Source organism: Schistocerca cancellata, chromosome 2, assembly GCF_023864275.1.
Source record: "Schistocerca cancellata isolate TAMUIC-IGC-003103 chromosome 2, iqSchCanc2.1, whole genome shotgun sequence".
NCBI lineage: Eukaryota > Metazoa > Arthropoda > Insecta > Orthoptera > Acrididae > Schistocerca > Schistocerca cancellata.
In genome coordinates this window covers 285,644,281-285,716,369 of record NC_064627.1, presented here as the reverse complement: position 1 = coordinate 285,716,369, position 72,089 = coordinate 285,644,281, and the positions used below count along the sequence as shown (strand labels likewise).

General features: G+C 42.8%; 1 protein-coding gene and 1 non-coding gene across 2 annotated transcripts; one reads left to right on the top strand and one right to left on the bottom strand.

Annotated features, from left to right (window-relative positions):
- Window positions 1-17,839: 17,839 nt before the first annotated feature.
- On the top strand, window positions 17,840-68,843 carry LOC126161631 (dehydrogenase/reductase SDR family member 11-like). Its single transcript, XM_049917590.1, has 6 exons — window positions 17,840-18,045; window positions 30,052-30,214; window positions 37,579-37,708; window positions 41,184-41,313; window positions 45,892-46,035; window positions 68,380-68,843. The coding sequence occupies exons 1-6, from the start codon at window positions 17,908-17,910 to the stop codon at window positions 68,422-68,424; spliced, it is 750 nt and encodes a 249-aa protein (XP_049773547.1). The 5' UTR covers window positions 17,840-17,907; the 3' UTR covers window positions 68,425-68,843.
- On the bottom strand, window positions 67,013-67,086 carry Trnas-uga (transfer RNA serine (anticodon UGA)). Its single transcript has one exon. It is a non-coding gene; the product is annotated as a tRNA-Ser (tRNA).
- Window positions 68,844-72,089: the final 3,246 nt, after the last annotated feature.

The following is a 72,089-nucleotide window of genomic DNA, read 5'->3' as shown; positions in this document are numbered from 1 at the left end:
TAATCTGCCTTATACTGTCTTTTTAAACAAAAGTTTTCCACACGTTATACGAGATAGTGAGGTCAGAATTAGAAAAAAATATCATGCAAGACTAAATCCTGAAACAAAACCTGTTGAGAAATAAGTCACTCTACTTGTGTCCAGAGCTGTCTGTGCTCACAATGCGGCCTTACAAACTGGCCCTCTTCCACTTTCTTCACACATACAGCATTTGAAGCTCACTTTCCGGATCTCTATTTCCCAAAGAGGTACTAAGCAGTTATAAAAAAAAACTGCATTTCAAATTTAGAAGTTCAAATTTCTCTGAGCACTATGGGACTTAACATCTGAGGTCATCAGTCCCCTAAAACTTAGAACTACTTAAACCTAACTAACCTAAGGACATCACACACATCCATGCCCGAGGCAGGATCCGAACATGCGACGGTAGCGGTCGTGCGGTTCCAGACTGAAGCGCCTAGAACCGCTCGGCCACAACGGCCGGCAAATTTAGAAGTTTTCCGATCGCTATTTACAGAACATTTGAAGTTTACTGTAACAGTTGCCAGTAACTTTGCGAATAAAGTGAGTTTAATAAACGTAACGTCGTTGGCTCAAACCTCAGTCATAAAAACTTTGCTTAAAATGCATAGTTATTGACTAATAGAAACGTCATTTAACAAATATTAAACCATAATTGTTTAATAAAAATAACATATATACATTTCTAATTAGATATCGATCGTGAAATTGTATGGAACTTGGATCAGGGAGTGGTAAGCTGCTGAACCAAAATTAATAATTTAATAATATTTATTTGTCTCAACGGAATTTTAACATTGAAAAAAAAAACAAGTCATAAGAAGCGTAACAGCCACTATAAAATCGTTAATAAATACGACAATGAAAATGACAACATTTACCAAAACCGTGAAGAGTTTGTTGACATGACCTTCATATAAGATAAACAGTAAGAGAATCAATATTAGAATGCTCGAAGTTTCCAAATAATAACTCACAACAAACCTGAAAATAAAGGGTCGTTATCAAAAGATTACCAGCTTGAGCTTGCTCAGACGTCAAGCGCTCTGTTCAAATCTAGAAATGACAGAGAGTAACATTAAACGCATAAAACCACAAACTGCATACCAGAAGATCTTACTATACCCTCACAATTTTAACTTAACAATTCGAGTTTGTATGGCTCGCCACAATAATCTTGAACTAAATAAATTATTGCAGTACTTTGAAGTAAAACAAACGATGCAAAACGGTTGGCGGCTTCAACGCTTGGGACATAAAACGAAAGCAGGTAATTAAAAAAAATTAATTTTTTGTAAATGGATGAACACAGAAATGTGACTTCTAGAAAACGATCAGTATTCAAAAATAAAATTCTGTTTGCCCTTTATAAGTAGGCTCAAAGTAACTCGGACATGAAATACGAGATGGAATGCTGATCCACGTAAAAGTCTAGGACAAATTTAACTGTCATTGGAGAAACATAAGCGGCGTTCTAAGCGAGAAACCAAAGTGAACCTCGCTCAACGAACATGGGATTCAGCGAGTGGCAACAGTCTCTTAGATTCTTCAGCTACAAGTAACAAAGATGCTCACCGTTTTCTTGGTATGCCTGTGTGTTGCTTGTCAGTTAATCCCTACAGCATAGTAACCACAATCAAGGCAGCAGAAGTAAGAAACGCGCCGACTCTGAAAGCACAGTCACCCGACCGTGGGGCTGCGCGGGTTTAGCCGAGCGGTCTAGGGGGCTGCAGTCATGGACTGTGCGGCTGGTCCCCGCGGAGGTTCGAGTCCTCCATCGCGCATGGATGTGTGTGTTTGTCCTTAGGATAATTTAGGTTAAGTAGTGTGTAAGCTTCGGGACTGATGACCTTAGCAGTTAAGTGCCATAAGATTTCACACACATTTGAACATTGTCGACCATGGGGGCAGACGGAGGCAATGATTCTTCAATCCCGTATGCACACTGTTTCCTATGTATTCCCAGTCCTGGCTGTAAGTAAACAATGGCACCACGGCATCTATAAGCAAGGTGGCCAAAACGAGAAACGTGCCATCTCCGAAGACGCAAAGTCGCGACTACACAAGATAAAGGAAGCAGCAATTCTTCAACTGTCGTTTGCACAGCGTTTCCACAGACACCGATAGTAAGACGCTTCGGACCTCCGTCGGTGAGAGACCCACTTGCACTACCGAACAAAAAAATGGTTCAAATGTCTCTGAGCACTATGGGACTTAACATCTATGGACATCAGTCCCCTAGAACTTAGAACTACTTAAACATAACTAACCTAAGGACATCACACAACACCCAGTCATCACGAGGCAGAGAAAATCCCCGACCCCGCCGGGAATCGAACCCGGGAACCCGGGCGTGGGAAGCGAGAACGCTACCGCATCACCACGAGCTGCGGACTCTACCGAACACTACACAAACATTTCTGAGCTGGAAGGATTGCGCATGTTGTCAGGTGAGTTCGGCAAGCGACTCGGCACCCTATCGCAAAAAGCCGAACAACATGTTACTTGGAAATGGCGAGGAAATAAGTTTCATGACTGGGATGAATCGATTCTAACAAGTGCACGGCTCAAATGCACAGAAGGAAATTAACATTTGATACAACTGCCTGACATTACCAACGCTGTAGGCGGCGATTTATAACCATCAATGGTGTAGTCTTCTTGTGGGGGCACTTTATTAGCGAAGATAGCAAATATTTGTATATTGACAACTTAGTTCAGAAAATCATTTGTACATTGATACTTAGTTTCAGCAAAGTAATTTGCCATCTTCAGAGCACTCAGAACTGCCATCTTCAGACCACTTAGAACAAAGCAGTACTTGTACCACTTTGTAGTAATTGTAGGACCTATACTAAGTGATCTGAAGGCGGCTATTTAATTTACTCAAACTAACTATCAATGTACAAATATTTGAGATTTTAACTAATAAGTGTTTCCACAAGAATACTACAGCATCAGAATTTGACAGAAGTGCGAAATACCTTATTGACGAGTAATGAAAAAATTACGTATTTCGATAATATTTATCAGTCTCTAAAACTAAGAAAGTATTTTATTTCCTATTTGATCTGCTTCATTTTTATGCCATATTTAATCTGCTATAGATACTCGAAATTTGCGCTGTTGATATTAATAATGTCGTGTGGCTAGGGCCTCCCGTCGGGTAGACCGTTCTCCTGGTGCAGGTCTTTCGAGTTGACGCCACTACGGCGACCTGCGCGTCGAGCTGTTAATATTTAAAAATAGAAATATGTTATTTTTTATCAAAATGATTCAATACTTGTTTACTAAAATTCTCTTTTGTTAAAATATACATTTAAACGAAAGTAAAATTAAGTTGCTACCAACGAGATTAGAACCTACTGCTTTACGATTATTAGACTAATATGCCACACCCTCAACTACCATCAAATTAGCTAACAGTCAGGAAACATATTTTAGTTAACGGAGGTCGGAAATCTATTAATTTCCATAAGCAATTTTTTCGAGGTTTTTGATAATTGCGTCATACTGGTTTAGGAAAATGATGTTCGCGCACTGATCTTCAAATGGTTATGAAGTAAATCGAAGATGGCCAGAGTGTGAGGTCCCTTCATCACTAATGTTACTAATGTTAACTACCCATTTCATGTTGCTTGCATTTGTCTCTGTACTTAGTCCTGTGTGATTATATTTTCAGGCAGCTGCCTCCTAGATCAGCCATTCCGTGTGCATTGTTTTCAGTGTGTGCATTAGTGATTACATATGGTATGAACGATTGAAACAGTGGAATTATTCCATATGTGGAATGACAAAGATACACTGACTGATCGAAAGAATACGAAGGACACCAGTCACTGGACATTAACATGGGGTGTGCCCACCCTTTTCCTTGGCTTGAAATCTGCTGGGGACACTTTCAGTAAGGTTTCTAAATGTCAGTGGACAAATGGCAGCCCATTCTTCCTCAAAATCCGAAACCAAAGAAAGTAATGATGTTTGCAGCTGGGGTGTGGGGGAGAAGTCAATCTTCTAATTCACCTGAAAAATCTTCAGTTAGTTTCAGGGCGGGACTCCGGGCAGGTGACTGCATTTCAGGAATGTTGCTGTCCACAAACCATTGCCTCACGGATGCAGCTTTATGAAAAGGTGCATTGTCATACTGATACAATCATCGTGTCCAATCCAAACTGTTCCTGTACTGTGTACAATGCTGTGAACTGTGTTCATATATACCCGCATTTAGCGTATTAAGCGCTATGACAGGACCACTAACTAACCACCAAAGAAATCCTCATATCGTAACATCACCTCCTCCTTGCTTCACTGTTCGAACTGTTCGTATGATGCCAGGTAACGTAATGCAGGCATTCACTAAACCCGAAACCTTCGATCAGATTGCCAAAGGATGTACACTATGTGATCAAAAGTATCCTAACACCCCCAAAAACATATGTTTTTCATAGTAGGTGCATTGTGCTGCCACCTACTGCCGGGTACTTTATATCAGTGACCTCAGTAGTCATTAGGCATCGTGAGGGAGCAGAATGGGGCGCTCCGCAGAAGTCACGGACTTTGAACGTGGTCAGATGATTGGGTGTCACCTGTGTCATACGTCTGTACGCCAGATTTCCACAATCCTAACCATTCCTAGGTCCACAGTTTCCGATGTGATAGTGAAGTGGAAAGGTGAAGGGACACATACAGCACAAAAGCGTACAGGCCGATTTCGTCTGTTGACTGATAGACACCGCCGACAGTTGAAGAGGGTCGTAATATGTATCTACAGCATCACACAGGAATTCCAAACTGCGTCAGGATCCATTGGACGTACTATGACAGTTAGATGAGAAAATATGCATAATGCACGGCCTGTGGCGGTGTGTTTACACGACAATAATTGGCCTGCACAGAGTCCTGACCTGAATCCTATAGAACACCTTTGGGTTGTTTTGGAACGCCGACTTCGTGCCAGGCTTCACCGATCGACATCGATACCTCTCCTCAGAGCAGAACTCCGTGAAGAATAGACTACCATTCCCCAAGAAACCTTCCAGCACCTGACTGAACGTAAGCCTGCAAGAGTGGAAGCTATCATCAAGGCTAAGGGTAGGACAACACATATTGAATTCGATCATTACCGATGGAAGGTGCCAAAAACTTGTACGTCATTTTCAGCCAGGTGTCCGGATACTTTTGATCACATAGTGTAGCTTGATTCATCACTCCGAATTGTCTGTATCCAGTGGAATCGCTTTTTAGACCACCTGAAGTGTCACTTAAAACTCACTACAGAAATAAGTGGCCTGTGAGAATCTGCACTACCATTGTACCCCATTCTTTTTAACTCTCTACGCACAGTTATTGTGCCAGCTCAACAGCTGGTGGCACTTTAAAACACACAAATGACTCCTCCCCCTTTTGTCATGCTATTTTTACTACCACCCTCCTGAATCCTAGTCTGCACATGAGATCTTGGCTGGCTGTGGCTGTTCCTTCGAGTTACCACTTCACAGTCACAGCACCAACTGTCCAATTAGCAGCTTTAGAAAGGGTGAAATGCTGATGGTATTCTTACTCTAGGGAGATACAATCACTACTCTACTTTCGAAGTGACGGAGCCCTCCAGACCGACCAATTCTGCTATTGCCGCTTCTCTACTGACTACAAAGTACTCGCCGCCTCCTAGCATACTGGTGTCCGCCTCTCGCGACATTTAGTGGTCACTTCCGCAGTACATAGGTTTGTCCTTATTCTCTTAATCACATACACTATTTGATTAATAGTATCCGGACACATGGGTAAAAATGACTTACAAGTTCGTGGCGCCCTCTATCGGTAATGCTGGAATTCAATATGGTGTTGGCCCACCCTTAGCCTTGATGGCAGATCCCACTCTCGCAGGTATACGTTCAGTCAGGTCCTGGAAGGTTTCTAGGGGAACGGCAGCCCATTCTTCACGGACTGTTGCACTGAAGAAATGTATCGATGGCGGCCGGTGAGGACTGGCACGAAGTCGGCTTTTCAAAACATCCCACAGGTGTTCTATAGGATTCAGGTCAGGACTCTGTGCAGGCCAGTCCAGAGACTTTATTGTGGTATAACCACTCAGCCACAGGCCGTAAGTTATGAACAGGTGCTCGATGGTGTTGAATGATGCAGTCGCCATCCCCGAATTGCTTTTCAGCAGTGGGAGGTAAGAAGGTGCTTAAACCATCAATGTAGACCTGTGCTGTGATAGTGCCACGCAAAACAACAAAGGACGCAACCCCTCTCCATGAAAAACATGACCACACCGCAACACCACCGCCTCATAATTTTACTGTTGGCACTACACACGCTGGCAGATGGCGCTCAGCGGACATTCACCATAGGATCGCCACATTGTGTACGGTGATTTGTCACTCCACACAACGTTTTTCCACTGGTAAATCGTCCAATGTTCATGCTCCTTACGTCAAGAGAGGCGTCATTTGGCATTTACCGGCGTGATGTGTGGCTTATGAGCAGCCGCTCAACCATGAAATCCAAGTTTTCTCACCTCCTGCCTAACTGTCATAGCACTTGCAGTGGATCCTGATGCAGTTTGGAATTCCTGTGTGATGGTCTGGATAGATGTTTGCCTATTACACATTACGACCCTCTACAACTGTCGGCGCTCTCTGTCAGTCAACAGACGAGGTCGGCCTGTACGCTCTAGTGCTGTACGTATCAGTTCACGTTTCCACTTCACTATCACATCGGAAACAGTGGACCTAGGGATGCTTAGGATTGTGGAAATCTCGCGTACAGACGTATAACACAAGTGTCACCCAATCACCTGACCACGTTCGAAGTCCGTGAATTCCACGAAGTGCCCCATTCTTCTCTCTCTCGGTGTCTAATGACTACTGATGTCACAGATATGGATTACCTGGCAGTAGGTGGCCGCATAGTGCACATAATATGAATAACGTATGTTTTTGGTGGTGTTCGGATACTTTTGATCACCTAGTGTAGTGTAATATTTTCCTGTACGGCGTTAACCGGCTGGTGTGCCGGGTGACATCTTCAGCTCTGCATTTCATATGGAAAAATGTGCAGCGGTTTGAACCAACGACTTGCAAACACACGGTCGTTCAAGCACGTATCGTGGCAGACCTCGCACAGTTGGGCAGCTTGCGGAATGACTGTAGCGACAGGCAGAAGATGTTCTTCAAACAAGTGGACCTTGATTTAGTGCTGCTGAAGCACAAACCAAGCTCTTGATCCGTTCTGCGCGAGCAGTCACTTTACTGTATGACATACAGCGTGTTCAACTCTCAGGCTACCAGACCCACAGTTCTGCCAATCCAATGTAAGAAAAAGAGCTGGGCATAGGCAGTACAAAGATAACATTTTATTTGCGTATAAAGTGGATTTCACACAGAGTGGGACAATATATTACCACAGAATCCACTTGAAGGCACATGAAAGTCCCGTTGAGATCATGGAAACAAGGCATCAGGTTCGCTTTAGTATTAGTGTGTATGAAGTAATTGTGGGTAAGAGACTTACAGCGCCACACAATTTACCGATTAAATTAATAGGTTCTATTTACCACCAGTTTCTGTTCGACAAATTACACGTATCTTCCAGGTAAAAGGAGAAGTTATGTGGGTTATCCACGACCGGGTAACACCCCAATTTCTACGCTTCGTAGATGATACGTATTGCAGATGTGTAAAAAGCTGTAGATTCGTAGAGAAGATCCAGTAAAATGACGTCACAACACACCCGACCGTAATCAGATTTAGGACTAAGGCTTTAAAGATACTGGCGTATTCCACTCCCAACGACAACCTGTACACGTTACAGACGCTTTGCATCCCATGTGTGTGTGTGTGACAAAATTTGAGAGCAGCCAGGTTTTTTTACTCAAATTCGTGGTTCTTCGATGAAGCGGGCTGGAGCATGCCAGTACCACCCGCAGTGTCGACAGACGGTTGTTTTAGTCATCAGTTTTCTGACTGGTTTGATGCGACCCGCAACAAATTCCTCTTCTGTACCATTCTCTCCTTCTCATAGTACGACTTGCAGCCAACGTCCTCAGTTATTTGTTGAATTTATTCCTATCTCTGCCAGCTTTTAGCCTTTACAGCTTACTATAGTGCCGTCTAAAGTATTCTCTGATGTCTTAACAGATGTTTCATTACACACTGTCCCATTTTCTTTTCCGTGTTTTCCACATGCTCCTTTCTTCGCCGGTTATGATGATTGCCTCCTCATTCCATATATCACCAGATCACCTACTTTTCAACATCATTGTATAGCACCATATCTTTTGTGATGTTCCCAGAATCCATGATTCACTAATGTCGTAGTCAGAATGCGTCCTGGCCAGGGTTGTCTAGAATACGGCCACCTGAAGGAAATTCTTTCTAATAAAATCAGCCAAATTAATGTATTCTCTGATTCGGAATACGTTTGAGCGGTCTCTGGTCAGCGTGAGAGGCCGTTAGCCAGTCAAACTGCTCATAGAAAAACGTAGCGTTTTTGTCGGAACAAAGTCTGAGCAGAGGAGATGGTTCACATCATAGCCAGCTGAAAGCTAGGCGCAGAGAGAGCGTCCAGTCACTGCCTGACCTTCTGGCGATGGCTGGCAGTCAGCACGTGACTTCTCTCCCTCGCTCTCTATAGGCTGTTCATAGTGGTTCATGGTGGCTTGTTGGTCGGCACATTCAAAGGCAGCAAACAACCTCTGCTGAAGCGGTAATCCTATTTGGCAAGTAGGCGACAACGAATTGTATTCGAAGATTACATACGAAAAATAAGTGAAAAACGTCTAGAAATAACAACAAAATGTCTTTGGGTGCGGAATTGTAGGACGCCCCTAGATAGGTCAGGGGTGCACTACACAAAGGAAGCGGCTACTCGGGTAGCAGAGTACTTGTGGCGTGCACATGGGTTTTTTTTAGGCTAGGCAGTAGTGCGAGATGTCCTGATAACACTCACCAGTCAACGTGCACGCAGGGAAAGACACTCAGTATAAAGACACTTCAGCTATCAAGATATTAGCAGTAAATTTTCAAAGTGTTCGGAATAAAGTTCCTGAATTTACTGCCCTCCAGAAAGCGTGTGGCGCGCAAATTATTCTCGGGACTGAGACCTGGCTGATCCCTGAGATAGGTTCAACTGGCTCTGAGCACTATGGGACTTAACTGCTATGGTTATCAGTCCCCTAGAACTTAGAACTACTTAAACATAACCAACCTAAGGACATCACACACATCCATGCCCGAGGCAGGATTCGAACCTGCGACCGTAGCGGTCGCGCGGTTCCAGACTGTAGCGCCTAGAACCGCTCGGCCACACCGGCCGGCCCTGAGATAGGAAGTTCTGAAATATTCAGTGAGGGTTGGAACGTGTATCGGAAAGACAGATTAGACACCGTAGGAGGTGGTGTCTTCATTGCAGTTGACAAAAATATTGTGTCTACTGAGGTCGAAGTAGAGTGTGATTGTGAAGTTATCTGGACACGTTTAACAGGGCTAGGCGAAATAAAGTTAATTGCGGGGTGTTATTACCGCCCACAAGGTTCCACCGTGACAGTTCTAGAATCATTCAATGGGAGTCTACATTCTGTATCGCAGAAGTACCCTGATCATGCAATATTAGTCGGAAGCGACTTCAACCTATCTAGTATAGACTGGGATGTCCATGGATTCATTACAGGTGGTACAGACACCGTCGTTGAATTACTTTTGAACACATTATCCGAAAACTGTCTTGAGCAGCTAAATCGACAGCCAATGCATAATGGAAATATTTTAGATCTGGTAGCCACGAACAGACCAGACCTCATCGACGGTGTCATTGTTGAGACAGGGATTAGTGATCATGATGTTGTCATTACGAGTATGGTTACGAAAGTTAAAAAGTCGCTCAAGAAGGCTAGGAGGGTATTCTTACTAGAGAGAGCAGGTAAGCAGTTGTTAGCATACCACTTAGTAAATGAATCGACTTCATTTACTTCCGGTACGATGGACGTGACAGAATTATGGGCAAATTTTAAACACATTGTAAATCACGCATTGGACAAGTATGTACCGAAAAAGTGGGTTACGGACGGAAAAGACCCAACGTGGTTTAACAGCGCAATCTGAAGAATGCTCAGGAAGCAAAGGCAGTTGCACTCGCGGTACAAGAAAGATCGGCAGAATGAGGACAGGCAAAAGTTAATAGAGATTCGTGTTGCTGTAAAAAGAGCGATGCGCGAAGCATTCAACCACTACCACCGTCATACCTTAGTAAAAGATCTTGCTGAAAACTCAAGGAAATTCTGGTCTTACGTAATATCGGTAAGCGGATCGAAGGCTTCCATCCAGTCACTCACTGATCAGTCTGGCCTGGCAACGGAAGACAGCAAAATGAAAGCTGAAATTTTAAATTTAGCATTTGAGAAATTTTTCACGCAGGAGGATCGTACAAACATACCGCCGTTTGAGTCTCGTACAGATTCCCGTATGGTGGACATAGTGATAGACATCCCTGGGGCTGTGAAGCAGCCGAATGGGTTGAAAATAAATAAATCGCCAGGTCCTGATGGGATTCCAATTCGGTTTTCCAGAGAGTACTCTACTGCATTGGCTCCTTACTTAGGTTGCATCTATCGCGAATCTCTTGTCCAACGTAAAGTCCCGGGCGACTGGAAAAAAGCGCAGGTGACGCCTGTATATAAGAAGGGTAGAAGGACGGATTCTCAAAATTACAGACCAATATCCTTAACATCGGTTTGTTACGGGATTCTCGAACATATTCTCAGTTCGAATATAACGAATTTAGTTCGAATATAATGAATTTACTTGAGACAGAGAAGTTGCTACCCATGCATCAGCACGGCTTTAGAAAGCATCGCTCCTGCGAAACGCAACTCGCCCTTTTTTCACATGATATCTTGCGAACCATGGATGAAGGGTATCAGACGGATGCCATATTCCTTGACTTCCAGAAAGCGTTTGACTCGGTGCCCCACTGCGGACTCCTAACTAAGGTACGAGCATATGAGATTGTTTCCCAAGTATGTGAGTGGCTTGAAGACTTCTTCAGTAATACAACCCAGTACGTTGTCCTCGATGGTGAGTGTTCATCGGAGGTGAGGGTATCATCTGGAGTGCCCCAGGGAAGTATGGTAGGTCCGCTGTTGTTTTCTATCTATATAAATGTTCTTTTGGATAGGGTGGATAGCAATGTGCGGCTGTTTGCTGATGATGCTGTGGTGTACGGGAAGGTGTCGTCGTTGAGTGGCTGTAGGAGGATACAAGATGACTTGGACAGGATTTGTGATTGGTGTAAAAAATAGCAGCTAACTCTAAATATATATAAATGTAAATTAATGCAGATGAATAGGAGAAAGAATCCCGTAATGTTTGAATACTCCATTAGTAGTGTAGTGCTTGACACAATCACGTCGATTAAATATTTGGGCGTAACACTACAGAGCGATATGAAGTGGGACAAGCACGTAATGGCAGTTGTGGGGAAGGCGGATAGTGGTCTTCGGTTCATTGGTAGAATTTTGGGAAGATGTGGTTCATCTGTAAAGGAGACCGCTTATAAAACACTAATACGACCTATTCTTGAGTACTGCTCGAGCGTTTGGGATCCCTATCTGGTCGGATTGAGGGAGGACATAGAAGCAATTCAGAGGCGGGCTGCTAGATTTGTTACTGGTAGGTTTGATCATCACGCGAGTGTTACGTAAATGCTTCAGGAACTCGGGTGGGAGTCTCTAGATGGAAAGAGGCGTTCTTTTCGTGAATCGCTACTGAGGAAATTTAGAGAACCAGCATTTGAGGCTGACTGCAGTACAGTTTTACTGACGTCAACTTACATTTCACGGAAAGACCACAAAGATAAGATAAGAGAGATTAGGGCTCGCACAGAGGCATATAGGCAGTCATTTTTCCCTCGATCTGTTTGAGAGTGGAACAGGGAGAGAAGATGCTAGTTGTGGTACGAGGTACCCTCCGCCACGCACCGTATGGTGGATTTCGGAGTATGTATGTAGATGTAGATGTAACCCGTCCTAGATTGGTCAGGTGACCTACAAACCATCATACAATCCTGCACTCTAAACGGAAACCTACATTCTTAGAAATTTCTTGTTCGAATCAAAGCCTATCATTAAAGTAGGCCTCTTTTTGCCAGGAATGCTTTTTATGTGCTCCTTAGTTCGTAGGTCATGTGTTATTTTCCTTCCAAAATGGGAGAATTGCTTCATCCTTTTACAGTGTGGTCCAAATTTTGCTATTTGTCGCTTTTCTCATTTCTACTGCTCCTCATTACTTACGTCTTTCTTATTTTCGTGTACCACACACAGCCTAAAACCGAACTCAGCTAAGAAAGTTTTAGAGGTTGTTCAGGGAATTTATCTTGCAGAAACAGTGGCCTCTGGTGGCTCGTTACAGAGTAATTGCGTTTTGTCTGATTTCTTATCGTCGTTTATCTATACTGTACTGAGAATATCTGCATAACAGCGCACATGTCAACTCTCTGCGCTGTGTGTCTTGTTTCTAAACAACCTGATCCGTCCAGTCATGGTATTTCCTCTTCAAAGTAGTAATTTCCATTTTACTTTTCTCTCTCAAGCATTCGTTCAGTACTGTACGGTTTTGTCTCGTGTTTGTTTTTCCAGCATTGTTGGTTGCGTGTTAACAGCTATACACGAATGTATGGATAGGGTTACTGATGAGGAGTCAACCGACACGCTCTTCGTGTTGGGTTTAACGGAATGCAATGGATGAGCGGCGCAGCGGGTACATGCTGAGCTGTTAGCCACAACGGCGACCACCACATCACAGTACTTTTGCATCTGAGAGTTGTTGCAATACCCTGTTCTGTCAGGTTTGTTGACATTGTCAAGCAGGAGGTACGCGATCTATATACATATGTATATACGCCAAAAATTATGTGTTGGACGTCGTAATGGGCATCAGCTACCACTCTATTCACATGTACCACGTTACAGCAACACATGTATGATCATCTCTGTTACGCAATGATACAAATACTGTTTGTTCCAGTAACTAAGTTGTAATCTCTTGATGCCTTCTTTGTTTTATAACCGTCGTCCAATTACACTGGCCACGAGCGATGAAAAGCAGTTTTTAATTACGTCTTGTATGGATGCCGTTATTTTAAGAACGTAATGGCACCAATACTAATCAAAAATGTTTTATTCTCTGAAGATGGCTAGGTTGTTAGTCAAAACTAGTAATCAGTCCACGTAATGAAGATTTCATGTGCAATCTTGACCTCATGCATTTTCAATCCGAAACACAAATTTTAAAAGAACCTGTTTTGTGTCGTACGTTTAGTGATCGTATTTTTCAGGCTTTTTCACTGTAAAGATATTTTCACGGAAACAAATTTAATTTCGTTAACAAACCAAATAAATCATAACTAGGATATTACTTTGTAATGTGTTCCGTGACACTAAATTACTCAGAAATTTTATGGTTTGAAAATGAGGCGATGTTCATCTGTCGAAATATCGGAAGTTGTCGAATACGTCACGAAGGGGGGGGGGGGGGGAATCATTTGGGGGAAGAGACCGAACAGAGAGGTCATCGGCCTCATCGGATTATGGAAGGATGCAGAAGGAAGTCGGCTGTGCCCTGTCAAAGGAACCTTCCCGGCATTTGCCTCAAGCGATTTAGGGTGGCCGGACGCGGGATTGAAACGTCGTCCTCCAGTATGCGAGTCCAGTGTGTTAACCACTGCACCACCTAGATCGGTCGTCACATTTGGTGCATTCCCGAACGTTAACATCTTACATGCCGAAAGAAACCAAAAATTGACAGGGAGGGGGGGGGGGGGATATTGGTACATCCCGTTAGAAAAATTTATCAATGACAGTGCTGGAAAACCTCTACGTTATTTGATTTTCAAACAGCTGAGCAACACTGAACGTACTCAGGCATTTCTCTCTTTACTTATTCTGATCAGGAGAACAAACAATGTATTTACCTTAATAGTGTTCAAAAGTCATAATTTATATATATCAGTTCATGACATCCAGTCTTACAAATTTCCTTTTTCTGACGGACACACGTCCAGATCGTCCGCTCTCAAAACTCTGCCATCTCTCTACCCACATCCACCACCGCTGGCGGCTCACCTGCAACAGCGCAATGCTACGTGCTGTTCCCATCCAACTGTCCAACACTACAATAGCAAATACACCAACAATGCAAACCAGCCACAGACTGCACACAGCACAGTCAGTGATTCTCATACAGAGCGCTACATGGCGTTACCAACATAAAAACCTAAACAGCCTACTTACAGTATTACTTTTCACAACGACGGTTTTTTTTTTTCCAGGAGGCACCCATACAGCCATCCAATTATGACGATAGAAACGTAAGAAAGAAATCCCCGGGAATCGAATGCGAATCCTTTCGTTTATCAATCCGCATTGCCGACGGCACAGCTAGCGAGGCGGAGAAACCAAAGGGTTGCCTGGGTTCCTCTCAAGGTTATAGTGGGTAAAATTGACATTCCGACATCCCATGTAGCAAACCAGAGTGCTACTCTGTTGAACCCACTAGTACGTCGGTGCGTACATTTTAAGTAGGAACTCACGGATTTCTTACGTTGGATAGAGGGTTAATTGCTTACTGGAGCTCACAGGTGGAAGGATAACAGCTGGACGATTTACTGGACGGTGTAAAAGTAGGCACGCATGACTGGGCGCATCATACATGACGTCTGAATTAATTACTTCTGTGCTACTAAATATATTCGCAATATTTTTGCATAAACCATCCACATATGTCGCTAAATGACCTACAAAATTATACCATGGTACCATACATAGTTCAAGAGATATGACGTCATAAACACACATGCGCGAAAACTACCATATTGTGTACGATGTTTAAATTTATTACTGCTTTGCTACTAACTCTATTCGCAACATATTTCGTAGAGAGTATCCACATACGCCACTGAATGTACCTGCACAAATCTATCGTTGTACGACACGTAATTCAAGAGATATGATGTCATAAACACTGAGATGTGGGAAAAAATGCACAACATGCATGAAGCATTAATTCATTTATTCTGTACTACTAAGACGGTCCTAGCGTCGAGTCAAGGAAATCCGTCATACCTGGCAGCGCTTTTGACAACTTTCAACTACGAAGAGCAAACGGGTATAGGCGAAAGTAAAAACCGACTATAGAGCTATGAAGAGGAGAGTCGTTGCCATACAGACGTTCACAAAATCCTTTGTAAACAGGCGAAGCAGCTGCACCCAGCGTGCAGGAACTGTCTGGGATGATCTCACACCGAGCCTACTGCATAATTTCAAAGGTGTTTTCACGAATTCATTGAAACGAAATTTTTTCGATACTGCACTACTAGAAGAGTTTATTTTTTGTTTGTTTTTTGTTTTGTTTTCGTTTCTAATAGAAAATTGGCAAAATAAATACCCGGGTAGTGCTGGGTTTGTCAGCTAGTAAGATATATGGGTTTAGCATAAATTTAATTTACGAAGTAACTGTTGATCCCACAAAGTATGTAAGTAGGCTGTTTAGGTTTTTATATTGGTAACACCACGTAGCGCTCTGTATGAAAATCACTGGCTGTGCTGTGTGCAGTCTGTGGCTGGTTAGCATTGTTGTAATATTCGCTATTGTAGTGTTGGGTAATTGGATGTTAACAGCGCGTAGCGTTGCACATTTGGAGGTGAGCCGCCAGCAGTGGTGGATGTGGGGAGAGAAATGGTGGAGTTTTGAGAGCGAATGATCTGGACATGTGTCCATCAGAGACAGTAAATTTGTAAGACTGGGTGCCATGAACTGCTATATATATTATGACTTTTGAACACTTTTAAAGTAAATACATTGTTTGTTCTCTATCAAAATCTTTCATTTGCTAACTATGCCTACCAGTAGTTAGTGCCTTCAGTAGTTTGAATCTTTTATTTAGCTGGCAGTAGTGGCGCTCGCTGTATTGCAGTAGTTCGAGTGACGAAGATTTTTGTGAGGTAAGTGATTTGTGAAAGGTATAGGTTAATGTTAGTCAGGGCCATTCTTTTGTAGGGATTATTGAAAGTCATATTCCGTTGCGCTAAAAATATTGTGTGTCAGTTTAGTGTTGATCAGAATAAGTAAAGAGAGTAATGTCTGAGTACGTTCAGTTTTGCTCAGCTGTTTGAAAATCAAATAACATAGGATGTTTATCAGCACAGTAATTCATTAATTTTTCTAAGAGGACGTTTCTTATTTGAGAAAACGGTGAGGACGCAAAACCTGGATCTACAGTATTTGCAGGATTGTGTCCTGTCATTTCGGAATCCTGAGGCGAACTGTTGCTGACCGATCGATCGATAATGCTTCCCTGTTCACTATTTGTTTCACTGGCTACGCCATTATTTGCCGCCCGCTCCATTTCCCTATGCACAATTACCAAATTACTACTTTGAATGTCTGTTAATTCATTACACAGTGGTGCTGATAAGCTACGCTCGTCGTCACTATTATTTCTCAGTTTACTTTGGAGTCTAGTGTTACGTTATTCACACGCCATTATTGTCACAATATTTCACACGATGACACAGTAAAGAGCAAAATAAGAAAACAGATTAACATAGCACTGAAAATAATATCTCGTTAATTGCAAGCGCAGCTGCGAAGTACTTGGTGCAAATTTACATGCATGCCACAACTGCTTTACTGTACAACAATGAAAAACTACAACTACATAGGAAATTCTCTCTATAATTACGCGTTAGCAATAAACAATAGCTACACTAATTACACAAACTACAAGAAAAAATCAGAAGATTCCAGTGAGGTATCCTCGGCTAAGGGTCGACATATGAAACGTTCCCTTAGAAAAATTAATGTATTACTGTGCTGATAAACATCTTATGTTATTTGATTTTCAAACAGCTGAGCAAAACTGAACGTACTCAGACATTACTCTCTTTACTTATTCTGATCAACACTAAACTGACACACAATATTTTTAGCGCAACGTAATATGACTTCCAATAATCCCTACAAAAGAATGGCCCTGACTAACGTTAACCTATACCTTTCACAAATCACTTACCTCAAAAAAATCTTCGTCACTCGAACTACTGCAATACAGCGAGCGCCACTACTGCCAGCTAAATAAAAGATTCAAACTACTGAAGGCACTAACTACTGGTAGGCATAGTTAGCAAATGAAAGATTTTGATAGAGAACAAACAATGTATTTACCTTAATAGTGTTCAAAAATAATATATATAGCAGTTCATGGCATCCAGTCTTACAAATTTACTGTCTCTGATGGATACACGTCCAGATCATTCGCTCTCAAAACTCCGCCATTTCTCTCCCCACATCCACCACTGCTGGTGGCTCACCTGCAACTGCGCAAAGCTACGCGCTGTTAACATCCAACTGCCCAACACTACAATAGCGAATATTACAACAATGCTAACCAGCCACAGACTGCACACAGCACAGCCAGTGATTTTCATACAGAGCGCTACGTGGCGTTACCAATATAAAAACCTAAACAGCCTACTTACAAGTATCTTGCTGGCCTGTGCAAGTAACTGAACGTCGTAACTCATTTGCTTCTAGAGAGCAGTTATAGTATTGATAAAGGAAAGGGATACAACGGTGGGTAACTGATTCACGAAGATCAGCTGTTCTGTCAGGCAGCAGTAGGAATGGCCTTCGCGCCTGGTTTATCTAAACAGCTTGGTCACGTGACTTTAGAGACGGCGCCTGCTGTAGTGCAGCTTTGCGTAACTTGAGCGCTCCGCGGTCAGCTCTATAAATAGCAGCCGTTGATGCTAAAGGAGAGGCTCAGAGGCTCACTGGTAAACAGTTGTCGCAGCAGCAGCGGCAGCAGCAGTAGGCAGCAGCATCAGACATGGGCATGGAGAAGTACGCTGGTCGCGTGGCCCTGGTTACTGGCGCCAGTTCCGGCATGGGCGCCGCTATCGCTCAGGAACTGCTCAGGCACGGCATCAACGTCGTCGGTCTCGCCAGGAGGGTGGAACTGATCAAGGTCGGTCTGTGGAAAAGTTCCTAACTAGATTTAGGTTCCCACTGAAGCAGAATACGAGAGGTTTCAGCAATTCATATCGGAAAGCTCTCACATGTTTCCTACGTAGAAGGGACCATTACTAAACTGACATATTCCCGTTTATCTTCAGCAAGAGACGCAACAGTTCATCATTCTCGAGAAGTGTATTTACCTTAATAGTGTTCAAAAATAATATATATAGCAGTTCATAGCATCCAGTCTTACAAATTTACTGTCTCTGATGGACACACGAGATAAATAAGCTGTACATACAGTACCGACAGTAATAATCGCGACGAAATGTGATGACATGCTGCATATGTCAATTCTCTAGCTCTCCCAGTGAGACCCTATTAATGTTTGTACGATCACTAACTTAAGGTAGTAAGAGCAAGATGCCACTAATTAGCCAAAAGAACGCCCACTCCAACCATTTCACTGTAGGAGGGATTGGTTTTGTCGAACTCATGCATAATGACATATGTTATCAAGATAAATCAATATCTACATCTACATCCATACTCCGCAAGCCACCTGACGGTGTGTGGCGGAGGGTACCCTGAGTACCTCTATCGGTTCTCCATTCTATTCCAGTCTCGTATTGTTCGTGGAAAGAAGGATTGTCTGTATGTTTCTGTGTGGGCTCTAATCTCTCTGATTTTATCCTCATGGTCTCTTCGCGAGATATACATAGGAATGAGCAATATACTGCTGGACTCTTCGGTGAAGGTATGTTCTCGAAACTTTAACAAAAGCCCGTACCGAGCTACTGAGCGTCTCTCCTGTAGAGTCTTCCACTGGAGTTTATCTATCATCTCCGTAACGCTTTCGCGATTACTAAGTGATCCTGTAACGAAGCGCGCTGCTGTCCATTGGATCTTCCCTATCTCTTCTATCAAGCCTATCTGGTACGGATCCCACACCGCTGAGCAGTATTCAAGCAGTGGGCGAACGAGTGTACTGTAACCTACTTCCTTTGTTTTCGGACTGCATTTCCTTAGGATTCTTCCAATGAATCTCAGTCTGGCATCTGCTTTACCGACGATCAACTTTATATGATCATTCCATTTTAAATCACTCCTAATGCGTACTCCCAGATAATTTATCTATGTTCCTTCAGCTATTCGGCAATAGACACGACAACGCATCGTTCCTGAAACGTGTGTAGCACGTATACATACGACCTCGGCACTGAACGATCACCGAATCTTGCCAGTGTAGCATGTTGCATCTGTGTATTGTTCTAGTTTCTCGAGGGATTGGCATTTGCCTAAATTTTTGAATCAGCGTTACCAGACGGTGCCCACTTGTTTATTTATAGCAGTCTTTGGTTAAATAGTTAAAATGAATTAAAATTGTTGTATTCTGTGTAGTCAAAGAAAATAAACTGAATGTTTAATAAAGTCATTATAACATTAACTTAAACTAAGGCTTTCTTTTTAAATACCTTTTTTTATTTGCATGTAAAGGAAAATACATCCACCCTACAGCAAGCAACCTAAAGTTTTGCAGTGAACACATAGTGCATAGTGGGGCGATCACACTGTTATAGAAATAATTCAAAAGCCAAGCTCGCTTAAATACTGTTTACTGGATAACACTATAGGTGCCATAATCGGATCTGAATGTAGATTAAATTTTATAAAACATTTGTATCGTTATTTCCAAATGGTTTATAAATGTTAATCTACACTCAGATCGGATGATGGCACCTTTAGTGAGTTGACATCGGTTATCCAGTAAACAGTATTTAAGAGGAACTTTTTATGTGTCATCGCATTCCTTCCCAAGTCACCCCTAGATGCACTATCTTAATAACAGTATTCTTTTCTTTAGGACGTATACCTGACGTGCCCTCGATAGAACACACACACACACACACACAGACGCACATAAAAAAAATACAGCTCGCACTCGCATCCACTGGTGTAAATTTGTAAATTTGTATACTTTTCACCTTGTTTAAATAGTAGTCTTCTTTCGCTGTATGACAATTTTCAGATTGTGTCTCTTGTCACCTCCCGTGATCACCTTCGGTGATCAGGTCTAATGGACTTATTTCCCTGGATATTTTCAATGTGTTGTTTACTCATCGGAGTATATAATTTCTTCCTGGTCTGCTACTCAATTTTTGAGAAATTTCTTCGGGGCACAATTAGTTTACTGATTCCTAAATTCACTGCACCATTAAGCTCTAACTGTTTCGACAATTTCCATAAATTTCCATAATATTCGAAATTCTTTTTCCTAAGGCTCTTTTCAGCGCACGGAAAAAATTATGTAGTTAAAGAAAAAGTATGCGGTGTAATAAATCGGCAGGTACAGACTATAAAAATTACTTTCGTTTGTTAAATATTCTGCCCTTTTATTCCTAATTTCTTTTGTCTCATCAGACTTCTACAGGTTCGATGATCTTTCTCCCCCGTGACAAATTCTTCATCTCTTGATAAGTCGTTATATTCCAGTCTGTCTTCACTTACAATTTTTGCCCTCTTTGGCTGCATCTGGTACCTTGTAAGTCGGTCCTAGATGTCTTAACAAATATCCCATCATTTTGTCCCATCTTGTAATCAGTGTTTATCACATATACCTTTCTTCTCCGATTCTGCGAGGGACTTCCTCGTTTGTAATATTATCAGTGCACACTGCAAACCAACCGTAGCCATCGAGTTTTCCGAATTTTGCACACCAACCGAGAACATAAACTTGCTGGACGCAATTTCTGTGATTCTCTTAAAATAGGACTCTGGTAGCTCTGGACTGCTGTCAATGACGCAGAACCAAGCGGTCATATGACCCTCTAATTCTGTCATGGTGGTGAAGCAGCGTACAGAGAGATGCATTTATTTTGACCTTTCCAAATAACATTTTGTCCATCACGTATGAAGCAAATGTTTAGCTACCAGGGCGGCATTAAATAGCACGATTGCCCTTCTTGTATGTGTTCACGTCAAAGATACGAGCATCAGTGCGTCTATTTAATTTTTTTATTCGGTAATCCCGCCATCCTCGTCGCACACGTCGACTGTACTAGCCCTAGACATAGACATGGACACACCTCCGTAGTTAGTAAGAAACTTCTCGTGCAACCAATAATGCTCAAAAAAGTACTTTTTAAGTTAAAAAATTGTAAACGTAACATACTGTGTATAATATCTTGATTAGAATTTTGTTCCACTTAAATATTGCTTCAAAGTAAAAGAATAGGTGTGCCAAATTTCATTGCAATCCTTCCAGTAGTTTCTGGTATACGTGTTCCTGAAAGCAGAAAACCTTAAGTTGCAGAAAACTCATTTTAAAGTTTGGATGAAATGTAAAAAAAATCTATCATACCTTAGCTAAAACTGCCCATATCCATATTCCATTTCTTGCTCATCCTCCTCTACAGCTCTTTTAGCTTCTTTGCTCCTTTGCCTAGCAATTTTTTGTAAGTCCTGGACTGAAGTCTCCGCCTTCGCGATTCTTTGCTAATCGATGATCTGCAATATCTGCTCAGTGAAGACTCCAGGTGTAAAGCCCAACTTGCTGAGGATGTGAAGTCTTGCCACATTCCCATCATTAAACACTGCTGCAGCTTCGAAAGCAGAAATCTTCGCCACCAAATTGGAAACAAACACAGTATTTGGACATCTTTTCCAAATAAGAGCATTGAAACTTTCATTTGGGTTCTGTGTTTTCCCATGCAGACATTTTTCTAGCAGTTATGATGAAGCCAGTGCTCTAAAAGTTGGTTTAATGGCCATTGAAACCTCATAAGGAAGGTTATTTTTATGGGTATAAGCTTCCCCACATTCCTTACTTTTCAAAAATTTGCACCATTCATTAGAACAGATGCCATGTTGAGGTGTAGTGTCTGTCGACAAGTAATGAAACTAAATGGCCCATACTGCTTTCCTCACAGTGTCCAAGCTTGTGAGGTTACTTCTAATTGCAGCACCATAATAGACTTGTAGGCTGTCAGTTCTCTTCTTTGTTAATCTGTTTTTACATCCCAGTGGCTTCCCATCCTCTAGTAGCTTGTCTTTATTGTCTGCAATAAGTCTTATAGCTTAAGCACTCCAGTTTCTCAATACTGCAATTTTTTCCATAGAGCTGAATTTCAACTACATTCTTGAAAGCACTAGAGTCTCCATGTCCTAAATACTGTATGTATCTTACTCCATACTTTTGCAAAGATCTATGGAAAATGAATTTCATACCTGTAGCTTCCATCCCACCACCGGAGCCTGCATAATTTCTGCTACAAATAGCTTTATGGGCTTCTTGCCATTCTGTTTCTTTACCTGCATCAATATATTTCTTGTGTAAGGAACATGCAGAACAATATTTATTCATCACCTCTAAGTCTAATAGTTTTCCAGTGTCAACACTAATGATTGTTGAAATTCCAAGCAGTGAAGTATGCCCCCTCTTCATCCAGGAACTGTCACAGGAAACTGCTATATCTTTGCTATTAGTTGCTTCACAATTCTCTTGAATTGCCCCCAGGACTGCCATTTTCATGCTCTCTTCACCTGCTTCTGCAACTGCATTGAGGCGAGCAGTATTCATTGAACAAAATTTTAGGGGAGGACCAGGCATGTTCATAATACCACATAAAAGGTTTCCACCATCTCTTCTAATCCCTATACATCTTAGTCCATAAGCAAATCTCATATTGGCTTCATAGATTCTCTTACTGACCTTTGATGTCTTGAATGGTCTGTCAGCGTCACAGTTTTGACACAAAATGTGTAATGTGCAAACCAAACCTTCTCTCTTTCCATCATCAACCAAATCCATATTTCCTCCCCAAAGAGAGCACTTGCAGGCTTTTCTAAGTGCTTCTGCCACCATTTCCAGGTCCACAATTCTGAAACCTGTATTTCTGTCATGATTTGTTTCTTCTGACACAATCCCTGTCCCAAGTTTTATTTTAGATGCACTTGGAGACAAGCTAATGTTTGCATCTGCAGGCCTGACCCTAACCTCAATTCAGTTTTTCGCTTTATATTGGAAATATGGGATTTACTATATTTTTAAATACTTTACCAGGCCTAGGCATTGTAAAAAGGGATCAACAGATTCAACCTTGCACAAAGAATGGCACAATAAATCAAGCGTCACTCTAATTCCACTGAACACCACAAAACTTGTTTACAACACTCCACAGGCTTCTATATCAAACTGATTGATCCAGAAAATGGCTCCACATCCTTCTTTACAACACTGCTGTTATGTATACAAATAATCACCGCCTTCTAAAGCTATATTTTCTAGGTTCACAGGCCAAATTCTGCAATAAAATTTTTCCTCCATTTGGTACATTGAAAAGCGGGCTTGGTGCATTACACTGCTTAGGGTTTTAATTTTTTATACCATTTGTACTTCGAATTTCAAGGAAAAAATTTGGGATAATAATCTCAATTATACTTACTATCAAATAAGCAAATAAAAATAATTTGTAAATTTTTCATTATTTCTGACACCGTCTCCCCTTAACTGTCTCTCTCCGTGAGTCTCTGTGTAAGGGTGTATTTTAACCCCAATAGTCTCCCCACATATTATGTGTGTTCCCTTTTTTTATCGCCTTTTCCATATACATCGTTTCATCTTCTTTCATATCTGTAATGTCCCTCAGCTAAAGAGCAGCAGATTGTGCCGCTGCCATTACCCCCCCCCCCCCGCCCATATGGAGCAGGGGGATGAAATCACAATAAAGAAAAAAACAGCCTCAGTAAGCACCTGAATATGATGAGCAGCTGTCTCGTTGAAATATTGTGCAGTTTCCATGACGTTATCCGACAGGACCTACGTGAACCAATGAAGCAGTTATTACATTGAGAAACTCTCAACAGCACACTTTGAGATGCCCACTAAACCCGGTGGACAGAACAGGTAATTAGGGTTGTGGAAAGGGCCAAATAAGGTTGGGGTCAGTTTCACCTTCTAACTGTAATTTATTGTAATTTAATAACACATTTACAACCAAAGCATCACATAGCCGAACATTTATCAAATGCAACTCTTTCACGGCTGAAGCCCTCCAAATAAGCAGTCTTAAAAAATCAACAAGATAAAAATCCCATTAAAATAGCAATAAAATAATTTAAGAAAATCTATCACGGCTGGATGGAAAGGCTCAAGGCAAAGTAGATAGAACAAACATATGCAAGGTGCATTACAATAGATGAAGGTCACAATTAAGTTTCAAAAGTTTAAAATATATTACCATAATCTTTTAAAAGGCAGAAGGCCGCAATGTTTAAGCTTGAAAGATAATTTTAAGAATAAGGTTACAAGACTAGAAGCCCACAGTTAATTTTGCAATTTTTTTTAGAAATAAAGAAAAAACAACCATAAGCATTAAATTTTAAGTAGATGAAAACATAATTAAACACCGGTGCGAAAGACAATAAAGACAACAGCACTTAGAAGCCTCCAGGGAGGTCGGTCTGCCCTCGTTCACTTAAGCGAGACAGATGGTGAGCCCAATTACATTTGATCTGTCAGAACCTAACCAGGGTGCAGCCACGGACCAACTGACACAATGACTTGCTTCCCGTCAATCAGTACATGAGAACTCAAACAGAAAAGGTTACCAACGTGATAATCCAAAATGGAGTATATATTAGCTGCCAACATTACACACGATGTTGGACAGCGACAACAGGCGAGGAAAAGACGCTACCTGAAATTACGTTAGTGGCCAGGGCAGGTAACCAGAACACTAACGGCCACAAGGCAGAAAATTCCACTGGTGTACTCGAACTGTAGTCAACCAAAATAGTTAATTGTACCGCATGGCGACTAAATTTCCTCAGTAGAAACACAAGGTGTCGCTCACAGGAAAATCTCCCCAACAGCAAACCATCGAAACGAACCACCACAACATGAATGGACGTGGCTTGGGTAATAGAAACCACTACTCAACTTTGACGTCCTGGGTCGGTGAACCACGAAGCTCGTAGGGATCACACAGCTCCACACACGCTCCGACTCTGTGAAGGGGGCGCCAGCGGACCCAGCCGACTGCACCGCGCGGAGATAACTTCCCTCGTCCGCAGCAACCGACCGACTCACTTCAGAATGCCGACAACATCTACGATAGTCGTCAGTGGAAATAACGCGAACTACACACACAACCTGACAAACACTTGCATGAAGACCTGAACGATACACAAAAGTAACTAAGCACGCATGAAGACAAATCGGGAGTCGATGCACACACACAGCCGACTCATGAACGATCGGCGAGCCAAAACGCGTCGTCCGGTAGGACAACCGACCGACGATCCACCAAGACCGTGGCCCGGCTCAGGTGGTGCTTGGCGGCAATGGTCGGGCGAGCCATGTCGACGCAGACCTCACTGCTGCTCCAGCCCGACTGCACTAGTGCCGCATTGCAACTCCCGACTGGCACGTCCGGACTGCACTCCAGGCACATTACAACTGACTGGCCGACCCGAGCTCGAGACCCGAACTCGCTTACGACAGAGAACGACCGGGAAATAATAGCAGTCAAGCAAAGATACTACGAGAGGGGATATATCGATACGCGATGCTAACGCCGCTCACGGTCAGGCAAAGCAGCAACTCAGTGACAGTAGTAATTTAAATTAACGTAGTGAGGTGGAAGTACGTTTCTGGCCCTTAAAATAGAGGCACCTTTGCAAGAACAGGAGAACACAAGGTACATCAAGAATACTTTGCCTAAGTAGCTATACAATCTATAAGGGATAATAATGGAATAGACGAACTAGGCACCAGTTCAGATTACAATTTATAAATAAAATACAAATGAGAACTGTCAAAAAGAGCTAAAGCTAATATTAATTCCGTCAATTAACTAAACAATACAGAAGGATGCATATACTGTGCTGGTGTACAGAAAAGAACTATAGGTTCAGTAAAACCAAACACTAGGCCAACCGACTAGGTACTCCTATATGACCATCCATTTAAGCACATATCGACCGTAATACAAAAACACAGTCCAAGAACTAATTCACATAAACCTTCAACAACTGAAAAATGGTTCAAATGGTTCTGAGCACTATGGGACTTAACACGTAAGGTCGTGAGTCACCTAGAAGTTAGAACTACTTAAACCTAACTAACCTATGGACATCACACACATCCATGCCCGAGGCAGGATTCGAACCTGCGACCGTAGCGGTCGCGCGGTTCCAAACTGAACAACTGAAACACATTTCAGCGAAACACAGTCAGGCCTTGCAACGGGCCCACTGACAATAACGAGAAGGAAATCACGGAACCCTCCAACCGTTAGCCATACTTCAACTTCAGTCATAACCAGCATGCAAGCGACGGCACAACCTATGTTTCCCTCAAGAACTACCCACATGACACTCCTCTGGTGCACCCCCATTCAAGAGCGCATACCACGGGTAGCATCCACTTGTGTATCGTCAGCTCAACCTCCCCTGAACGCCAGACGCATAACCTCTACCCACTCGGAACAGGAACCGATGTCCGAGCACTCGTAAAAAGGTTCGTTGGCTGCTATCGGAGGCCTTGATTCGACCACACTGCTGCAATGCTGGCCAGGTGAATCGCAACCCTTCCCATACTACTCAAACAATATCAGTTGCTCTCTTACTGACCGTAGCTCTTCAAAGACTGCCTCCCTCTCTGGCCAAAGCTTCTCGCAGCACGAGCTTGGCAAACCCTGGGTGACAGACAAACACATCGTAATGGGAGAGAATTCAACGTGTCGTAAATCGCGACACAATTGCTTTAAACGAAAAATCTATTTTGTATATTCCACACATGTTCTATATTTTAAAAAAATAGTTTATCCTCTACTACTATGCTTGAGAGTTTTACTTACGCCGTGTCATGTACTTTGTTCAAGTGCATATTCTTGTACATTATCGTTATTTTTGTGAGTTCATTATATTGTGGTCACCGGTTTATAACTGCTTCTGACGTATTTTCTTTCTATTCTTGAAAATGACTTCAATGCATTTTTTTTTCATTTCTTCCTCTTATAAACTATTGTTTTCATACTGGTAGTCAAAACATACGTGTTGAATGTGTCGGCGTAAGAAATTACTGTCAGTTAAGTAAAGTTAAAAGTAGCTTGATAGTATAAGCTGTTGTGTTTTTGAAATGTACTACTTTCTGGTAACAAGTACTTCACTATGTAGCGGTAGGAAGCACTGTCCGCTTCATTACTTGCTTTGTCTTATGGTATTTACGTTTTCTCTTTAAGTGTAAACAAACTGCTAAAACAACGTACCTGAAATTGCATCCTTCAGTTACACGATAAGTACAAATGCATTATCTGAAATGTATCACTACGATGCTAAGTGGGAATCAACTAACAAGTAGGCAGGCTACTCTCGCGAAGAAAAAAAAAAAAAAGAAGAAGAAAAACCGCACTGGCCACGTGTACTTTTGACCTACTTGTAATAACTATCTTTTCATCAGTTATTAGATCTCCGAAAAAAGTTTGCAGTATACTGTTCGTGTACCTATCAGAAGTCACTGTTTGGCGGAAAAGAAATGGTTCAATAATTCGCTTTGCACTAATTGCTCACCACACTCAGGTTTGCACGTAATGTAAATGCTCTAGATGTAACTCAAGAGGATTTTCAAAACTGTAGCGTTCATTGTACCGTTACTGTTTACAATGTGTTAATGATCTTGTAGAAAGCTTGGGATGCTGTTTAAGACTGTTTGCAGATGATGCGTTTGTCTATAGGAAAGTAGCAACGTCAGAAGACAGTATAATTTGCAGAATGTTCTGCAGAGGATTGATCAATGGTGCAGTCTCTGGCAGTTGACCCTGAAGGTAAATAAATGTAACATATTGCTCATACATAGGAAAAGAAAGTCGCTGCTATTGATAAGAAACTGCTGGAAACAGTATCTGCCGTAAGATATCTAGGACGAATTATACGGAGCGACGTTTGGTGGAATGATCGCATACAACAAGTAGTAGGAAAAGCAGATGTCAGAAATTCATATGAAGAATCTTAAAGAAATATAACTCATCCGCAAAGGAAGTGGCTTTGAAGGGGCTTCAACGACCGATTCTTAAGTAATGTTCATCAATATAGGGTCCTCACCAGGTAGGACTGATAGAGGAGATCCAAGGAAGAATGGCGCGGTCAGTCAGGGGATCGTATAGTAGGAGCGAGGGAGTTCCCAGGATACTCAGCCAACTCCGTTGGCAGACAAGAGAGGCGTTGTGGGTCACGGAGAGGTTCACTGTTGACATTTGGAGAAAGTACGCACCCGGAAGAGTCGGAGAACATATTACTTCCGGCCATATACACTACTGGCCATTAAAATTGCTACACCACGAAGATGACGTGCTAAGGACGCGAAATTTAACCGACAGGAAGAAGATGCTGTGATATGCAAATGACTGGCTTTTCAGAGCATTCACACAAGGTTGGCACCGGTGGCGACACCTACAGCGTGCTGACATGAGGAAAGTTTCCAAGCGATTTCTCATACACAAACAGCAGTTGACCTGCGTTGCCTGGTGAAACGTTGTTGTGATGCCTCGTGTAAGGAGGAAAAATCGTATCATCACGATTCTGGCTTTGATAAAGGTCGGATTGTAGCCTATTGCGGTTGCGGTTTATCGTATCGCGACATCGCTGCTCGCGTTGGTCGAGATCCAATTAATGTTAGCAGAATATGGAATCGGAGGATTCAGGAGGGTAATACGGAAAGCCGTGCTCGATCCCAACGGCCTCGTATCACTAGCACTCGAGATGACAGGCATCTTATCCGCATGGCTGTAACGGACCGTGCAGCCACGTCTGGATCCATGAGTCAACAGATGGGGACGTTTGCAAGACAACAACCATCTGCACGAACAGTTCGCCGACGTTTGCAGCAGCATGGACTATCAGCTCGGAGACCATGGCTGCGGTTACCCTTGACGCTGCATCACAGACAGGAGTGCCTGCGATTGTGTGCTCAACGACGAACGTGGGTGCACGAATGGCAAAACGTCATTTTTTCGGATGAATCCAGGTTCTGTTTACAGCATCATGATGGTCGCATCTGTGTTTGGCGACATCGCGGTGAACGCACTTTGGAAGCGCGTATTCGTCATCGCCATATTGGCGTATCACCCGGCGTGATGGTATGGGGTGCCATTGGTTACACGTCTCGGTCACCTCTTGTTCGCATTGACGGCACTTTGAACAGTGGACGTTGCATTTCAGATGTGTTGCGACCCGTGGCTCTACCCTTCATTTGATCCCTGCGAAATCCTACATTGAACCTGCGTGGGCAACTGTACATGTACACGCCATCCAAGCTCTGTTTGACTCAATGCCCAGGCGTATCAAGGCCGTTATTACGGCCAGAGGTGGTGGTTCTCAGGATCTGTGCACCCAAATTGCTTGAAAATGTAATCACATGTCAGTTCTAGTATAATATATTTGTCCAACGAATACCCGTGTATCATCTGCATTTATTATTGGTGTAGCAATTTTAATGGCCAGTAGCGTACATGTCGCATTATGACCACGACGAGAAAATTCGAGAAATTAGAACCAATACAGAGATGTACCGACAATCATTCTTCCCACGCGCCATTCATAGGAGCAGTATGTGAATTGATCGACGGACACTATCGTTAGTTTTTCAAGTCTCTGTTTGAATTCGTGCTCAACTGTGTGTGTAGCAGAGGCCACTGTCACACAAGTACGAGTGTGAAGAGTTAAACGGCACAAAGATTTTCCCGTTCTTCTTACAAAGGCCGCTCCTCTGTCTTCTCAGTTAAAACCGATACGCCAGATGCCACAGTGCCCGCATAAAGAGTCGAAGAGTCACGCAGCTGCAGACTGCCTACATTGGTACTGATTTCCACACAACGTACCAGCTCTTGCGCCATGCATGAAACAACCTGTCTTACCATCCTGTGGTAGAGCATCATATCAGTGTCGTGTTTCACGCAGCTGTTTGACACTATATCCTTATGAAGCACTTAAAAGCCATCTTTCTGTTTTGCCTTAGGCTCTTGAAGTGAAGGGGTCCCCGGGCAAACTGTACGCTATTCAAGGAGACGTGGGAAAAGAAGAAAGCATCCTCTCAGCTTTCAAGTGGATTAGGGAGAACCTCAATGGAGTCGACATCCTGGTCAACAGCGCTGGTGTCGATCACGAAACTGATTTTGTATGTACGTATGCAAATGGAAACCAAATATTTCAAATTTGAATGTATTTACATTGAATTAATTTATAAATGTCAGCCTGCTTAGCGGAGTGGTAAAGTGCTTGCCTCCCATGCAGCGGGGCGAGGGTTAAATTCTTGGCCAGATTGGAAATTTTCTCGGCTCGTGGACTGGGTGTTGTGTTGTCCTCATCATCATTGTATCCCCACCACTAGCACGCAGGTCGTCCAGTGTGGCGTCGACTTGCACTTGGCAGCCGAACTTCCCGGACTGAACCTCCCGGCCACCAATGCCATACGCTCATTTCACTTTTTTTTCAGTTTATGAATGACGGAAATGTGAACGAATGCATTATCAACTATAGCAAAATTACAGATATTACAGCGAACGTGTGCATTGTAACGTCGACAAAGAAATACTATGAAACACCTCAGAACATGCGGGCGAATCAGACGTGTGTCGGTACTGCGACCGGAATTAACGCTTACTGGTCGGGTCGGGTACAGCCTCAAGGCCTCTCGCCCACACTCGTGTGGCAAATGGCGGGCTGGCTTCCTGAACTGTTGTTCCACAGAAACTCGATAAATGTTAAATACAATTTATATGATTCACAGAACTATTTCCTCTACTACGGTGTGTTAAAACTGTGGTTACAATGGCATTCAGCTATGTATTTAACGTAAATATGGCTGGCGAGTTACAAATTATGAATAGAAGGTTGAGCATTCTTAGTAGTTCATGTAACTTCATATTTTTAATCTGTGTTTGCCCCACAGAATATCTTCAATACAGGAAGATTGCAAAGGTATTTTTACTCTATAACAATACTTCATGGGAGCAAGCTGATTTATACACCTCAGATATTGTACGCCACGGTTATGCACAACAGACTCTACAGGTGAGGACTGGTTACTGAAGAGCATATGCGTTTTAGGAAAGAATATTCAACTCCTTATAAAATTTTCATTTTGAAAATTAGAAATTTGTGGTAAGTTCTGTGGGACCAAACTGCTAAGGTCGTCGGTCCCTAGACTTACGCACTACTTAATCTAACTTAAACTGACTTACGCTGAGAACAGCACACACACCCATGCCCAAGGGAGGACTCGAAGCTCCGACAGTGGGAGCCAAGCGAACCGTGGCAAGGCGCCCATGACCGCACGGCCATCCCGCGCGGATTTTCATTTTGACTTCTTCATAAAATCAATGATGCTGTAACCAAGATAAAAAATTTTATACACAGTACAGTCACATTCATGTGACCACCGCCTGTATTGCATCTCAACATGCAATAACCACTCACAGACGGCATGTGGCAGAACTAGCAGTACAGGGTATATAGTGTCTTTTCGGGGGGTGCAGACAATAGCTCAGCCGCTGTCGTAGTGAGGAAATGGAGCGATTTACCTGACATCCCCTACCCCCATGAACCATGGACCTTGCCGTTGGTGGGGAGGCATGCGTGCCTCAGCGATACAGATAGCCGTACCGTAGGTGCAACCACAACGGAGGGGTATCTGTTGAGAGACCGACAAACGTGTGGTTCCTGAAGAGGGGCAGCAGCCTTTTCAGTAGTTGCAGGGGCAACAGTCTGGATGATTGACTGATGTGGCCTTGCAACACTAACCGAAATGGCCTTGCTGTGCTGGTACTGCGAACGGCTGAAAGCAAGGGGAAACTATAGCCGTAATTTTTCCCGAGGGCATGAAGCTTTACTGTATGATTAAATGATGATGGCGTCCTCTTGGGTAAAATATTCCGGAGGTAAAATAGTCCCCCATACTGATCTCCGGGCGGGGACTACTCAAGAGCAAAACGAGGGACTACTCAAGAGCAAAACGAGGATAATGGAATGGAGTCGACTTAAGTCGGGTGATGCTGAGGGAATTAGATTAGGAAATGAGGCACTTAAAGTAGTAAAGGAGTTTGCTATTTGAGGAGCAAAATAACTGATGATGGTCGAAGTAGAGAGGATATAAAAGGTAGACTGGCAATGGCAAGGAAAGCGTTTCTGAAGAAGAGAAATTTGTTAACATCGAGTATAGATTTAAGTGTCAGAAGTCGTTTCTGAAATTATTTGTATGGAGTGTAGCCATGTATAGTTTGGACAAGAAGAGAATAGAAGCTTTCGAAATGTGGTGCTACAGAAGAATGCTGAAGATTAGATGGGTAGAACACATAACTAATGAGGAGGTATTGAATAGAATTGGGGAGAAGAGGAGTTTGTGGCACAACTTGGCAAGAAGAAGGGACCGGTTGGTAGTACATGTTCTGAGGCATCAAGGGATCACAAATTTAGCATTGGAGGGCAGCGTGGAGGGTAAAAATCGTAGAGGGAGACCAAGAGATGAATGCACTAAGCAGATTCAGAAGGATGTAGGTCGCAGTAAGTACTGGGAGATGAAGAAGCTTGCACAGGATAGAGTAACATGGAGAGCTGCATCAAACCAGTCTCAGGACTGAAGACAACAACAACAACAACATCTGACATCCGAAAGTATTTGACCACTGGCTTCCGGGCCAAGGGTGGAAGCATTTCTAAAACGGCTAAGATGGTAAACTGTTCGAGTGCCGTCTTGTCATGCATGGCAAACTAGTGCTACCAAAAACCGGTGACGAGGCGACTATTGTGCACCACAGGCCATAGATGACAGGGGTGGACGACTGCTGTAGATGTGTGCACGGGTGATTAGACCTGCAACAGTTGATCCACTGACCATCCAGATGAGTCAAGGCGCTACCAACAGTGTCTCCTCAACGACCGTCCAGCGAGTGATGCTGCGTTTGTGCGCCCGCAGCAGGTGCCTGGTTCATGCACCAGGCTGACTGCCGTTCATGGGCGGCAGAGGCTGGAATCTACTCGTCCGCACCGCAATCGGACGTCCACTGAGTAGCTGCAGGTGGCCTTTCCAGATCAACCACTGTTTTTGCTCTATCGGAAAAGTGGCTGTTGGCGTGAAACGTCTGAAGGCAGACAATCTGCAACAATCGTTGGAAGAGTCCAGGCCGGAGGAGGGAGCGTTATTGGTCTGGGGAACATTTTGGTGCCATTCTCTGGGTGGCATCGTCATTGTGGAAGGCTCAACAGATCAACACAAGTATGCATCTACTCTTCGGAACCATGTCCCCCCCTCCCCCCCCCCAAATGCCGTATATTGTTCCTTGGCACGATGGCAGCTACCAGCAGGACTGTACAACGAGTCACAAAGCTCGCAGTGTGTCTGCGTGGTTCGAAGGGCACCAGGATGAGTTTACCCTACTCTCCTGGGCACCAAACTCCCCGGATTTAAATCGAGAATCTGTGGGTGACATCGATCTGTACGCACCCCGGATCCTCAACCGAAAATCCTAGCGCTGGTGTCCGTGGCACTGCAGTCACCACAGCTGCACATCCCTGTCGGTATCTTCCAGATTACTGACTCTGTTCCTGCCTATCCGCGTTGCAAAAGGTGGTTATTCAAGCTTTCGACAGGTGGTCACATTTATGTTACTCTGATGTATATTTCATATAGAAAGACTTTGTAGTGGATTTCGAGAAAAAAGTAAAGAAGTAAATACAGCATAGAGGACACCTATTAAATCTGATTTCAGGACCCGAATGGATTTACCAAAACACTCGATTCTGTCGGATCTCTATGGAAAGAGGACTAAAAACAGTGAGCATAAATCTATACAGCGTGTTACAAAAAGGTACGGCCCAACTTTCAGGAGCCGGCCGCGGTGGCCAAGCGGTTCTAGGCGCTTCAGTCCGGAACCGCGCGACTGCTACGGTCGCAGGTTCGAATCCTGCCTCGGACATGGATGTGTGTGTGGTCCTTAGGCCAGTTAGGTTTAAGTAGTTTCTAAGTCTAGGGCACTGATGACCTCAGATGTTGAGTCCCATAGTGCTTAGAGCCATTTGAACCATTTTTGAAACTTTCAGGAAACATTCCTCACACACAAATAAAGAACAGGTGTTATGTGGACATGTGTCCGGAAACGCTTGATTTTCATGTTAGAGCTCATTTTAGTTTCGTCAGTATGTTCTTCCACCTACGCTCAGTGGATCACGTTATCATGATTTCATACGGGATACTCTACCTGTGCTGCTACAACATGTGCCTTTACAAGTACGACACAACATGTGGTTCATGTACGATGGAGCTCCTGCACATTTCAGTCGAAGTGTTCGTACGCTTCTCAACAATAGATTCGGTGACCGATGGATTGGTAGAGGCGGACCAATTCCATGGCCTCCACGCTCTCCTGACCTCAACCCTCTTGACTTTCATTTATGGGGGCATTTGAAAGCTCTTGTCAACGCAACCCCGGTACCAAAGTAGAGACTCTTCGTGCTCGTATTGTGGACGGCCGTGATACAATACGCAATTCTGCAGGGCTGCATCAGAGCATCAGGGATTCGATGCGACGGAGGGTGAATGCATTTATCCTCACTAACGGAGGACATTTTGAACATTTCCTGTAACAAAGTGTTTTAAGTCACGCTGGTACGTTCTGTTGCTGTGTGTTTCCATTCCATGATTAATGTGATTTGAAGAGAAGTAATAAAATGAGCTCTAACATGGAAAGTAAGCGTTTCCGCACACATGTCCACATAACATATTTTCTTTCTTTGTGTGTGAGGAATGTTTCCTGAAAGTTTGGCCGTACCTTTTTGTAACACCCTGTATACAGGTGTCTAAAGCTGGTCATGGTTTGAATAAGGGAAATCTTTTTCAGCAAAATGATAAAATACTGCTGCAATTATTAACTCTTCTGAAACCTACACGTTGTACGTTTAAAAATTTTTCCTTTTTTCTACATTTCCCCTTAATTATCTCTGTATTAATTCCGTCTGTGACAATTTCCTTCTGTTTTATGCGACATCTACCCGCCGAAATTCTGCTTCATTAATTTTATTCGGTCATTTCGATTCCCCACATAGATACATTTTTTCTTCAGCCACTCGTACATTTTAGTCATGCCATTAATAAGCACTTAACGTTTGACCAACTCGTGTCTTGCCGTGTTGCTTTGCTCGATTCATTCTCTTTTCTGGAATTTTGTTTTCTACGTTATTAGTGCAGCCAAGCATCCTAGTGGATTCTTTTAAGGGGAGACACGAAGCAGACAATAAACATAAAATCAATTCTTTTGTTTCATCAAAATCTATAAAACCACGTTACTTACTTACTTATTAGGTTTGCCACACAAAACACAGTCAGTCTGTGACCTCGCCATTCAGCTTCCTCCGTCTTTCTCGCTCCATGTATTCTTGCCCAACTGTTCCCATCATCGGTCTGCCGCCTCTGATGTCTTTTACCATCCCCTGCCCTGGCCGTCTCGAAACGCTGTGTGCCCATACCACTTCAGTCTCCTGTCTCTAATCACAGCCACAACGCCCAGAGATTTGTACAGCTACTGCAATTCGCTGTTTTTCCTTTCTCTGCAGTCGTCTCCAGTCTTCAATGTCCCATAAATCTGTCCCAGAGTAGCATTTTCAAACGCCAGGAGTTTTCTTTCTGTCTTTTGTGTTATAACCCAGGGCAGGTTTTATTGCTGTCCTGCAGATCCTAATTTTCGTGCTTCTTGGTAGAAGCCGGGACTTCAGCAGCTTTCAGAGTGCAAAGCTTGACCTGTTTCATGCTTGAATTCCTACCTTTACTTCCTGGTCTCATTTCTTTCACTGAACACTGCCCAAGATATTTTAACTCTTTTGCTCTTTCGAAGATCTTGCCATCCACATCCAAAGGTCTGTCATCATTCTCTCTACTCCGTGCTCTTATCCATATTCATCTTCAAGCCTGCTCTCATTGCCTCTTCCATTAACACTCTTTCAATCTGAACCAGATCGTGCTCATTCTGTCCTGTTAAAACTACATTATCCTCATAGGTCAGGGTGTTGATCCTTCTCCCCAGTTGCATTCCTGTCTCCAAGCTTGTTACCTTTCCCAGTGCTACACAGGAAATGGGGAGAGCCAGGCTGCTTGTCGCATTCGAGTCCTCAACTTGAACTGCTCTGACATCTTTCCATTCGCTTTCACTGTGCTTGTTAACTCCTGTAAATACGCTTGAGTTAGTTTTATTAGTTTCTTGAGAATCGTCATCCTTCCCAGTTCTTGCGATATAGCTTGCCTGTGCACACAGTCATACGCTGTTTGGATGCAATATTGAATGTAGTTGGTGAACGGTTGAGTTTCTCTTTCTAAATCCTGTTTGTTGGAATCTAAGTACCTCCTTAATGTATGGTGTTAGCCACTTCAGCAAAAACATTCTCAGGATTTTAAAAGCTTTGCGCAATAAGGTAATTCCTCCTCAGTTACTGCATCTCACTATATCTCCTTTTCTAAGTGTTGAGCAGATGAAATACTGCTTCCATTCTGCCGGGATCTCTTCTCTCTTCCAAATTAAACAGATTAAGTGATGCACTCTCTCTCATAGGATATCTCTTCCCTCTTTCAGCATCTCTGCAGGTATTCTGTCTTTGAGACCACCTTAGTATTTGTATGTACTATTTATTGGGAGTAAACATTATATTTTTGGTTTTATCGTCTTTTTGTTTGTGATCTACACTGTCACTATGCCACGAATTACGCTGACTCATTTCGCCTGACGTATTTGCTAAACTATGTGCAATGCTGTGGTTGGTTGGTTGTTTGGGGGAAGAGACCAAACAGCTAGGTCATCGGTCTCATTGGATAGGGAAGGATGAGGAAGGAAGTCGGCCGTGCCCTTTCAGAGGAACCATCCCGGCATTTGCCTGTAGCGATTTAGGGAAATCACGGAAAACCTAAATCAGGATGGCCGGACGCGGGATTGAACCGTCGTCCTTCCGAATGCGAGTGCAATGCTGTGGATTTCGTTGTTTTGTAGCGGACAGCCTCATCTAGACAGTGGTTTGGTCTCACCTGGTCACGAATTATGTTTAATCATTTGGTTGGGTGTATTTTCGATACTATTTATAAGGCTGCAGATTTCGCTGCTTTTTATCAAATAGCGTGCTTTGGGTAATGTTTTGTTCTTGATAGTCTTTGTTTAAATGGCACGGCGTCCGCCGTAAAGAATACTCTTTTTAATGTTTTTGGTAGTGCAACAAGCGGACGTGGTGTGTGTTTTCCTATAGGAAAGCCGGAGGATTATTTAAGAGGCGTGCAAATGAAGGTAACAACAGGTTTTACCGAAAAATGTGTATTTGATACTCAGAAACACGTGGTTGAATGTAACTCTGGAAACTGAAAGTCATAACTGTGGCAATATATCTGTGAAGTTTAGGATATATTTTTTCAGCCCACTTCTTTCTCTGAAATTGTTGCGTGAAAACTGCTGTTTAAGTTACGTAACCATATTTAGAAAACTACCTGCCTGATGCTCAATTGTCTTGACTTGTTCAGCCGGTGAAACAGAACACTGGAGGCAGATGATGGAGGTGAATGAGCTTGGCCTGGCCATCTGCAGCAGGGAGGCGGTCCAGGACATGATGAGGAGGGGCGTCGACGACGGCTTCATCATCCACATCAGCAGGTAGGAGCCAGCGCTTACGTGGCGACGCTCGTAACACAAACACACACACACACGCACACACAAACACACATATCAGTACATACGAGATGGCGCTTAGATAATTAGGCTCCTATAGGCGGCCACACACATACACACACACACACACACACATGTACAAACTTCTGTGAATAATTCAGTAAGTAGGTACTGCACTAGTGATTGTTGTGGGACTGACTCTAATAGTGATTCGTCTGTCACTCGATCAGTCCTTTACCTCGCTGTTGACATTTAGCTATGTGTTGTTTCTCTGTCTTTTAATGACAGCCAACGTGGACACTGACGTTCCCAAAATTCTTGGTAGCCACAAACCAAATGTTCACTGACATAAAGAGTTCGCAACCTCGATAATGATTGGAAACATTGCTACACTCTTAGCTCTCATATGACGTCTCACTCAGTACGCGGCATTGCACATTCGGACATACACTATGGTTGTCAATTATACGGTGTGATATTTCACACAAAATGACCTCGATTTTAGTCCCACGTGGTTCGAACTTCAGGCTTCTTACATGGATGCAAGAACAGATCTAAATCTGCAAAATATCTCGTCTCTTGATACAGAGCAAGAAAAAAATTATTAATGTGTCAACACAAGTCCGAAGATTCCTTGTCCACACTCATCGACTCACCCACACTGTTGTGGAATTTTATTGAAAATGGCATCCTTGTCAAATGCATGAAGTTGTACCTACTCGGCAGTGAAATCTGCAACAAGTAAGTCTAACAAATATAAATACACTTGAGTGGAAAAAAGAGAAATAAAAACAGCGGAAAATAAAAATAATGCTTCTGGTATTTTAAAACTGAGCTTTTGCAATACACATTTTTTTCTTTTTTTTCTTTAAACAAAGATGTTTTGACACCTATGTGTTACCTCGCTTTTTTCTGTAAAATATTATTAGCACTTTTGGTTAGTTTTCTACTTCATATCTAAAAACTATAGCATGTGCCTTTTTATTTTCTTGTGATTGCTCATTTGAACTGTTTTAAGTGTACAATAAGGATTGCACAGGTCACCCTGCTTTTATGAGTTTTATGGCTAGACAGCTTGCCATCTTCAAGGCAGTCATAGGAATATCTTTCCTTGTCTGAAGAATATTGATTTATTTTTGTATACTGTTTCCGAGAGTAACAGTAGTAGATATATCGTTCTAATGCTATCCGTCACACATCAAGGTGCACAATACGACGGAAAACGTAGCTGTAAAAACATTACGCGGCAAAACACATTTATATATCCTTGAATCGTTTTTAAATGGCGTTAATCGATCTGACTAAGACTAGTTTTTAAAATTTTTTATATCGCTGTTGATTAGTGTCTGAGCTATTCTCAGTGGGAGTGGGAATTTTCCATCCTATTGTGGAAACGCTAGTGACAACATGTGTTCTCAGTTACTTTGGAACCAGGGAAGACGACTGACATCAACAACTTTATTCCATAGTTCTCTTCAACATCTGCTGAATGATACCAACACAAATAAAAAGTATCAAAATATCTATCGATAGATGTACGATTCTGAACACAAGCTTTTGATCCACGGTTAGATAATGTTACAGTCGTCTAAAATTGTTAACTAATAAAATTAATTAATTATTATTACAATTAACACATGATCGCTAAAAATTTACCTGGGGAACAGTGTTATACGAGGTTTCTCGACAATAGGTTCGTATGAGAACGATCTAGTAGAGGTAGGACATATACGCGTGCTGCAGAGCAAGTCATAGGAAAGTGTACGTCACTATTGCATTAAATCGTGCAGTTTGTCCAAATGACAAGTTTAGTCGTAATGACGACTCCTCAATTCATATATGTTTCATGGATTTTTTGTGGTAAGTTCCTATGGAACCAAACTGCCGAAGTTATCGATCCCTAGGCTTACATACAACTTAATCTAACTTAAACGAACTTACACTAAGGACAACACACACACACACACACACATGCCCAGGGAGGACTCGAACCTCCGACAGGGGGAGCCGTTCATACAGTGACAAGGCCCCCTAGACCGCGCCGCTACACCACGCGGCTTCATGCACTTTTTCCTCGTTTTCAAGAAATAAAGATACACTGCTTGACAACTGCTACGGAACAACTGACACTTGCTAAGAAACAACCGTCAGTTAGTGCGGAAAAACCGACCAGTGCCAGTAAAATGAAATGTAGACGTGTTAATTGCAGCGAAGCCTGTGCACGAACACTCTGTACGCATTCGACAGTTCGCGCAGTACGGTGTTTGACGAAGTTTTTGTGGTACCGATTAGTGTGACATTCTGTGTGGTACGGCGGTACATCATTTGAAAATTTGAGGTGCAATTGGACGGCTCGAAGAGGGTGAAAGTTTCACTGCTATGGACACAGTAATGGGTGTGTCCCGAAGTGTCATCTCGCGATTAAACAGCTGGCCAAGTAAGAGAAGGACTTGCGTACTGAGGGTTCCGTGCAAACTTAATTACGTGTATATACATTTGATTTATTCCGGGAATCGAGAGTCTCTACTATTTTGATACCAGTGAGACATCGATCTCAGGAATTTTAAGATTTCCGAGAACGAATATCAACAACATAAATGTGACATAAACTCTTGTAGGAGGCAGGCGAACATTATTGTAACAACCAGGAGTTCTTCATTCAGCCTAACTGGGTCGCGAAAGTCAAACATAGGGCAGCCGGCCGATGTGGCCGAGCGGTTCTAGGCGCTTCAGTCTGGAACCGCGCGACCGCTAGGGTCACAGATTCGAATCCTGCCTCGGGCATGGATGTGTATGATGTCCTTACGTTCGTTAGGTTTAAATAGTTCTAAGTTCTAGGGTACTGATGACCTCAGATGTTATGTCCCATAGTCCTCATGGCCATTTGAACCATTTGAAACATAGGACAAGGATGCCTTTATTTGTCATATGACGCGTTTCGGAGTTTCTCCATCATCATATATCCAGGAGCAATTACTGCACATAGATACGGCGTTTCAAGTTGTACGTGAAACAAACATTCGCAGTCTCCCATTTGAATTATTGAATTCATACAAATACTCTCACGCAACAATTTGTGGTGACATGGGAAGGAATGACCACATAGTCTCAGTCATAGGCAAAGCGGATGACAGACTTCGGTTTCTTGGCAGGAAGATGAAAAAACTGAACTGTCAGGCACATGAAGACAGAGACAAACTATCCCAGTAAATCCTATCAACAAAATTTCAGGATCAGTGTTGAGGAATCTAGGAAAATTCTAGCGCCACCGACGTATCGTTCTATAAGGGAATGGGAAGACAAGATTCGATTAATTACAGCTCGCTTAGAGGCAGTTTAGTAGTCTGTCTTGCCGCCCTCCTTTGGTCTGGCACTAACTTCACAGTATTTTGCAGAATGGGAACTTGTTTCGGAGCAGTCTGCGTTCTGACGACGCTGTATGGGCGACTTTCTTTTCCAGTACAGCGGCGCACGTCCCGGTGTTCAGTGATGGCCTCGGGATGCACTCAGTCAACAAAACCGCTGTGAGGATCATGGCTGAAGGACTCAGGAAGGACCTCGTCGCCAAAAAGAGCAACATTCGTGTTGGGGTAAGAAAACATTTCTCGTCATGGCAGTGAGATGTACCAATGCAGAAATTCTTTGTTTAATCTGTTGAGACAATGGTCTTCAGTCCGAAGACTGGTTCAACGTAACTATCCACACTGAACTATCCTGAGCACGTCTCTGAATAACAACCTGTATAATACTCTTCATTTTTCCCCACATTCGACTCAGTATCTCCATATTAGTTATGCGATACACCCATCTAACGTTCAACATTTCAAAAGCATCTATTCTCTTCTTGTAATTACTGTTTAATGTATGCGTTTCGCTTCCATAAAAGGCTACATTCCAGACCAGTATCTTCAAAAAACATTTCCTAACATTTTATGTTCTGCACTGGCGTCCAAAGTTAAAGCAACAAACGGAAATTTTATAAGGATGCGCTTATTTTGCCAGAAAATAGCACAAACAGGTGATAGCAAAGTAGAAACAATGATAAAGAATACAATGTAACCAAATAATCAGGTGTAAAACGTATAACAGTAGACGAAAATGTTCTTCGGCTTTTCCAACTTAATTGATCTGCACACACATTCCGACACTGTAACCACCTCTGGCAGCAATACAGCGACAGAGCATGCTGCGACTGATCTCATCAATGTCTCATCAGTAACGCCCACTCTTCCTGCGGAGCTGCTCGCAAGCCTTGGAGAATGGTTGGGGGATACTGACGTGATGCAACCTGTCTCCCTAAAGCAAACTGGGTATGAGATTTAAATCGGGAGACCGAACTGGCCCCGCCATGCGTACAGTATTTTCCGTTTCAAAAAAAGACAACGTCAACCACTTGTGCTGCATCGTCGAGCAGCACCTAGCAACAACCGCACATGAGATCCCAGGACCTCTTCACGATACGTGACACCAGTTAAGCCATTCCGATTCACCTGCTCAGTTTCATGAAGAGGTATTCAAGTGGTCAACATAATCCCTACCCACACCATTAGCGATCGTCCTCGACATCGGTCTCTCTCCACAATGTTCGGGTCTCTCTCACACTCCAGACAAAATCGGGACTCATCCGTAAACAGAACATTGGCCACCGTTTGACTGTCCAGGTGGCATATTGACGACTCTACTCTAGACGTGAAGTCGTGCCAGAGGCACACATACAACAGGTCTCCGACAATAAAGACCACTCTGTCGAAGCCTTCTGTACACCGTTTGCCTCGATACAACTCGTCGAGTGGATGCTGATTGGTCAGATGCCAGCTGCAATGCAGTATTAAGGCGGTACTTTCGTGCCCTTACAGCCAAATAACGGTCCTGCCTTTCTGATGACACACGTGATAGGCCATGCCCTGATCTTCGGGATGCGGTTTCGCTCTCTATAAATTGTCACCACATCCGAGAAACAACAGGACGATTCACATTAAGCCGTCGGGCTACATGAGCTTTCGACTGTCCTGCTTCCATTCTTCCCATGGCCCTACACCACAGAGAGTCTGGTACGCGTCTTCCGTGTGCCATACCACACCGCCTGTGGAACTACCCGATCGATGGGTGTCCTGACCTCATCGACCACATGCCATCTTCTGTGCAGAGCACGATCGTACGGACATCTGTTGACTTCGTATGATTATATCGTGAATTAGGCAAATGACGTGAAAATAGCGGTCTGTTGCTTAAGTTTTGGACTCCAGTGTATGTTAACAGATTTCCGTTTTCCAGAAATGCTTTCCTTGCTATTGGCAGTTATGTATCCTCTTTACTTCGTCTATTGTCAGTCATCTACCACCTTCATCCCCTAATTCAATTCTCTCAGCACTGCCTGATGTAATTCGACAACATTATCTTGCTCTTGTTTTCTTATTGTGTTTTCAAGGTACTATCCGTTCCGTTATCTGCTCTTGCAAGACTTCTACCGTTTCTGACAGAATTACGATGTCACCAACAAACGTCAAAGTTTTTGTTCCTGCATCCTGCATTTTGGCTTCAGCCCTATGACAGTCCCTTTTTAACTACTGCTTTCCATTCATGTCCTTTAGTTCTTATAACTGTAGTCTGGCTTCTGTGCAAATTGTAAATATCCCTTTGCTCTCTGTATATTATTCTCGCTATTCTCAGTTTCAAGTAGTGTATTCCAGTTAAAGAACGTATTAAGGAACACGAGCACCACACGCGGCTAAAACAAAGTATGAAATCGGCGGCAGCAGAACATCAAGATAACTGATATCGATTTCAATAACATACCTGTGCTGGCAAGGCAAAACCAACATTTATAGAAGAGAAGTTCGAGAACCGATTGAAGTGTCTGAGAACGCGTGTAAGTTCAATAGAGAGGACGGCTATAGGCTTCCGGCATCGTGGCTTCCCGCCATCAGGCAAATGAATACGCGGCCGTGGCGTGCGAGAAACACAAACAACGCACTGGAACCCTCCTCTGCGGACAATAATATTTTGGATAAACGTTCCCTTTCTCTTGCTCTGCCCGTTTCGCTTCTAGGCGGTGATGTTGGCACACCAATAGCAGCAAGAGGAATTTTAAGCAATAACTCTTCTCCATCATAAGTGAGGCAAAAATCTCTTTCTAACCAACGACATTGGCCCCCCAACGGTAGCCACAAGAGTTTTTAGCTTATAACCCCTCTTTCAGCATTAGCGCGGGAATACTTTTCTTACCATCCACTGAGGATGGCCCACCAGTGGTAGCCACCTGACGTCTACCCAGTAATCCCATTTCTTCAGCATAAGCGCGGGAAAACTCTCCTTTATAAGAGAAGACGACACTGGTCTCTGAAAGTGCTTAATCTACAGTGAACACCACAAGATCCTGTGAAAGATCCCAGCAGAGGGATCGAAACGTGGATCGTTCGAACAAATATGACGTGGCCTGACAATCCAGAAGATTTTAACTTCACTGCTCCAATAAACATAGTCAAAATATTACTCTAATTCTATGAACGCTGTATAAGTATGCTAGTCTTTCTTCAGGCTACCTCGTAAGATTGTGAGATATGTCGTAAGGTCGGTACTGCCACGCGTGTTCCACCATTTCTCCAAAACTCTAGCTGACCTTCCACGAGGTTGGCGGTTACCAGGTTTTACATTCTTCTGTAATTAATTTGCGTCCGTATTCTGCAACTAAAACTTACTAAACTGTTGCATCTGTAATATTCGCAACGGTCAGTTAATGCCTGCTTTGGAAACGGAATTTTTACATTATTCTGGAAGGTTCGGGATATTCCACCTGCCTCATAGATTTAGCATACTAGGTAGAACAGTTCTGTTATGTTCTCCTAAAGATCTCAGTAATTCTGAATTAGTGTCGTCTTCTCAAGGTGCCTCTTTTTCACTTCGGTCTTTCAGTGCATTGAAAAATTATTCTGGCAATGTGGCATTCCCCATCTCATCTTCATCTACTTCTTTGCTTCTTTCTCAAATATTGGCTTCAAGTTCGTTTTGATTATACAGCTCAGTTAATACTACTCCCATCTTTCAGCCTTCCCTTGGTTGCTTAGTACTGTTTTTCAATCTTAATTCTTGATATTCATACAGCTGCTTCTCGTTTCTTCAGCGGTCTCTTTATGGCATTTATATTACCCATATTTATGCTTGAACTACAACTTTGCATTTCTCTTCCAGCCATTCTTGCCATTCTTTTCTTTGCCATATTGCATTTTCTGTCAATCTTCTTTTTAGACTTGTGTATTACCTTTCTCTGCTTCATTTGCTGTATCTTTATATTTCCTCCTTTCAACAACTAAATTCACTGTCTCGTGTTTATGCAACTTGCAATTTGTAACTGGGACTTGCCCTTTGGCTCTTATCATCAGCTGCCGTCACTTTTTCATTTCTCAGTGCTACTCATTCGTCTTCCCTGTTTCAATAGATCGTTGGCTAATGCTACTTCTGAAATTCTCAACAAGCTCTGATTCTTTTCATTATGCAATTCCCATCTTCGTACAAAAGGTAACTCATTAAGTTTTAATCTCGAGTTCGCAAGCAATAAATAAGGTCATAATCCACGTACGCATCTAGTTTCGAAATATTTGTGTTACCGTTACATAGCCTGTAAGCTATAATTAAGTACTATATTGAATGTAAAATACGTTCCACCTTCGTAATAAACTCAGTAATATAATTTTTGTGATTGTACGTTTTGTAAAAGGTGTTGCATATGACTAGGGACAGATGTGTTCTTAAAATAAATAATATACAACAGTAAACTAATACGTAAGTAATAAAGCTGAGTGCTGTATTGAAACTACAAGCCCCATATTTGGCCTTCCATTGGGGAAAGCGACTTCGAGTCTCTGTATCAGACATAATTTTGTCAAAATCACTAAGCACAGGCTAAGGACAAAAGATTTCAACTCAAGTATAGCTATGTTTGGTAAAAAGGTACCTCTCCAACGATAGGTATAACAACAAACCATACTGTTGCCATGTGACTGAATTTGGTTTATCTGAATTTTAAAAAATCAAGAATACCATTTATTGCGAAACTGCAATATTTGTGACATTATACAACAAAATTCCTTCGTAGCTATGTTAGAATTCAGACATCGTCTTATACCACTGTCCATATATTAAACATTTACAACTAGTTTCTCTGTTTGCAGCAAATTTCTCCAGGGGTCGTGAAAACCAATGCGATTAACCAGTCTGAGAAGTGGGCACAGATCTTCGATACAATGCCTTACCTGGAAGTGGAAGACATAGCAAAAGCCGTGGTCTACATGCTTTCCCAACCTCCAAGGGTTCAGGTGAGTTTGCTTCTGCCACTGCAGCTTGAATGTGCGGAGTTTTCCATGAACATTTTATTAACAGTGCAGTTGTGTGTAGTTTAAACATTACTCCTAAAACAAATAATTACGGAGAAGGAAATCATCCACACGTGCAAAGGTATTTATCCAAGCATAAACGAATTTCAATGACCGCCAAGGGAAATCGTCAGTGATTTAGTGACAACCGTGTGAGCAGAGGGGACACGTTCCGCTGGTAGTCCTTCGCTAGCGTAACAGGGGTATGGATGCTTGCTCTGATCGCAGACCTGTGGGGTCCAACTTTTGAGACAGCGAAAGAAAGTTATAATGGCAAAAGAAGGAGGGACGAGGGAAGATGATACGGTGGAGCGGGGGGGGGGGGGGGGGGGGGCTGGAGGGAGAAGGAAAAGTAGTGGATGAAGAAGAAGGGAATGGATTTGAAGGTTCTAAAATGGGGACGGGACAAAAATGCATCGAATGGAATCATCAAGAGATTTGAATAGGACTGTGTTGAGCAATAGTTCCCTAAGAACTGACTTTCCCTGGTATGTAGGTGCTTGTTTCTTATTTTCGGCTACTAGATGAGGCAACTCCTTTTCTAGCAAGTGCGGCAACACAACGAAGTAAATAGTATGTTTTGCGTTTGTTGTTATGTTTGATACAGACCTGCGTTGATCAGCAATGAAAAGAAGGCAAAAGGAATCCACTGAATGATGCAGGCATTGCAACGTATTATGTTTTGTTCTGTGGTATGAATCCTTTAATACAAGAGATAAATGTGTATCTTTTACTTCATTGTAGAGATAAACAAATATGTAGGTGGAACAGAGATGAGGTTTAAACAAAAGAAAGGGATAAAGCTGACAGGTTGAGGGAGTTGGAATAATGGCGAATTTTGCCCTGGGTGCCATTTATCCAAGTTCTCCTTATCAGGAAGTTCGTGATGAGATATTGAAGATGTAGTTTATTTACCTTAACACATCCCAGCACAACCACTTGCACTAGCAAGAAAATGAAGGCAACGGAAGCTCAGATATACTTGACATAAACATCTTTTTGAAATTCAAGGTGGGAGTAGGATTTTATAACTCAACGATCACGTAAAAATAGTGATAACTCTTCATGTACATTGCGGTAAATGCTTTAGGAGTTGTTAGTGAGGCCTTAGGCATGACACCTCCCTTCCGCTGACTATAAGGGATATAACTATTGAGTTATAAAATACGTGGGCGTAGAAATATTTCAAACAACTTTGTAAGAATTATAATGGTGATAACTGTTATAGAGGCTGGCGTCACATAAAATCTCACAGGTCGAAACACTGCAATTTTTAATAAAATCGCAAAGACAGTTTTCTTCCGACAGAACATTGTTAGTAAAATGTGATTCTGCTAGAAGAATAAAATACCTTGTTCGATGGTTCTGTGAAATAAGAATAAACCAGAGCCAAATTTGAGAAAGCACAAACAACAAAGTTTTCCTTTAACGCAGTCATTCGTGTACTCCTACCCCATACAGGTTAAGTTACTTTGCCATCGGTCTAGTGTTTTTCGTTGCTTCCCCACCAAGAAAAACTGCCAACAACAGTAGTTTAGAAGTACATATCCTTAAAGCATTTAAGAAAGCCAAGTCTTATGGCCCAGATAGCATACCAATTAGGCTCTTTTCAGAGCATGCTGATATAATAGTTCCATACTTAGCAATCATACACAACAGCTCGAAAGGACTGGAAAGTTTCCTGGGTCACACCAGTAATCTACAAAAGAAATCGGAGTAATCCGCTGAATTACAGACCCATGTCAGTAACGACTATTTACAGTAGGATTTTGGAACATATACTGTACTCGAACATTATGAATTACCTCGAAGAAAACGATATGTTGACACGTAGTCAGCACGGATCCAGAAAAAATAGTTCTTGTGAAACATAACTAGCTCTTAATACTCATGAAGTAATGAGTGCTATCGACAGGCAATGTCAAATTGATTCCATATTTTTAGATTTCCATTAGGCTTTCGACACTGTTCCTCACAAGCGTATTCTAACCAAACTGCGTGTCTATGGAATATCACCTCAGCTGTGCGACTGGATTCGTGATTTCCTGTCTGAAAGGTCACAGTTCGTAGTAATAGCGGAAAGTTATCGAGTAAAACAGAAGTAATATCCGGCGTTCTTCAAGGAAGTGTTGTAGGCCCTCTATTGTTCCTGATCGATATTACCGACATAGGAGACAGTCTGAGTAGCCCTATTAGATTGTTTGCAGATGCTGTCATTTACCGTCTTGTAAAGTCATCAGATGACCAAAACGAATTGCAAAATGATTTAAATAAGATATCTGTATGGTGTGAAAAGTGGCAATTGATCCTAAATAAAGAAAACTGTGAAGTTATTCACATGAGTACTAAAAGAAATCCACTAAATTTCGATTACGCGATAAGTCACACAAATCTTAAGGCTGTAAATTCAACTAAATACTTAGGGATTACGATTACAAATATCCTAAATTGAAACGATTACATAGATAATGTTATTGGTAGAGCAAACCAAAGACTGCGATTCATTGGCAGAACACTTAGAAGGTGTAACAGGTCTACTAAAGAGACTGCTTACACCACGCTTGTCCACCCTATTCAGGAGTATTGCTGTGCGGTGTGGGATCTGCATCAGGTGGGACTGACGGATGATATCGAAGAAGTTCAAAGAGGCGCGGCTCGTTTTGTAGTATCGCGAAACAGGGGAGATAGTGCCACAGACATGATACGTGAATTGGAGTGGCAACCATTAAAACAAAGGCGTTTTCCGTTGCGACGGGATCTTCTCATGAAATTTCAATCACCAGTTTTCTCCTCCGATTGCGAAAACATTCTGTTGGCACCCACCTACGTAGGGAAAAATGATCATCAGGATAAAATAAGAGAAATCAGGGCTCGCACAGAAAAATTTAAGTGCTCGTTTTTCCCGCGCGCCGTTCGAAAGTGGAGCGGTAGAGAGACAGCTTGAAGGTGGTTCATTGAACCCTCTTCCAGGCACTTTATTGTGAATAGCAGAGTAATCACGTAGATGTGGAGAGACGCAGATGGTCGATAGAGAGCGTAAAAGGTGAAAATCTGAGGGCGCGAGATCTAGTGAATAAGGTGGGTTCGGAATAACTTCCCAAACCAACTCCCGTGTAGTGTTTGGTATCAGTCTATCAGAACGTGGGTGGGAGTTATCATTCACTCAGTCTGCCTGGTCGTTGTTCTTCGATTGCGTCTGAAAGACGTCTCAGTTCTAGAAAATAAATGTCAGCAGTAAGGGTTACATGACGGAGAAGCAATTCGTAGCACTCCACGCCGTCGCTGTTCCATCAGATGCATAACGTTATTTTTTGTGGATGCGCAGTGCTCTTTGTACGGGGAGCTGCTGCTTCATTCGTGGTCAACCATTTCTTTCTTTCCCTTGTGTCAGCATAAAGACGACATATCTCGTCACCAGTAACGATACAGGACAGGAATGGGCGGTGTTGTTCACGAGTCAATTGATGACGAGCAAGCAGAGATGCACATATGACACCTCGCTGATTTTTGTGATTTTGGCTTACAGCATGCGTACCCATACACCTGATTTTTGAACCTTCCCCACTGGATGCAAATGTCGCACGATGGTGGAATGATCACAGTTCATCACATTTGCCAGTTCTAGAGTACATTAACTTCGAGCAATGTGGATTTATGCCTTTAAATGATCTTTCATCAAATCTCGAAGGTCTTCCTGAATTTGGGCAATCACTGATCACAAAACGATCGTCCTCTCAACGAGATAACCATTTTCTTGCCATGCTCTGTCCAATGGCATGATCCCCACACACGGCGCAAATGTTTCTGGCTGTCGCCGCTGCTGTCACCTCTTTCCTGAACTCAAATAGAAGAATATGTCAGAGATGTTCCGATTTCTCCACTTGGCGTTCCATTTTCTAGGGTCCACAGCTCCACTCACTATCTCCAAATGACAAAATGACAGTATATAAACTCAGATAGTAACAGTGAACTACAAATAAAAAATGACAACCGATAAAAAACCCATAGCCCCCGGAACACCAACACGCAAAACAAAACCACTGCCAACTTAAGCACAACCTATTCTTGACGTTTAAATTCCACACGAGGAAAGTGCGCTGGAAGCCTGCTTGTGAACGGGAAGGCTCCAGGCGGACTTCTCTGCATTCAAACCCAGTAGTAATAGCTCTCATCTCAACTTGTCGAAATTTCGAGTTTGCTGACCAGCTGGAACGTACTGATAAGTCTGCTGACCGCTTCACATGCCGGAACCAAAGAAACACATCAGCTTCCTGTGAAACGTAACCGGTTCCTTATTGGCACAAAGTAATGAGTGCTATCGACAGGGAATCTTAAATTGATTCATTATTTCTAGATTTCCAGAAGGCTTTTGACACCGTTCCTCAAAAGAAACCACCAATCAAATAGCGTACCTACTGCGTATCGACTCAGTTGTGCAACTGGATTCATGATTTCCAGTCAGAAAGATCACTGTACGTAGTAATGACAGGAAATCGTAGAATGAAACAGAAGTGATATCCGGCGCCCCCTCTGATATTCCTAATCTATATAAACGAGACAATCTGAGTAGCCCACTTATATCGTTTACAGACGATGCTGTCATTTACTGTCTAGTAAAGTCAACAGAAGATCAAAACTAAAACCACTCAGACACGTCATCATTGGTTTGAAAAGAAAGCCTCAACAATTTTGTAAACAAGGGAAAATATCAGGTCATCCACAAGAGTACAAATAGAAATTCGTTAAGTTTCCGTTATACGATAAATAACACAAATTTAAAGGCTGTCAATTCTACTAAATACCTAGGAATTACAACTCACAACAACTTAAATTGGAACGATCACGCAGGTAATGTTGTGGGGAAGGCAAGCCAAAGACTGCATTTTACTGGCAGAGCATTTAGAACTCAACGTCTACTAAAGAGACTACTTACATTGCGCTTGTTCGTCCTCTTCTAGAGTATTCCTGTGTAATTGCGGACCCTTACTAGGTCGGAGTGACGGAGGACGTCGAAAAAGTTCAAAGAAGGGCATCTCGTTTTCTGTGATGGCGAAATAGGTGAGATAATGTCACGGACATGATACACAAATTGGGGTGGCAATCATTAAAAGAAAAGGCATTTTTCAATGGGGCAGGATTTCTCATTAAATTGCAATCACCAACTTCCTCCTCAGAGTGTAAAAATAGCTTATTGTCGCCAATTTACATAGGGAAAACTGATAATCGTAATAAAATAAGAGAAATGATAGCTCGTACAGAAAGATTTGTGTGTTCATTTTTCCCACGCTGTGTTAGAGAGGGACGATAGAGAAAGAGTCTGAAGATGGTTAGAAGTATCATCTGCCATGCACGTAAGCATAAATTACAAAGTAATGATGTAGATGCACATAATATATACTCTAAGACAAACGCACCACGAAGGAGAAATTATCGAAATGGGAAGGAAAACGATAGACGTCGTCTACATATACAAACAAATAAATAATTATAATTTCAGAAAAATTGGACGATTTATGCACAAATTGAGCAAGTCAGTAACGTGGTCAATGCAGGCAGCTATTTGCCTAGGCACTGATTGACAGAATTACTGGATCTCCTCCTGAGGGATATCATGACAAATTCTGTCCACTTGACGAGATACATCTACACATACATCTGCATGGATACTCCGCAAGTGCCCGGCAGAGGGTTCATCGAACCAGGTTCTCAATAATTCCGTATTATTCCTCTCTCGAACGGAGCACGGAAAAAACGAACATATCTATGTTTCCGTGCGAGCTCTGATTTCCCTTATTTTATTATGAACATCGTTTCTACCATTGTAGGTCGACATCAACAAAATATTTTCGCATTCGGAGGAGAAAGTTGGTGATTGAAATTTCGTGAAAAGATCCCGTCGCAATGAGAAACGTCTTTGTTATAATGGTGTGCATCCCAAATCCTGTATCATGTCTCTGACACTCTCTCCCCTACTTCTCGATAATGCAAAACGTTAGTTCGTCAAACTCCAAATACGCTTGGACGGCCTCGCCATATCGGAACGTTTTCAATAGGAAAGGTTTGGTAAGGCCGAAGACAAGCAGTAGAAACTCTCGCCTGTGGACGCGGGCATTATTTTGCAGAAATTTAAGCCCAATATGGCTTGCAGGAACAGCAACAAAACAGGTCGTAGAATATCATCGACATAGCGCTGTCTTGTAAAGGTGGCGCTGATAATAATCAAAGGTGTCCTGCTATGAAATGAAATGGCACTCCAGACCAGCACTCCTGGCTATCGGGTGGTATGGCGACAGTCAGGTATCCCACCGCTGTCGAGGGCTTCCTGGGACACGTCTTTGCTGGTCATCGGGACTCACTTCGAAGACAATTCTACTGCAGACAATGAGATTCCAGGTCGAAGCCTTGTCTGATGACGCCCCAGACAGCGGTGACACACAAACTTGAATGTTGCTCGCCATATGGTCCGACAACCAGGAGTGATGATCTGAGGTGCCATTTCTTTTCATAGGAGTATACCTTCGTTTGTTATCCGTGGCACCCCTGCAGCACAACGGTACGTAGACGCTATTCTGCACCCCGCTTTCTTGCCCTTCGTGGCAAGCCATACTGGGCTTAAATTTCAGCTAAATGACGATCGCCCGCACACCGTGAGACTTTCCACTGCTCGTCCTGGTGCTTCCCAAACCCTGCCATGGTCACCAAGATCGCCGAATCTCTCCACAATTGAGAACGTTCGGAGCACTATGGGCAGGGCCCTACAACCACCTCGGTATTCTGCCACTATGACGCGCCATCCGGACAGAATTTGGCACGATATCCCTCAAGAGGACATCCAACAACTCTATCAATCAGTGCCAAGCCGAACAATTGTTTTTATAATGGCCAGAGGTAGACCAACGCGTCATTGATTTCCTTCATTTGTGAAGCTAGTTCTCTTTGAATATAAGGGCCGTTCAAAAAGAAACGAACTGGAGTCTGGAATGCGCAAACCAGTGATACGAGGGGTAATATCGTGGCGTGTGTAATGAGGTGTGGTTCCGACCAGAGCGTGGAAGTTCACAGCCCGTCGCTAGAGGGCACGCGTGCACGTCACGTGACAATACAGAGCTAGCAGAAGCATGCATCAATCGTCCAAACGCTGCCAGTCATTGCAAACACTGACACGGAGGGGTCAAACGAAGGGCAAAGAGGTGTTGTCGTTTTCTGACAGCGGAAGGAGAAGGAGGAACGGACATTCATCGACGAATGTCGCAAGTGTATGGCAAACACTGCATGTCCCTTGCAAAGGGTCAAGGCGTGGCACAAGCGCTTTAGGGAAGGACGGGTGTCGTTAGCCGATGATGCAAAGTCTGGAGCACCACACTGCATTACCGATAAAATCGTCCAGCTGGTGGATGCACTCATTACCTAGAACCGCCTAGTGACAGTGAAAGCCATAGCTACCGTGGTCGGATTGAGCGTCGGAAGTGTTCACCCCATCGTGAAGGAACGACTGCACTTGCGCAAAGTGTGTACGCAATGGGTGCCCCACAGTCTTCAACCACACCAGGAAGCATTTCCAATGGCCCACTGTCTTGCTCATCTGCAGCGCTATGCTCGGGAAGGGGATACGTTCTTGGTACGAATGTTGGCTGGTAATTAGTCATGGCGTCATCACTTCGAACCAGAATCAAAACGACAAAGTCTCCACTGGAAGCATCAGGGTCACCATCACCAAAAAAAGGCTTAGGCCATTCACACGAGTGCACGAAAGGTTATGCTGACGTCCTTCTTTGACCAAGATGGCCTCCGTCTGATTCACTTCCTACTGCACGGGACAACAGTGAACGCCCAGTGTTACTCGCAAACCTTGACAACCCTTCGCCAAGCTATCAAATCAAAACGACCAGGCAATCTCGCCTGTGGGGTCATTCTGCTCCACGACAATGCTAACCTGGCCAACACTGTCGCGGCGCTCCTGCAGAAATTCAAATGGGAGGTTCTCGGTCACCCTCCATACAGTCTGGACCTCTCTCCCTGTGAGCGTGGCTCTGAGGGGCAAACGATTCACCCCGGACGACGATGTCTAGCTGTACGTGCGGAACTAGTTAATATCGCAGCCCTGGGAATTTTATGAGAAAGCCGCTCACCGCCTTGTGTAACAGTGGGACAAGTGTCTCAACAGCCAGGATCAGTACCTCTAACATACAGGTACTGGTTTCTGTAATTGTGCCTCCGGCTCGTTTCTTTTTGAACGGCCCTTATACACCACACATTTTTTCTGAAACTGTAACCATTTGATTGTTCCATTCAGATAATTCATCTGTGGTGCGACTTTTTTTTCTACGAGTGTATTTTAAAACTATGTTCTGATTTGTATGCGTACGAGGCAATTGGTGATTTACGTTGCGATTGTTTGCTATTTGAGAAGGATAAAGTGCCGACTTCTTGCACATAATATTTCGTAACCTGTAAACTTGTTCAATGCAACGCATACATTCGTATGAGTTTAGATACGAAACGAACGTCTTTGGAGGTATTACTATTTCTCAATGTAGCCTTATACGTCCTTGCTTTTCTTCATAGTTTCATTATTTTGCTCTACTTTATAAACCTAAAACTACTCCATACGGCAGCGTGTCCACGTACGTCGCCATCAGCGCAATTGCAGAGTTCACGTGGGCGCAGCCGGCGACAGAACGAAACGATAGCGCCTGCTTCGCTTGCTGCTGATTGTAATGGTACTTGAATTACGTAACCATTACCGCACCTCACCTCAACCTCTCGATACCAGCAATATTCTACTGTGTTTCCGTAAAATAGTTAACATATTTCTGTGACGACATTCAGATTTGATTTCATTAATGTAGAGGTACTTCGATACATCGATATGTATATATTGCAATTATATTATTCTTATGTGTATTCTTTCTTTTGTCACTGTGATCTTTGACGTACTTATAACTCTGATTTTTGGGCTCGTAAGCGGTTATTAGAGAGAGTGAAGCTTTGGTCTTCGTGTTAAAAAGACGCAAATTGTAGTCAGTTTATGAAATGTGAACTTAAACAGTGAGATAGATATTTTCAAGTATGTTTTATATTGTGAAGTGATGTTTTGGAACGAGTTACGTGATATTGCAACAAAAGTAATAAAAAAGAAGTGTAACTTAAATTCGGAGTGCTGATTACTTTTTTACATCACCATTGTCCTAACTTGAAAAAGTTTTATCTTTAAGAATGGTTTATGAAATACATCTATAGAACTTTTGAATATCGTAGAATAACGCCTAGGCCTTTTCGCATCCGAGCTTGGAACCATCACTACCTAGATCTTCGACGATTGAGCCATGAGTTCACAACGAGACCAGCGTGGGAAACACGAAAAGATGAGTGCCTGGTTTATCCATTATTTCAAGAAATGACTTTATTAACTGTGCTCTAATGACACCTGCCACATAATATAACTTTGTTGTTGCCCGAAAATGCAATATTTAGCAGCGTGAGCAACACTACAATCATAATTAAATTTTGACCTTTGTTGTGGTAGGGTTGTTGGATGGAACATCTCCGGCCACACTCAGGCAACGCTGCCGGCTTTCTCTCGCCTCGTTCGCGCTCCGTGAAGGTTCTGCTTGCCGTCTAGGATTGTTCAGTGACCTGTAATTCCGAAAGCGGTTGTTACCGGACTTGACCTGCGCTGTTTTGGCCCACTCTTTCTGTCCGTGTACGAGCGTAGTCTCTCGTTCTCAGTCACTGGAATTGTACTTACTGTGTACCTTGTCATTTGCAATAAAACGGTAGATAACACACGCCGCAGGTCATCTTATGGTTCGTAGTTGAGAGTAATTCTGCTACTAGGAGAAGTAAACGGAAGTAATGTGTTGCCCGACTCGCCTTGGAATATACGCTCTCGGTATCTCAACGGCATACCTCTCCGTAATACCCAACTCCCATCTTGTAGCTATTGCCTCTGCAGTTTGCAACACGTTTTAAGCCATACCATGACAAAACGAGCAGTTCTTCCTTTTTTCTTCTCTTCCACAGATACAACACGGTAAGGCTCCGATACTGCTGAGCAACACCCGTGAATCGGCCTTACAAGTGTTTTGTAATCCACTTTCACGGATGAATTACATTCCCTTTACACGCTAAGGAACTTCCAACTTTTTAGGTCCTATTAATTATATAGAAATAAACAAAGTACATTTCTGTATGATAACTAAAGATAAAACTACAGTAATGGTTATAATGATGGGCGTTTCTTGAGGGCTACATTTCTTAGGTGTCTATCAAATCCAGTGCAGCACCGGGCTATATAGGATTTGAGGTGCCTCGTGCAATGTTTCTACTTCAACAATGAGGTACTGTACGGATCAAAGAAACGTCGTGGTAGTCAAATACTGCCCAGGCTTGACTTTATGTCACATCCGTTCGTGATACCTCATATTAATCCGTGTCACTTTTTCTTGTAAAACAGTTATTATAAAATGAGTTTAATATTCCGTCTAGTCATGGTTCGCAGTTGAAAAATATTCCGATGTTTTATTTGCAATGGGGGCTGCAGACCAAAAAAAATTTGAATTGATGATAATCTGTTGCACAAGCAGTCGTAATTTGGGTCAGAATATCCTTTCATTTATCTCGTTCACAAACGCATAAAATCGACCGAGTAGCCATTTTCATGTGTACGGTATAGTCCGTCTATCGGACATTTTGGCGCTACAGTTAGATCTTTCATTGGCCATACATTGTTACTGTGGATCTGAATGATTTCGTTTTAAAACAAACAAGACACCAAAAGTCCCAAAATCAAAACCTCCAAGTCACGAATGTCTTCTGTGTAGCTCCGTATGGCTGATTTCCTTTAAAAAATAAAAAACTTTTTCCACAGCAAGGGTACAAACTTTTCTTCTTACTTCATCAGTTGGAGAAGTTGTTATCAGTGTTGCAGATTACGTAAAAAAAGTTGCGTTGTTCGTATTGTGCACAGAAAAAAAAAACAATGTAATTATATTTCAGATTTTTCTGCAAGTAGTTTCATGACACTGATATATCAGTAAATACCAATAAATTCCTTACAGATATAAAAGAAATACTTTATGCTGAAAAACAAAACCATTTGCATCTTCCCGTTAAGAATATCGCTTTGCTTCAGTAACAGCTCCTCGTCACCTATTCTGTGGATGATATAATCGTCTAGTTAACGTAGGCGTTTTAAATAAAATAAACTAATAGATTTAGGTGTAGACCAAGGTAGAATTTTTGTTGTCTAATTTGTTAGTGGCTTTAAATGTTCCTTAGGGAGCCTATTTTTAAGGTTCATTCATACAAGGTGAGCTACAAATGTTAAATTTTACTGGCGCATCCGAATGTTCTAATGCAACCGATGTAATACTATAATAGTTACCGACGGAATACGGCGCCTGTTAGTTTCAGATTCCCCCCCCCCCCCCCCAATGAACCATGGACCTTGCCGTTCGTGGGGAGGCTTGCGTGCCTCAACGATAGAGATGGCCGTACCGTAGGTACAACCACAACGGAGGGGTATCTGTTGAGAGGCCAGACAAACGTGTGGTTCCTGAAGAGGGGCAGCAGCCTTTTCAGTAGTTGCAAGGGCAACAGTCTGGATGATTGACTGATCTGGCCTTGTAACACTAACCAAAACAGCCTTGCCGTGCTGGTACTGCGAACGGCTGAAAGCAGGGGGAAACTACAGCCGTAATTTTTCCCGAGGGCATGCAGCTTTACTGTATGGTTAAATGATGATGGCGTCCTCTTGGGTAAAATATTCCGGAGGTAAAATAGTCCCCCATTCGGATCTCCGGGCGGGGACTACTCAGGAGGACGTCGTTATCAGGAGAAAGAAAACTGGTGTTCTACGGATCGGAGCGTGGAATGTCAGATCCCTTAATCGGGCAGGTAGGTTAGAAAATTTAAAAAGGGAAGTGGATAGGTTAAAGTTAGATATAGTGGGAATTAGTGAAGTTCGGTGGCAGGAGGAACAAGACTTTTGGTCAGGCGAATACAGGGTTATAAATACAAAATTAAATAGGGGTAATGGAGGAGTAGGTTTAATAATGAATAAAAAAAATTGGAGTGCGGGTAAGCTACTACAAACAGCATAGTGAACGCATTATTGTGGCCAAGATAGACACGAAGCCCACGCCTACTACAATGGTACAAGTGTATATGCCAACTAGTTCTGCAGATGATGAAGAAATGGATGAAATGTATGATGAGATAAAAAGAATTGTTCAGGTAGTGAAGGGAGACGAAAATTTAATAGTCATGGGTGACTGGAATTCGAGAGTAGGAAAAAGGAGAGAAGGAAACATAGTAGGTGAATATGGATTGGGGGTAAGAAATGAAAGAGGAAGCCGTCTGGTAGAATTTTGCACAGAGCATAAATTAATCATAGCTAACACTTGGTTCAAGAATCATGAAAGAAGGTTGCATACATGGAAGAATTCTGGAGATACTAGAAGCTATCAGATAGATTATATAATGGTAAGACAGAGATTTAGGAACAAGGTGTAAAATTGTAAGACATTTCCAGGGGCAGATGTGGACTCTGACCACAATCTATTGGTTATGAACTGTAGATTAAAACTGAAGAAACTGCAAAAAGGTGGGAATTTAAGGAGATGGCACCTGGATAAACTGACTAAACCAGAGGTTGTACAAAGTTTCAGGGACAGCGTAAGGGAACAATTGACAGGAATGGGGAAAAGAAATACAGCAGAAGAAGAATAGGTAGCTCCGAGGGATGAAATAGTGAAGACAGCAAAGGATCAAGTAGGTAAAAAGACGAGGGCTAGTAGAAATCCTTGGGTAACGGAAGAAATTTTGAATTAATTTATGAATGGAGAAAATATAAAAATGCAGTAAATGTAGCAGCCAAAAAGGAATACAAACGTCTCAAAAATGAGATCGACAGGAAGTGCAAAATGGCTAAGCAGGAATGGCTGGAGGACAAATGTGAGGATGTAGACGCGCATATCACTAGGGGTAAGATAGATACTACCTACAGGAAAATTAAAGAGACCTTTGGAGAAAAGAGAACCACTTGTATGAATATCAAGAGCTCAGATGGAAACCCAGTTCTAAGCAAAGAAGGGAAAGCAGAAAGGTGGAAGGAGTATATAGAGGGTCTATAAAAGGGCAATGTACTTGAGGACAATATTATGGAAATGGAAGAGGATGTAGATGAAGATGAAATGGGAGATACAATACTGCGTGAAGAGTTTGACAGAGCACTGAGAAATCTGAGTCGAAACAAGGCCCCGGGAGTAGACAACATTCCATTAGAACTACCGACGGCCTTGGGAGAGCCAGTCCTGACAAAACTCTACCATGTGGTGAGCAAGATGTACGAGACTGGCGAAATACCCTCAGACTTCAAGAAGAATATAATAATTCCAATCCCAAAGAAGGCAGGTGTTGGCAGATGTGAAAATTACCGAACTATCAGTTTAATAAGTGACGGCTGCAAAATACTAACGCGAATTCTTTACAGACGAATGGAAGAGGAAGAACTGGTAGAAGCCGACCTCGGAGAAGATCAGTTTGGATTCCGTAGAAATGTTGGAACACGTGAGGCAATACTGACCTTACGCCTTACGACAAACCTACGTTTCTAGCATTTGTAGGCTTAGAGAAAGCTTTTGACAATGTTGACTGGAATACTCTCATTCAAATTCTGAAGGTGGCAGGGTAAAATGCAGGGAACGAAAGGCTATTTACAATTTGTACAGAAACCAGATGGCAGTTATAAGAGTCGAGGGGCATGAATGGAAAGCAGTGGTGGGGAAGGGAGTGAGACAGGGTTGTAGCCTCTCCCCGATTGAACATCAACAAAATCAAAACGAGGATAATGGAATGTAGACTGGCAATGGCAAGAAAAGCGTTTCTGAAGAAGAGAAATTTGTTAACATCGAGTATAGATTTAAGTGTCAGAAGTCGTTTCTGAAAGTATTTGTATGGAGTGTAGCCATTTATGGAAGTGAAACATGGACGATAAATAGTTTGGACAAGAAGAGAATAGAAGCTTTCGAAATGTGGTGCTACAGAAGAATGCTGAAGATTAGATGGGTAGATCACGTAACTAATGAGGAGGTATTGAATAGAATAGGGGAGAAGAGGAGTTTGTGGCACAACTTGACAAGAAGAAGGGACCGGTTGGTAGGGCATGTTCTGTGGCATCAAAGGATCACAAATTTAGCATTGGAGGGCAGCGTGGAGGGTAAAAATCGTAGAGGGAGACCAAGAGATGAATACACTAAGCAGATTCAGAAGGATGTAGGTTGCAGTAAGTTCTAGGAGATGAAGAAGCTTGCACAGGATAGAGTAGCATGGAGATCTGCATCAAACCAGTCTCAGTTCTGAAGACCACAACAACAACTAGATAGTTTCGGTTAGTATCACAGATGATAATATTTCTCTTCGAAACATGATTCGATTATCGTAAACAGCATGAAAGCACGTCCCCGTCTCTTGTCTGCTTGCCTTCTCATTTGGCTTGTTTTTTATACGAAGTAAAACGTGAGCGCTTGAAAATAACAAACATATTTATACGGAGAGTAATGCTCGAAAAGTAATCCCAGTCATGCAAAAATCGCTTAGACCGGTAAGCGCATGCAAGTTAATCGATATAATTTTGTCAAAATGAAAGTCTTTCGACATCGACGGAAAAAAGGCTAACTATACGTTGCTGTTGGCATTGCCGATTAAAGGTTACCTCAATTTCAATGTTAAAAAATACAACTTGAAACTTTAAACGCTTGTTTCTTCAAAACTACACATCAAATATACATGCAATCACATTATACCGCTTTGTAACTTGTGGCCTGACGTTTTCTCTACTGTAATACTAGGATTTTTGCGATATATGTAAATTTAGATCTCTGGTGCACGTTTTTATAACAACTTTATTTCAGAGTGTCGTCATTTTGTTAAAAGTTATTTTGTAAAATATCATTACGCTAGTAAATATGATCAATTGCAAAGCAGTTATTGAAATTTTGTTCTAAGCTGAAAATTGTAACGTCCACAGCTCACACCAGCCGTCCTTGCATTGTCGAAGGCCTTTCGTCGATGTAGTGAGGAGACCTTATAATGAATTCTACTGTAATTGATGAAAGTATGTGAATGCAGCTTGCCGCTAACTTGGTGTAATGTTTTGTCTGTACAGAGGTGTATCTGTCGCCTTTATTACCCCTTCACTCTCACACACAAATCGGTACAATACAGTTAGGGCCTCCTGTTTTATCTTGAGGCTGATCCGTGATAAGACAGGCAAACAATTATACTAATGGAGGATTCTGAGTATTTTCTCGAATTTCATTCGCTCTCTCTCTCTCTCTCTCTCTCTCTCTGTCCTTTATCTGTTTACAGTTTTAAATATATTATTTCATTTACGTGGAATCAGCCCAATAGAATCTCTGGTGGAGCCCTTCGTCTTAATATTCAGCGGCTGGTTTGCTGGAAAAGATCTTTACATTTGTTATTATTGTTAAGCGCTGCATTCAGTTGGGAAAAATCGATCGTTTGAACAATTCGTTCATTTTTACGACAGATTTAGAATTTCAGATGTGGACGAAGCCTTTTTGGACGATTTTATCAAAACTCGGTGACTGCAGGCTCTCTTCGTCACAGCTGAAACTTCCCCACTAATTACAGGGCCAAGGCAATCATCAATGATTCAGACAGAGAACTCATTCGTAATTCACTCTACAATAAAAGGATCACAAACCTTATTTCTGAGGAAAATAGTATATTCAATCCATCTCCATTACATGTTCCGTTTTCTGTTGATTCCAAGTCTTACTTAATTTTCGTTTACCGTTTTTCTCTATCCACCAATAACCCGCTAGTGGCACAAACTTTAATAGCTCGCTTTAGCGAGAAGAAGAGCAAATATGTCTCTTTTAGCAAACCGACAATCTTCCAACAGATACTTCCGAAGCTGTCCTCCTTCTCCCTCTATAATAACCATGGAGAATACATCTATGTATCTCTGTTATTCCAAAGAATAATCTTACTAGAAAAATACCTTGGCGTCGACGAGCTGTCGGCGCATATATTACTAGAAATCCGATCAGATACTTTCCAAAAGTGAATAAATGTGGATGATTTGGTTGACCATTATTAATTATTGCGTGGTAGAGGGTAAATTTCCGTGGGGAGATTACAACCTCTGGATGCCAGCATTTTGGAACCGGTGGTCATGATTTTTTCAATAAAATAACGAGAAATTTATTCTTCAAAACGAAACCATTTGCCTCTTCCCGTTATGCACATCGCTTTGCTACCGTAACAGCTACTCGTCGCCTATTCTGTGGGTCATGATTCTGGTTGTCTTGATTTTTTCAATAAAGTAACGAAAAATTTAAAAAAATAGTATACATATACAAATATATACTTAAGAGTGTGCAATAAAGGCCAAGATCAGTTTTGTAATTATCCGTTAATTTATTGAAAAAATCATGATTATCAGTTCCAAACTCGAGCGCCACTCTGCTCTACCCCCTTAATGAGACAAGTACCTGCTAGATAGTCCGCCCAGCTAGCCGCGCTGCATAGCGCGCTGCTTCCCGTGCGGGAAGGCGTGCCGGTCCCTGGCACGAATCCTCCCGGCGGATTTGTGTCGAGGTGCGGTGTGCCGGCCAGCCTGTGGATGGTTTTTAAGATGGTTTTCCATCTGCCTCGGCGAATGCGGGCTGGTTCCCCTTATTCCGCCTCAGTTTATTGCCACTGTCTCCACATACGCATACACCATAATTACTCTACCACGAAAATATTTGGGGTTACACTCGCCTGTTATGAGACGTTCCCAGGGATGCCCACTGGGGACCGAACCGCACAATAACCCTGGGTTCGGTATGGGGTGGTGGCGGGTGGGTGGACTGCTGTGGCCTACTGTGGGGTTGTGGGCCACAGTGGCTACGGCGGGCCGAAACCACTCCGTCGTTTCTAGGTCCCCGGTTCCATACACACATACACGATACCATACACAACTGCTAGATTGGACGAAGGAGTCGGCCGTTGTGGCCGAGCGGTTCTAGGCTCTTCAGTCTGGAACCGCGTGACCACTACGGTCGCAGGTTCGAATCCCGCCTTGGGCATGGATGTGTGTGATGTCCTTAGGTTAGATAGGTTTAAGTACTTCTAAGTTCTAGGGGCTGACGACCTCAGAAATTCCCATAGTGCTCAGAGCCATTTGAATTTTATTAACGTAGGTGCAATCAGCGTTTAATAATGTACCCCACCTAACAAAGTTTATTGTCTTCAAATTTCACACATTAATTCACAGGCTGACGAAACCAACGAGCCGGCCGAAGTGGCCGTGCGGTTCTAGGCGCTGCAGTCTGGAACCGCAAGACCGCTACGGTCGCAGGTTCGAATCCTGCCTCGGGCATGGATGTTTGTGATGTCCTTAGGTTAGTTAGGTTTAACTAGTTCTAAGTTCTAGGGGACTAATGATCTCAGCAGTTGAGTCCCATAGTGCTCAGAGCCATTTGAACCATTTTTTAACAGAAGAGATACTTCAGCTAATCGATGAAAGATGGAAGTACAAAAATTTTCAGGGAAATTCAGGAATACAGACATACAAGTCTCTGAGGAATGAAATAAATAGGAAGTGCAGGGAAGCTAAGACGAAATGAAGATACGAAAAATGTGAAGAAATCGAAAAATAAATGACTGTCAAAACGACCTACGCAGCGTACGGAAAAGACAAATCAGCCTTCGAATTTAAAAGGAAAGGTGCCAACATTAAGAGTGCAGTGGTAATTCCAATATTAAATGCAGAGGAGGAAGCAGGTAGATGGAAAGAGTATATTTAAGTCCTCTATGAGATAGAATAAGAACTTAAAAGAGCTTTAGAAAACTTAAAATGAATAAGGCAGTTGGGATTGATATCATTCCACCTGAATTTCTAAAATCACCGGGAGAAGTGGCAACAAAAACGACGATTCACGTTTGTGTGAAGAATGTATGAGTCTGGAGATATACCATGTGACTTTTGGAAGAAACATCATCTACACAATTCCAAAGATTGCAGGAGCTGACAAGTGCGAGAATTATCAATCAGCTTAACATTTCACGTATCCCATTTGCTCACAAGAATAATATACAGGAGAACAGGAAAGAAAACTGAGGAGATATTAAATGAAGGTCAATTTTGCCTTAAGGAAGGTAAAGGCACAGAGAGCCAGTTCTGACTTTACGGTTGATAATGAAACCTAGCTTAAAGAAAAATCAAGACACGTTTATATGACTTGTCGACATGGAAAAAATGTTCGACTATGTTAAATGTTGCAAGATGTTCGAAATTCTGAGGAAAATAGGGGTAAGCTGTAGGGAAAGATAGGTAATATACAATATGTACAAAAATCAAGAGGGAACAGTAAGAGTGGAAGACCAAGAACGAAGTGCTCGGATTAGAGAGGGTGTAAGACAGGGATGTAGTCTTTCGTACCTACTGTTGAATCTGCACATCCAAAAAGCGATAACGGAAATAAAAGAAAGGATCAAGAATGACATTAAAATACAAGATGAATGGATATCAATGATAAGATTCGCTGATGGAACTGCTCTCTTCAGTGGAAGTGAAGAAGAATTACAGTACATACTGAATGGAATGGACAGTCTAATGAATACAGTATACGGATTGAGACTAACTCGAAGAAAGACTAAAGTAACGAGAAATAGCAGAAATGAGAACAGCGGGAAGTAGAAGAATTTAAGGAATCCTGCTGCCTAGGCAGCTAAATAAACCATGACGGACGGAACAAAGTGGATATGAAAAGCAGAATACCACTGGCAGAGAAGGCATTCCTGGCCAAGAGAAGTCTACTAGGCTTTAATCTGAGGAAGAAATTTCTGAGAATGTACGTTTGGAGCACAAGATTATTTGGTAGTGAAAAGTGGATTGTGAGAAAAACGGAAGAGAATTGAAGCATTTGGGATGTGGTGCTACAGACGAGCTTTGAAAATTAAGTGGACTGATAATGTAAGGAATGAGGAGGTTCTGCTCAAAATCGGAGAGGAAAGGAATATGTGAAAAACACTGACGAGGAGAAGAGACAGGATGATAAGACATTTGTTTAGACATGAGGGAATGACTTCCATGGTACTAGAGGAAGCTGCAGAGGGCAAAAACTGTAGAGGAAGACAGAGATTGGAATACATCCAGCAAATTAATTGAGGATGTATGTTGCACGTGCTACTCTGAAACAGAGAGTTTGGCACGGGAGAGAAATCGTGGCGGGCCACATCAAACCAATCAGAAGGCTTATGACACAAAAAAAGGAAAAAGAGAGAGAGAGAGGGAAGCAGGGAGAGAATCTCCGAATACATCTATCTACATCTTCGTGATTATTCTGCTATTCACAATAAAGTGCCTGGCAGAGGGTTCAATGGACCACCTTCATGCTGTCTCTCTACCGTTCCACTCTCGAACGGCACGCGAGAAAAACGAGCACTTAAATTTTTCCGCGCGAGCCCTGATTTCTCTTATTTTATCGTGATGATCATTTCTCCCTATGTAGGTGGGTGTCAACAGAGTGTTTTCGCAATCGGAGGAGAAAACTGGTGATTGAAATGTTATGAGAAGATACCGTCGCAACGAAAAACGCCTATGTTTTAATGATTGCCACTCCAATTCACGTATCGTGTCTGTGACACAATCTCCCTTTTTCCGCGATAATACAAAACGAGCTGCTCTTCTTTGTACTTTTTCGATGTCATCCGTCAGTCCTACCTGATGCGGATCCCACACCCCACAGCAGTACTCCAGAATAGGGCGGACAAGCTAGTGTAAGCAGTCTCTTTAGTAGACCTGTTGCACCTTGTAAGTGTTCTGCCAATGGATCGCAGTCTTTGGTTTGCTCTACCCACAATATTATCTATGTGATCGTTCCAATTTAGGTTATTTGTAATTTATTTAATATGTCTCCCACACTGGCCAAATGAAAATCACCATCTTAGCGGCTTGCGGGTTGCCTGTCAGCGGTAGGTGGTCGCGTTTGGCAGCCTCTTCTTCAACCATAGCAACGGTAGCAGCGACTTGTGTGACTTCTTCGTCCTCTTCTTCCGGCTGCTGTGCCGTCTCCTCTATCTCCTCGACCACCTCTCCAGCAACCTGCGTTTCCGCATCTGCCAGAGAGGCGGTCGTCTGGGTTTCCGCGCCTACGGCCTTCCTGGTGGGGGTCGACGCCTCTTCTTTGCGAGTCGCAAGGATCAAGGCTTCCGTCAGTTGCCACACCTGACGGCACGCCTCTTCCAATTCCTCCCTCAGTGCTGCCCTCTCCTCCACCATGGCGGATTTGATCGCGGCGAGGGCTTCGTCCGTGGCTTTCTGTAACGATTCACGTAAACTATCGCAGTCGTCTTCATCGCGGCGGCGCGGCCCACTTCCACCCCCCCCCCCCCCCCCCCGCACACCCTTGGACAGGTGGGCCGGGCGGGCGCCTTGTCTCGTTGGCCCACTTCTTCATGTGTAGCGGACTCAGTCTTCTTGTTCTGCTTGCTCCAATTCTTGGTACAGCTGGAGTGACGATGATTTGCAGCATGTGCACGACAGCTGTTGACTAACTTCGGAGCGCCATCTAGCGGCTTATTGGAGTCGCGTGTATTTTGTGCCTGACATGTGCGCGTGGAACTGCCTGCCACTGTCGGAGCAGCTACGAAAACAATGGTGTGGTGTACTACGAGGTGCAATGATCATTGCTGCCATTTTTTGTCAACAAAATAACTGAGGCGTCTTGCAGATGCAGTCCAAGAACAATGACCAGGAAGACTGCATAAAAAAAAAAACACTATTCATAAATTGGGCTGGGAAGTCATTTCGCACCCACGTTATTCACCTGGCCTTGCGTCCTCACACTTTCACTCTCTATGGAACAACCTTGAAGGAAACTTCCTGACAGATTAAAACTATGTGCCGGACCGAGACTCGAACTCGGGACCTTTGCCTTTCACGGGCAAGTGCTCTACCGACTGAGCTACCCAGCACGACTCACGCCCCGTCCTCACAGCTTTACTTCTGCCAGTACCTCGTCTCCTACGTTCCAAACTTTACAGATGCTCTCCTGCGAACCTTGCAGAACTAGCACTCCTGAAAGAGAGGATATTGCGGAGACATGGCTTAGCCACAGCCTGGGGGATGTTTCCAGAATGAGATTTTCACTCTGCAGCGGAGTGTGCGCTGATATGAAACTTCCTGGCAGATTAAAACTGTGTGCCCGACCGAGACTCGAACTCGGGACCTTTGCCTTTCGCGGGCAAGTGCTCTACCATCTGAGCTTCCGATGCACGACTCACGCCCGGTACTCACAGCTTTACTTCTGCCAGTACCTCGTCTCCTACCTTCCAAACTTTACAGAAGCTCTCCTGCGAGCCTTGCAGAACTAGCACTCCTGAAAGAGAGGATATTGCGGAGACATGGCTTAGCCACAGCCTGGGGGATGTTTCTAGAATGAAATTTTCACTCTACAGCGGAGTGTGCGCTGATATGAAACTTCCTGGAAGGTAGGAGACGAGGTACTGGCAGAAGTAAAGCTGTGAGGACGGGGCGTCAGTACTGCTTGTGTAGCTCAGTTCGTAGAGCATTTGCCCGCGAAAGGCAAAGGTCCTGAGTTCGAGTCTCGGTCCGGCACACAGTTTTAATCTGCCAGGAAGTTTCATATCAGAGTACACTCCGCTGTAGAGTGAAAGTTTCATTCTGGAAACATCCCCCAGGCTGTGGCTAAGCCATGTCTCTACAATATCCTTTCTTTCAGGAGTGCTAGTTCTGCAAGGTTCGCAGGAGAGCTTCTGTAAAGTTTGGAACGTAGGAGACGAGGTACTGGCAGAAGTAAAGCTGTGAGGACGGGGCGTGAGTCGTGCTTGGATAGCTCAGTTGGTAGAGCACTTGCCCGCGGAAGGCAAAGGTCCCGAGTTCGAGTCTCGGCCCGGCACACAGCTTTAATCTGCCAGGAAGTTTCATATCAGCGCACACTCCGCTGTAGAGTGAAAATGTCATTCTAGAACCTTGAAGGAACTTCCTCACAGGATGAAAATGTGCTCCGTACACGGCTCGACGAGTTGAAAATCACGTGACATCTACATTCTTGGAATCAAAAAGTTACCCCTGCATTCGCAGAACGTTGTAAAAAGTGAAGAAGAACATATTATTGATGACTTAAGTCTCTGTTATATGTATCTGTTGCGTTTACTAAAACTATGGAAAACGCTACAAACTTATGCACCAACCTTTTACTTTCTTCCCTACTTCTCCTCTTAACTAAAATGTTTAATCTGTTTCAGGTTCACGACATCATTATTCGGCCAACAGGAGAGTTTTACGATTGATTTTGCACTGAATGTTCCTTTCAACGTACTGTAATTTCTAATTCAAATGTTAAAAAAACATCTGTTTTAAAGCTATATATGTATATATACTGTCAGAGTAGTTAAAAATAATCTTCTCACTGTCAAACTTGTTACACAATACAAAGTCCTTTCCTAGTTCTATGTGTTGTACTGCCTTCCCTGCGCAATGAGTACTACAGCCATACTGATGGTCAGTGTGTAGCCTTTTCATAATTGCTGGAGGGGGACGAAGGTCGTCTCTCTCCAGGAAAGCTGACCACGTATGTTCTAGTGCCATTCCTACCCAGTGTCCAACACCACGACGAGCTGCAGTCTGAGAAATGTAAGCATCTGAGATCTGATAAATGTTCCTAAAAGAAATAAACTGGCTATTGGGTAATGAGCTGACCTCACATCTAGCATCGCCTACTGAAGTAATGACCTCATAAATATTTTAGATGTTATCTGAGCTAATGAAACATCTAACCACCATTAAAACATTATCACGCATGCGTATCCACTCATGAATATCCACCTCAGTACTATAATAAACTCGCAGGTTCGAATCCTGCCTCGGGCATGGATGTGTGTGATGTCCTTAGGTTAGTTAGGTTTGAGTAGTTCCAAGTTCTAGGGGACTGATGACCTCAGAAGTTGAGTCCCATAGTGCTCAGAGCCATTTGAACTATAATAAACAACCTTAGCAAAGTGAAACTCACAGGGCTTAAGTTCAGTATATGTTTACTCTTGCAAATCAGGATTAGTAATAAAAGCTATTGCTCTCACATGAATTGTAACCAAAATAACCGTCAAGACATCATTGCAAACAATTGACTAAATACTATTAAATAAACAACTGAAATGTACAGAATCCTCCACTTGGACCCACAAGAGCACACAAGTGCAAGAAGTAATTCTCAATACCTGGCACTTTAAAGCCTTCTACAGTTTTCATGATTTTGTTTAATTACTTCACTTCTGCTTCTTTCTGAGTAGTTGTAAAGTTCAGAAATATTGACGTATGATGTTCTCAATAGCAGCATCGTCTCCACTGAGTTTCACAAACGACGAGATACCTTGAGATTACGTACATAACTTCTCTGAGGCTGCAATAAAATCTATGATGCCCATACAAAATACACGATCTGCCACCAAAGTTTTAAAAAGCACATATAAATAAAACATTCGACATTCTGAAAGTCTTCAGAATTTAGTGCACCCATAAATAATTATGCACTATAAACAACTGCATCACAACACAAACAAGTGGAGAGGATCACTGACTGATTACCAACTGATAGTGTCTCTGAACTGTGCCTCAAGTAAGTGAAGCTTTTTACTTCATGATCTGTTTAGCAGAGAAAAAATAATGTTAAATGGCTTCATTATGTGAATGTAAACTCCCGATAACAAGGAGATATTCTGATGGAGACTTCCAGGATATATGGCCACACTGCACCCAACAAGTGAAAGAGACCAAGAGACCTTGTTGACAGGATAGAGTAACTGACTGTGACGTGTGTCCTAGTACACATTACTCTATGTAAATGCTTGCTGTCATATGCAAATTAAATGTTTAACAAAGAAAAAATATATACAGCATCACTTTGGCTATCTAAAGGAAATTAAAACGTCGTGCATAATGCAACCATTTTCAAACATCTCTGTGTTTATGACAGTATTCGAACAACCTATGTTCTAGCACAAAGTACCGTTATCCAAGATGGCGTCGATGACGTCACCTAACCCCAACCTGCGTTCTAGCACAAAATACGATTATCCAAGATGGCGCCCGTGATGTCACAGACACACTCCCAGTGACATCATCCAAGACGGTGGATTTTGGCGGGAAAGTGCCACGTCCCTCTTGCCCAGAAAAATGGCGGGAAGTTCAAATTCCAACATGATAATGCGTCACACCTAAGAAAATTGCGGGAAGATAGGTCACTTGCGCTTTCGCTACCAACGTAAGAAAATTTTGGAAAAGAAAGTACACTTGTACTAACCTCAGCCACCGGACCGCCACTTCCTCCTACGAACTGGCGCCAAGTTTGAATTCTGACAGTAAAAAAAAAAAAAAGGTCACTTCTGCTTTCGCTACCAATGTAAGAAAATTGTTGCAAACGAAGCTCACCACCACCACTAACCTAAGTCACCAGGCCGCCACCTCTTCCTATGGGTTGCTGGTAAAAGGACTCATCCTGCACTAGGCTGATGGAGAGAGGAAGGAATGTACTTTATTTATTTGGGGGCAATTTATTTAGGGACGGAGTATATTTATCACAGAACACACGCTCTGACATTTCCCACAGCATGCAGACCTGCAAACTACTCCTACATAACTCGTGTATAAGACTGTGCACACACACGCTTGCTAATTGTAAACAGTAAAAAATAACCCATTGCACAGCCTACAGACATGCGGACATGTAAATAATGCAATACCATACAGCCAAAAAACTCTTAAATAATAATAATCCGTCTAAAAGACTCTGCCTTCTAATAGTCAACTATCGAAATCATACACCAACCTGTATTTAAAGAATTAGAGAAAGCACCATCACGCAGTATATTCGCCACTGAGTCCAGAGCCAAACTGACTTAGTTCATATCTATACCACTAGAGGACGCCTATAGTGACATTAGGTGATGACGCCACCTAATGCGTTCACCACGAGCTCCAGACCCCAACTATCTTAGTACAGTTCATCGCCACCAGAGGACGCCTCCGTGACACCAGCTGATGACACAAGTACAGTTATCCCTGATGGCGGTAAACAGTGTGATCTCCACGAGGTCTAGTACTCAGTACTACCAGCAGTGCACGCTGTCATCCTTTTCGTGATGTAAACCAAGATGGTGAGGGAAATTGGTGTGAAAACCACTCAGCCTGCTCTGGAATGCTGGGGAGAGTAAGGATGGAGTGCACTCTATTTATTTTCAAACAACTTATTTAATCATAGAGTATATCTATAGCACTGATACAAAACATCCACCCTAATGTGCTTGACGTCACAATACACACTCTGCAGACAACACCCAATTTTCCGAGATAATTTCGGTACATACCTGCAAACTGCTCCTAAATAATATAGCACAGTGATGTGTACACATACTAAGTACTCGTACACTGTCCAAATAGCGCATATCATGACCTGCAGACCCGCTCCTGAAATAATGCAATCAACGTGCACAAGCATAGTCCACCACGTCCTGTCCATTAAAGTACACAGGAGGTAGCGATAAGTGATGTATCCCTCAGATGTCAAACCGATCAAAGCCCTGCTTGGCTTCCGCAAGCATCAGGTGGCGGCACCCCCATTCATACGTAACACCTGAGAAATTCCTATCCAAATACGTGTTCACCTACACACACGTGCTGACATGATAGTGCAGGAGCGCAACCGCGACCTGTAGCCGAATGCTGGCCAAAGTTGTATGTAGGCGCCGTTAATGACCGAGGGCTTATTTACATAGCGTGCAATCCAGGCAGAACCGCACTCATGGGACGTTCCTCGCTACCCTCTAACTGCAGTCCGGCGAAGACACTGCAGAATTCCATTCAACAATAGCAGAACCTGCTTCCCCCTTAGTGATTCTAATGGACCATAAGTGACGTTTGACTGACGATTCACCATTTGTAGCTACACACCACCGTGAAGTGA

Excerpts from the sequence above, each read along its gene's own strand:
- LOC126161631 (XM_049917590.1), top strand. The coding sequence starts at position 17,908 with ATGGGCATGGAGAAGTACGCTGGTCGCGTGGCCCTGGTTACTGGCGCC. Across the intron at positions 18,046-30,051 it reads GGAGGGTGGAACTGATCAAG|GCTCTTGAAGTGAAGGGGTC; the intron begins GTCGGTCTGTGG and ends GTTTTGCCTTAG. Across the intron at positions 30,215-37,578 it reads TCACGAAACTGATTTTGTAT|CCGGTGAAACAGAACACTGG; the intron begins GTACGTATGCAA and ends TGACTTGTTCAG.